At 38.6% G+C, this 72,089-nt stretch overlaps 1 pseudogene; it reads left to right on the top strand.

Moving 5' to 3' along the window:
- The first annotated feature begins 17,026 nt into the window (after positions 1 to 17,026).
- Positions 17,027 to 57,092, top strand: LOC122807609 (annotated as a pseudogene).
- The last annotated feature ends 14,997 nt before the right edge of the window (positions 57,093 to 72,089 follow it).

Genomic DNA, 72,089 nt, shown 5'->3' on the forward strand with positions numbered 1-72,089 from the left:
TAATGTGTATCTTGAATTGGTTAAGGCATCCAATACAATTCCCCATGCACTGTTGGCAAGCTCTCTGAGCTAGGTGTAAATCCTTACATAACTAACTGGATTGTCAGCTGACTCAAAGACAGGACCCAAGAAGTCAGGATCAGTGAGACCACCTCCACCAAGAGACCAGTCAACAAGGTAGTACCCCAGGGCTGCGCCTGTTTGGCATCTACATCTCAGAAGTCAAAGCTGACTTCAAGGTCTCTGGATCACCAAGTTCTCAGGTGACTATAAATTGGGAGATTTTATAGATTCCACCCAAGACACCAATGACTTGCAAATGGGTTTAACACAGGCAAATGAATTATTGCAAAGATGGAGCTTAAAATTTAATGCTAAAAAATGCATTATAACATCCTTTGGGAAGCTCTCAACCAAAGTTAATTACGCCATCGATGCCACAATACAGAGATAAGATGATCAGCTTTAACAATTGGCTTAAACACTGGTGTCATTCAAAGGGGATCCAGTGTCTGTCTGCCTGGGATGACATGCTGGACAAGCCACGCTGCTTCGCAAGGGACGGCTTGCACCTGTCACCCCTGGGATTCTGGATATTGGCAAAGGCTCTTGCCACCCCCATAGTGCCTTTTTTAGGCAAGGCTCAAATTCTAAACCTACCACCCTAGAACACAAAAAAGGAAAAAAACTAAGGGTAATGCTGCTCAATGCCAGAAGTCTGAATCTCAAAATGCACACACTCAAGGCCCTTCTCAGTATGGAGAACATCGATGTCTGTGCTGTGACAGAAACCTGGTTCAAGGCTCCTGAGAGCACCCCAGCACTATCAGGTTTTACCTCATATCATGCATTCCGGCCCCAAAATCCGGACAATACCAAGAAAGGAGGGGGTGTATCCATATTCATCAAGGACTCCCACACCTCAAGACTGGTTGCAACGCACGATGCATCGGAGACCATCCAGGTGCAATTAACCATAGGCAAGACTGCTCTGCAAATTGTAGCATGTTACAGGCCACCCTCACAAACTCAGGAACCTCACATGGCCTTCCTGAAAACACTAGAGGGATAAATGTATCACCAAACACCATCATACTAGGTGACTTCAACTACCCTAATATAGACTGGGAACACTACTCAAGCCCAAACACCCTAGCCCAAAAGTTCCTGGAATTCATAAACTCAAATGCCATGGAACAACTAGTTACCATCCCCACAAGAGGAGATAACATACTTGACCTCATCATCACGAACATGGGAGCACAATGTTCAACACCGGAAGTATACCCCTCACTGGTGAGATCAGATCACAAACTAATCTCGCTGGAGGTCCTCATCCCACCCCACCTGAAATAAAAAGACCACAGTAAAGAACTTCTCGAAAGCCGACTTCACACTTCTAAAGACTAGTGTGGTCTCCTTTAAGGGCCCCGAGCCGGCGGAAAACAGTACACATGCCGCTGAATCACTTACAAATGCCTTCTACCAGCACCTGCAGGACTGCATGGATAAGGCAATCCCAAGCAAAACAAAGACTCTCTGTACCAAAGGCAAGCGTCCAGTCTGGTGGACCCCAGCCATAAACAAACTCTACAACAAAAGGAGGAAGCTACTACAAGATAGAGCAAAATCCTTAAAAGGTAAGACACCCTTGATCACTATAAGTAAAAAACTAAGAGCTCTCATAAAATCATCCAAAGCAAATTTTGAGAGAAAAATAGCTAAAGACTCAAAAGACAATCATAAGGCCTTCTTTAGCTATGTTAGAAACCTGGGAGGAAACTCCCAGATATGCTCAAAACTAGTTCAAAATGATGTGAAGATTACTGATCCTACGGACATTGCCAACATACTGGCTGACAGGTTCAGTGCAAACTTCTCCCCCCCTCCCCCCCAAAAGGAGAGATATCTATACCAAATGATTGCAGCCCCCCAAACATCTCCAATGCCCAAGTGAGAACTGCTCTCTCCAAAGCAAAAAACACAGCATCCATGGGACCTGATGGTGTCCCCGGCTGTGTGCTCCACGAACTCAATGAGGAATTAAACCCACAGCTAGGACAGCTGTTTAATCAGAGCCTTACCTCTGGATACGTACCCAGGAGTGGCGCACTGCAACTGTGGTCCCACTTCACACAGGCGGTGCCTCCACTGACCCTGGAAAGTACCGCCGGATTAGCTTGACAAGCCTTATCTGCAAAGCCATGGAGAGGATCATAATGGACCTCATAAATAAAGACATAGGGAATTTGCAGACTTTGGATCCAACCCAGTTTGGCTTTGTCAAAGGCAGATCATGCCTTTTAAACTTGGTTGACTTTTTCGAAACAGTCACCAAAGCCATTGATGAGGCAAAGGCAGTCCATACAGCCTACCTCGATCTGGCGAAGGCCTTCGATACAATACCCCACTCGGGTATCATTGAAAAACTCATCAGCTTAAATATTAACCCATACATCACAAGATGGGTTGCAAACTGGCTGAGTGACAGAACCCACAGGGTCAGAGTTGCTGGCGCCATGTCAGACTCAAAGCCTGTCACAAGTGGTGTCCCACAGGGCTCAGTCCTAGGCCCACTCTTGTTTGGCATCTACTTCTCCGAAGTACAAGCAAACACAGGAGGGTTATGGCTGACAAAGTTTGCAGATGACTGCAAACTGGGCCATAGTAGAAAACACATCTGACACAGATATCCTTCAGAAGGGTCTCACAGAAACGGATAACTGGTGCCAGAGCCATGGCCTAAAGTTAAATGCCAAAAATGCATAGTCATACCCTTCGGGAAAAACAAGGTTACCCCTAGCTACCAAATAGGTGGCAATCCACTGAGCACAGAAGAAGTTATCAGGGACCTGGGGACCCAGGTTGATAGTAGTCTGTCATTCGACACCCATGTAGCTAAAGTAGTTAGGAAAACCTTCTACATTGCCCACCTTATCATGAAGGGATTCTCATCTAGATCAAGGGAGGTCATTGTCTCCCTCTACTCATCACTCATCAGACCAATGATTGAGTACAATGCCCCATTCGGAATGTATCTGACCCGACACTTGCAGCAGCTGGAGAGGCCACAAAAGTTCCTCACCAAAAGGATAAAGGGTCTCAAAAATCTGTCCTATGCTGCCCGACTGAAAGAACTCCAGCTCTATTCAGTCGCCACCGCTTGCTCAGAGGTGACCTTTGCCTAACATACAAGGCCATGTCAAACCCAGATTTGATGAATATGCTTCACCTCAAAAAATCTAGATCCATCAGTGCCACAAGGGCGGGAGACTTAAACCTCAACACGGCTATTAATAGGACGTGCTGGAGGGATAGATTCATCACCCAAAGACTCCCTATGCTGTGGAACAAAATCCCGGTATATGTGAGGCAGAGCACCTCGCTGGCCTTGTTCAAGAGAAATCTTGACCAATGGATGGGAGATCGCAGATATACCCCAGGGATTACCTCAGTGTCACTGCTCGACAGAGGCACAGCAAAATAATGGGTATATTTCCCCATACTAAAGGGGTGGCGTAAGCCACAAAACTATGGGCTAGGCTTGTAAATGCCCTTGGGCAGATAGCCTAGTATGAACCTATGAACCTATGAACCTATGAACTACCCTAAGAGTCAACCCAGTAGTAAGGGATCTGGAAACATATATAGACAGCAATCTGACCTTTGATCAACACTTAGGTAAGATAATAAAAAATAATTCTATGTCATCCAACTTATACATAGTGGTATGGCATCCATATCCAAGGAACTTATAGAACTACTCTACTCAGTACTTATTAGACCTGTCATTGAATACAGTGCCCCCTTTGACATGTAAATAACCAGAGACTTGTGACAGTTGGAACGCCCACAAAGGTTTCTCTCCAGGAAAATTTAGGGCATGAATACCTGTTCTACAGTGATTGCCTAAAGGGTCTGTCTCTGTATTCACTCTCCTATAGGCTGCTGAGACAGGATCTTTGCTTAGCTTATAGGGCTTCCTCATACCCATCCCTGATGGATCCATTGCACACATGCAAAACAAACAGCACCAAAAGCACTAGATCCAGGTATCTGAACTTCACTTTTAACATAAACAGAACATGATGGAGAGACAGATATGTGTCCCAAAGGATCCTTGAACTACAGAATAGGCTCCCCATTCATGTAAAACAGAGTTCATCCTTGACTCTATTCAAATGAAACCTTGACAACTGGCTGGATGAGAAATTGTAAATGTATCCCCTGCTCTGGCCCCCCATGTCCCTTGTAGACAGCAGCTTCAATGAGAAAAATATTATCCTAGTTAACACCCCTCCCATAAATACTTATTTTCCTCCCTACTAACATGTATCCTGCCCCACAGATACCCACCATACTTGTGACCCAATGGTTTAGGGTACGTGGTTAGGCTTGTAAGGAACCAAGTAGTCATTAGCCTAGTAAGAACCTATGAACAGTACAATCCATCCTCCAATGCCAAACACATTTTATAGGTGAGGCTAATGACTTTTAGCAGTGTGACCTTTCTCACTTCATGTAGTACATCTCCATTTATGGAAAATATTGATTAATGAGCTGCATCTCCACCAAAAGGCATATTTCTGGTTGCCTTGCATATTTTGCAATCCCTCTTATACCATCCTTGTTTATAACACAAGGTAAATGAGTATTTTGTTTTCTCCATGGTAAAGTCACCCATATTTCCCATTCACCAGTCCATAACTTTGTATCATTATAAAGCTTCTTAATATGATAAACCATTTTACATTTTGTCTGAAAAATAATGTAAAATTCCTTTTTCAGAAAAATGCCCATTAAAAACTGCAAAGTTATATTTTCCAAACTCTTTAACAGCTATGAAATGAAAAATTCTAAACACATACAATGTGCTACAAATCAAAATCTATCTTCTTAGAATGTTTATACTTTCACAGTCATAAATTTATGTAGAAGCTTAAAATTCTCAAAAGGTAAGGCACAAAACTATTTTCCCCTTGCAGCAGCTCACTGTAAGCTGCAACTAGCTGTTCTCCTCATTCACCAGGTATACTGGACCTACCTTAGTATCTCCCATGCTCATCCAAACTCATGTCCAGAGCTGGAGCGGAGACTGAAGAAAGTGATGTTACATCATTGGCTTCAATGTCTTGTCTTTGTCTTGCAAGAAGATTGAGGACACTGGTCCAGCATCATATTGCTGCAGGGGGGTATTTCCTAACCTGTCCCACCCTTGGCAACCCTACAAACTCTGGTGTGGCACTGCTTCTTCAGGTGTATGTGAGCTTCCACTTGTGCTCAACCCTTGACTAATTGGAACTCCTGCTTTGTAATATTGAGTTAACATTGGTATATTACAGTGAGCCTAGGCCGACACCCTCTTCCCAGAATAAGTGAGTCAGCTTCAGCCTCTCGGCCCCATACTCAACTACACACAGCCCCTCCAACTAATGTGACAGTAGTTGAACATAGGTTGTCTGGATCAGAGTAAGGAGTTTATTCCTCTGCACTATGGAGCTTTTGAAGATGCCAAACTTTTCATCTCCAAAATGTATAGGGAAGTGGTTCATAGATGGTGTAAAACTTAATGGCACAATATCGTTGTCCCCAGTAACACACCTGTAAATTACATATATCATTTTTAAAAGCACTACAAACAGTGGGTCATCATTTTTCAGCTAATCTCCATACAACATGATTTTGTCTCTCATTTGACACATAATATATCGCCTTCTAGCTTCCTTGCTTATAGTGAGAGTACTAAACTGGCTCAGTACATTGCACATTCCTGACTGCTGTCTCCTGAACAACATAGGTTCATAGATTCATAGGTGTGTACTACGCTAATGGCCCTGGAGCCTTTACAAGCCTAGCACATAGATGTGCCCTGACATTGTGCCACCCGATGTTAGTTCCCAGTGCCTCTATCAAGTAGAGCAACTGGAGTGATCCCTGTGGTGAACTTCCTATTTCCCATCCACTCATCAAGATTTGTCTTGAAGAGGGCCAGTAAAGTGCTCTGATTGACATGTATGGGAAGTCTATTCCAGAGCATGTGCAGTCTCTGGGTTATGAACCTGTCACTCCAGCATGTTCCGTTGATTGTGATAATGAGATTGAGGTCTCTGGAGCGTGTGGTGTGAAGGGATTGGGATTTCTTTAGATATAGCATTTCTAACAGTGCGGGGTCAGACATGGCTTTGTAAGTCAAGCAGAGATCGCCTCTTAGTAGACGATATGAGACAGAGAATAGATGGAGTTTTTTTAGTCTGTCCATGTAGAATATGTGTTTAAGGCCTACAGTCCTCTTTGTGAGGTACTTGTGTGGCATCCCCAGCTGTTGTAGGTGTCTAGTGAGGTACATGCCAAATGGGGCATTATACTCTATGATTGGTCTAATGAGAGAAGAGTAGAGAGAAATTATGAACTCTTTCTTCCTGGATGCAAAACCCTTGGTAATGACATTTGCAACATAGAAAGACTTTCTGAACATAGTGGCAATGTGGTAGTCGAAGGAGAGGTTGCTGTCAACCTGTGTCCCCAGATCTCTTATAACACATTCAGTGTTCAGTGGGCTCTCATCAGTGTGTTAATTAGTGGGAACTGAGTTTTTCCCAAAGGGGATGATTACAAATTTTTGGCCATTAAGCTTAAAGCCATGGTTTTGACACCAGTCATTGGTCTCAGTGAGGCCTTTCTGTAGGATGTCTGCATCACTTGGGGAGTTCATAATGGTTCCCAACTTGCAGTCATCTGCAAACTTGGTCAGCCAGAGTCCCTTCATGGTGGCCTGGACTTCTGAGAAGTAGACGCCAAACAGTAGAGGACCCAGGACCGATCCCTGTGGAACTCCACTCATGACTGGTCGGCAGTCTGACTTGGAGTCTGCTACTTTCACACTATGGGTTCTATCTGTGAGCCAATTTGCAACCCACCTAATGATATAGGTGTTGATGCCTAGTTTGGTGAGTTTATCAATAATTCCTGAGTGAGAAATGGTATCAGAGGCCTTGGCCAGATCGAGGTAGACTGTATGAACTGCCTTACCCTCATCCACAGCTCTAGTGACTGACTCAAAGAAGTCAACCAGGTTGAGCAGGCATGGCCTACCTTTCACAAACCAAATTGCTTGGGATTTAGAATTTGGATATTCCATACATCCTCGGTAATTAGTTCCATGATGATGTGCTCCACAGCCATACATATCAGATTCATCAGGCTAATGGGACAATATTTTCCAGAGTCTGTAGTCACTCCTCCTTTATGGAGAGGGATGACTGTAGCTTTGTGCCATTTAGTAAGGACAAAGCCTGAGGTGATGCTGTGAGTGAACAGGGAACACAGATGTGGTGCTAGTTCACTTTGTAATTAATGTAGGACACAGCCAGGGATATTGTCGGGTCCCATGGAAGCTGCATTCTTGTCGTTGGACAATACAGCTTTAACCCGTGCTGCAGTAATGCTGGGTGCCTTGCATTCTTCTGGTATTGAGATTAGTCCTTTGGGAGGAGGGATTAAGTTGGCCCTGTATCTGTCAGCCAGTATGTTGGCAATATCTGTTGGCTCTGTATAGGAGGTACCATTGTGCAGTAGCTCAGAGCAAATCTGGGTATTGCCATGGAGAATCTTGATATAACTATAAAAGGCATTGTGGTTGTTTTTAGTGTCTGCTGCAATTCTGCCTTCATAGCTGGCTTTGGAGGTTTTGATGAGGGATCTCAACTTTTTGTTGAGGCTAATGAGGGAATTTTTCCAGTCTTGGGACTTCACCTTTTTCTGCAACAGTTTCTTCCTTCTGTTTTAGAGTTTATTTATGGCAGGGGACAACCAAATTGGCTTGTTTGTGCCCTCTGCTAGCTAGAAGTGGAAAGTTTTTCTTTGGAACTTTGTGGTGTATAACACCATCCCAAGAAAATGTAATAGTATCACTTTGTTCAGAATGTACAGTACAACATGTACCTTTATCCAAATCAAATGAATTACAAGTGCTTGATTATTTTGTGACCCAGAAAAGTTTTAAAGATAATGACAAACCCCAGGATTTAATAAACCCTGTAAAGCCTACACAGAATGTTACCATGTCTGTGCACATGGTTCCCTCTTGGCAATGTGCCATGCATATTAATCATGGTGCATTGCTGAGGGAGAGCCGTGGAACACTGGTATTGAATCAGTGTAGGGAGTGTAGTGCTAACTGTATCCCTGCACTGTCCAACTGTATTATGGCAATGCTTATTTTATTGTTTTAAGTGTTTTTCTTTTTTTTTTTTTAAAAAAAAAGGATGTTTGCACAGTGCAGAGTGCAGAAATGTTAAATGGCACCGAGACACCTGCCAGGCATCTAAAAATAGAAACCAGATGCAATTAATTATTTATGAGGGCTAAAACCTGCTAAGCACCGCATAAACACAATAACAACTGAAAATATTTATGCACTGCTCGGCTGGTTTGCATACTGCTAAGTATATGGGTCTTTGGGTTTTCGCACTGCTCAGCTGTGCTGGTTTGCATACTACGAAGTGATGTGCCACATTTTTTACATATTGCCCAATGGCTTGTAAGAGCAGGAAAACAGGCTATATTAAGCCCAATAGGAGGGAATACAGCATAATCAGTTGGAATTCTGTCTCTGAAGGATACTATGACAGGTGTTGGTGAGGGTTCGCACTTTCAGGCGCAGCATTGGGACATTCTGGAGTCCTGGGTCATGGTCGGACTCCTAGTAGAAAACCATGAAGCCCGGCTTCTGCAGGGGCTTTCCAGGGCTCAGAGTGTAAGGCAGAGGCCTGGGACCAGCTGGCAAGGGACCTCACCAGTGCAATTGGTATCCCCTGCATAGGTGAGCAGTGTAGTCACCACCATGATGACCTGAAGAGACAAAAGGGAGATCTCTTTGACATTTGGGTCCAAGAATTTCAGGCAGGGAATGTCCCACATGTATGTAAGTACTTTTACCTCTGTTTCACCAATATCTAATCTGAATGTCTGCTAAACTGGTATGCATAAATGTGTGCTTCTCTCCCAGCAACTGCAGAGGAGAGGGCTTGCAACCTTGAGGTGCATGCCAGGTGCTTGGCCAGGTTCCACCGTGAGTGTGGTGAGTATGGATGTATTATGTGAACTGTAGTGAAATAAGCAAGACAGAGTAAAGCATTAACTGCAATAAAGCATGTACTGCAACATTTCTGTTGTAATAAATGTGGATTTAGAGCTGTAGTGCAATAAATGAATAATGCCAACCGTAGTGCAATAAAAATATGAAACAATACCAGCAACTGCATTAAAGTACATACAATAAAGTTTGTAGTGCAATAACTGTGGAATTAGAGCTATTTTGCAAGATCTTAGTAATGACAACTGTTGTCCAATAGAAACTAGAAACATTACCAGAAACTGCATTAAAGTATATACAATAAAGTCTGTAGTGCAATAAGTTTGGAATTAGATATGTTTGCCAAGAAAGGAATAATGCCAACTGTTCTGCAATAACACAAGAACCAATATCAGTAACACCAAGGTAAACTGTGTACATCAGGTTTGTCTTGATTTAACCATTGCTGTAAAACGGTATGCATTCAGACTGAAAGGTAAGGTGCTGCAGTCAAGTATAACACTGTAATAGCAATAGAATACAAATATAATGGCAACCAAATGTCTTATTTAACAGATAGAGTACAGTTCAAGTCCGTTTCCAGGCCAGTATTGTTCACATAATACTCATATCCACAAACAGCCAGTATGCAAGATATATGGTTGAGGTAGACCATTCCATGATCTGATATTGTTTGTTGACTTCGCAGATATTTCAGACCATTAACAATATATTGTGTACACCTGCATTCTATATACTAATGCATATATTACCTACTACCTCTGTCATGCTTCTATTTCATGGATGTGTGCTCTACTGCCACTGCAGTCTAGTATACAACTGTAGTACAACTAATAGCTAAAATATTAGTTCCAGGTGAGCTGTAGGCAAATATCAGTCAGTCAGTAGTAAGCAGTGACTCAGTAGCTCAGTTTGTTAAATGCTCTGTCTGTAGTACATTTTACCACACACAGATCAGTAGCACTAAATATTACAATATCAGTCATGTAATGTTTACAGATTCTCTTTCCACAGCAACTACTGGTAAATGGGTGAGGCAGCCCATATTATGAGTAAATAATTGTGTGTTTAGATGTCACAGATTGTAAAATCATTACCAAGAGAGTGAAAGTACAGCATAACATGCAAGAAATAAATATAGTAATAATAGAATAAAATTAAATAAATAATATGTATAATCCTGGTATGGCCAGATGCCTGGAGTGTCTGTTCAAAGTTGATGCAGCCGATTCAAACATTCCATGTAGATGTCCTCAGCAGTCACTTCTATTGGGTGCTATCCCCTTGCTTCCCAAGCAAGGCATGATAGTTGTTTAGTTTCTGTACTGCACACATACATGTCTCTCAAGTGTCACACTGTCATGCAATGTACTTAGTAGTGCATAATCCATCACAGGATTACCACCGGAATGATTAGTTAAATTGCAAGGATCACTACATCAGCCCACAGTACACCTTGGTAGTTACATACGTCCACCTGATGTGCCAGTGTTCTGTGTAGCTGTGTACCCACAGTTGTTACTGCTTGGCACATACTAATAACTTGAGAGGTATGTACGTGCTACAGCAGCTATAGGGAACTTGTACACATAAAGAAAAGACAAACCCATAGAGTAGATAGTAGTACTGTTGTCAAGTAAATAGCCTATAATGGTACTAATGGACTTTTCTCTTTCTTCCCACCCCTTATCTTCATTTATTTGTTATTGTTATCCATTGGTTATGGTTTACTATTCACATATGTTGTTAAATTACCTGTATTTTGGGGAATGTGTGTTATTATTATGTATTATAATGGTTGCATATTAAGATATCTTGCTGAATTAACTATTTTGTTGGCCTTGTGCTGTAAATGTTACTGGCATGCCATTAACATACTGACTGTTCTGTCATGTATTGTTGTGTTTCACATAATATGCATTTATATATAATTGTGTTATTTCCACTGTTCTGGCATGCTGTTATTACTAACTATGTTTTGTTCATACCTAACCTATACTTATTGCTATATCTCAGTCACCACAGCACATCAGGGTAGGCCAGTTCCTGATGATCCACCTACCTTGCTTCAACTGGCCATGGCACTGTATCCTAGCATGTCTGGGACCCGGTGTTGCCCCCTCTGCTGCCCCTGCACCACCTGCAGCATCAGGTGGAACTGTCTCAGGGGATAGGGCCCAGCATCCCCATGGCAACAGTGGTGGAGGAGCTGCAATCACCCAATAGGAACTGCCAGTCATGGTGCTCAAGATCATTCATCATACCTATGAATGACACCTGTGCCAGATTGAATGAACACTGGCCCACTTGGTGGGGTAATCTGGCTCTGGCACCCAGCCTCCAGCACAGCCACCTTTGGGGCAGTGAGGGAGCAGTGTCAACTGCTCATGGGTGTGGATGTCAGCCATGCTGCTGCCATCTGGAGGCACATGCAACTCTGATTCCACAACACCCGCCCCATCCAAGGTGTTTACACCCTCATGTGTCAACACCGCCCTTGTCTGCTTTCTTGTCTGTCTTGTCTGTCTGCTATTGCACTCGCACCTACCAAACTTACCTCCCCACATGTATTTATGCCCCTTCCCCAACATTCCACTCTCTTCTTAAAAAAATAAATAAATGGGCACCTGTCCCACAAAAAAACTTCACCCCATACATAGCTCTCCATTTTGCACATGTCCACTGGACACAACTAATTTGGTCCTATTGGCTTGACAACACATTTATGTTGTCCTCACCCCTCTCTCTGGGGTTTGAGAGTCCAAATTCATCTACAAAACCTGTCAAAATGCACAGCTGTTGCTGGACAAGACAAGGATAGCTATGGTTCTTTCCTACACTCATCCTGCACATCCCTACCAGCCTTTCACATTGTTTTCCCCCTACTTGCCCCCATTTTACCACTTTCCTATCACCCCTTTTTTCTTTTCTTTATTTTTTTAGCACAGGCTTGCACGGATTTACATTGCACACCGCTTTGCTTAGCTCAGCTTAAATGAGCTTTAAAGGCATTTAGTGTCTATATGTATTTATTACATTGTAACTCACATATAGAAAATAAATGCCTCTGCCAATTGCCAAACCAAGGCCCCTCTCAACTATTGCACACTGCATTAACCCACCATGCTACACAGGCTTTAGGCTAACTTGGTGTTTCCAGCAAAACGTACTGTTTCCTACTTACAGACATTACGCATGTAGCTGAAATAAAGCTAATGTGAAAACTGGTAGCATACCCTTGACTCTGGTGAAATAATAAATAACAAAGGAGACATACTAATGGATGTAAGTGAGGCCTGTGATAGCAAGTATATGTGCCCTTTTATCAGCAACTTGTGGAAAGACACTTGTTAAGGCAGCAATGGCAAAGTACATGTACAACTGGGACCCTAGTGCAGACATACAACCATATACAGCCATGCACATACTCATAGATGTAGAAATGTTTCTTACAGACTGTATATGTGCACATATATCCTGCAAATAGACATGGTTTTGCAGTGTCTCAGTAGCTCAGTCTGTTAAATGCCTTGCATGTAGTACATTTTGCAACACACAATCCTGGGTTCAAATTCAGTGTTGTGTCGCACTTCAGTTACATTATGGTGAAGAGAGCAAGTAATGATTGAGTCATGCTGTCTTACTCCCCACAGGTTACTGCTACTTAATTTACTGCTACCCAGTTTTGCAAGACAAAGGCCTGCAGGCACAGAGACAATGCACATATCCATATAGCCTAATTATATGTTGCCTACTACTCTGTTATTCGCACTGTTGCATAACAGATGTACCTTAAGCACATGCCCTGATTGCACTGCATAGAATACCCTTGCCCTGGCTCTGCCATAATGACAGGCCTGACACAGCTGACACAGTTATACATACAGCTTGCTGTCCACCAAAGTGTTCACACTCTCCCCCCTGGGTTGTAGCATACACAGCAGTATTTAAAGGTAGCTGCTACAGACCAAACTTACCTCCCAAACCCCTATATCAAGGTATCCAGACACAGCCATACTTAATGGGGGGGGGCAAAGGCCCAGAGATAGGAACATGTTTAACAGTTTGCCCCTACAGAATAACAGCTATTGCAGTAACATATATAGTCTGATGGGTATGAAGTGTGACATGTGCCTCTTTCTTAGTGACCTCAGCCCAAAATGATTGCCAGTGCACTGCCAGATGACCACAATGGTATGGGACACTGACAACACATATGAAGCAAACTTGAGGACATACTTCATAAATCTCTACAGTGGATGGTGTTTGTACCTAACCTCTGTGATGCTGTACTCTCCACACCTCAGAAATGTCCATCTCAAAAACTAAGACGGGGCCAAGGCCTACTTGAAGGTCTTATATATTGCACTGTGGTGGCATGTCAATGGCTAATGATAGTGCAATAGAGCTGTTTTGTCTGCAGTTAGCAATCTGAGCCACAGAGTCGTACAGAGGCAATTACCTGCTAATGAGCAGTACCTTAAAAAGGCAAGAGCTGGTTATGGGAAACAGTCTGTATGAGACTTAACACACACAGAGAGTGTATTATCAAAAGATTACTGGAAGAAAAGTTCAACAAAAGAGCACTGCACTCCACCAGAAATGTAATAGATTTCTCCATATAACAGGATGCAGATGGGATGATGGAGGTATGGAGAATAGGGATTACAGCAGTAAGCCTGTCTTAGATCTATGGTAATGACATGTCATTGATACTCTGCTGTCCTACACCTACATGTATGCCTCTCAACTGTCCCTGATTTCAATCACATCTCAGCTGTGTCCCTGTCAATCCCACCTACAAGTCGGCTGTTGAAGAAAAGCTAGTGAATTACATGTAATACATAGTGAAAAAAGGGAAGGTGTATACTCCTGTAACATCAAACGATGTACTGTAATTCACTTCCTCTCATTCTGTCCATGTCTCACATAATTAGTTCTAACATTGTAAAACTGACCCTGAATGTCCCTGATGTACTCTGGCTAAGTCCCTGTTTCTGTTGACATTTGTCCCTGTTTGGTTGACAGCTATGCCTAACATACCTGTCAAACGTCTACAGCAAGAACTCTGGAGAAAGCCATAATTAATGGGGGACAAAGGCCCAAACTCATGGTATATACCTGAGGCAGTAATACTATTACTGGCATATCATTCTCAATACAGGTGTACTGGGTTTTATGTTTAGTTCAATCACATGCACTGTCATATTGCATACCTTACCGGTGTACTGTACTGGCAACATTAACTGGATGTAGCTGAAGTGTACGTTATAACGGGCCTGACTTGTCTGTGTATGTTGTGAGTTTGTCTGTTGTGCATAGGAGCAGAGATGTGTAGATGTGGGACTTGTAATGCAGTTGTGAATCCTCATCTGTAGGAGTCTGTGTAGATTACCATACATAACAGTACAGGTAGTAATGTTCTGCTGTTTTGTTTCTCGTAGGTGTTCACAGGAGATTGCCCCCTCACAACCTGATGTTATTGTCTCATCGGATGTTGCTGATGATGGTGGCCATAGTGAGGCACAGGCAGGGGTGTCAGTGGCTGAATCTGTCCCAGAGGTTGACATCCTTCTTCTGACCCCATTGTCACCACACACAGTCAGTATGCCCACACATACCCAGTCCCCAGAACCCACAGAAATTGGACAGTCAGAGGGTGGTGACATTGAACAGGGCAGTGTGACAACTATGGCATCAGTGTGTGTGGACACTGGCCATAGCCAGAGAGCTGGCAAGGTCCTACACAGGTGGATTGACAGGAGTTCTTGCAGGAGGATTGCTGTCCATCCACTGCATGTTTTGGCCCATCATGGAGGCACAGGCAAGTTCTCAACACAACACCAGATGGATGCTTAGGGTTATGGATGCCTCCTCTGCATTGGATGCTTAGGGTTATGGATGCCTCCTCTAAATTGGGGACACCCTGGATCAGTTCCCTGCTGTTGTGGATAGATGATGGACTGAAACAGTGTCTGCCTTTGACTGCACAATGTCTGTGCTGGAACATATGGTTGGAGTTCGGCGTTGAACACTTGGACAAAGGTCAGCAACACCATCTCCTAGGAGTCCATGTGGACATGCTGTCACAATCTTATAGTGGCAGTACCTACAGCACTACAGAAGGAAGTGTGCTGTCCACACAACAATGTGGCAGGTCATGGGTACATGGTCTTGGGCTGTCCTGTGGGGGACACAGCCCCAGCAGTTTGCAGTTACTATCAGGTACTAGCGGATGGTATGGACAATGCTGGGAACCCTATACAGGCACAAAAACTATCTCACAGAAAAAGCACATATCACTCTAGCTCAAGCACACCTCCTATCGACACTTACTTATGCAGCACCTATCCTAACCCACACTAAAAAATCAGATATGGATAAGTTGGAAGCATGCTACAACAAAATAGCTAAATTTGCCAACAATTCCCCCTTTAGAACTCATCACTGCCAAGTACTAAAAGAAATTCAATTACTTGAATTTCCTAACTTAGTATGTTACCAACAACTCACCTACGTCTTTAACATCAGAAACCACCCCGACAAAACTCCAGCCCTCAGTCACCTAATAACCTCCCCTTCTTCCAGTCGCCCTCTACGCACTTCCAATAAACTCCTCCTCAGTGTTACTACTGCTAACAGCAATGCAGGAAAAGCCCTTAATTCCCACATCATAGCCAAAAAATGGAACAATCTCCCCACCAATATAACCTCCACAACAACAAATACAAACTTCAAAAAATCCCTCAAATCTCATCTCAGGACAACTTGGATTTGCCTATGTATCACATGACAATCCCTATACCTTTCTTCTATCTTTTAGCAATCTACTCCAGTCAAAACATCACACTATATCTATGCACATTGAAATACTGACTCTTATCATATATCATATTGTTCTTTCTGATCCCTTCTATACATACTTACACTAAATCTGTAATCAGTTTTTACTACCTTTGTGAAACTATCTCAAACTGTAACTTTTGTCCTGCAAAACCTGGTAACTACTGGAAACCAAACTCTGAATATATCTGTCTAAACTCTTTCACTGAACCCTTGTAAATATTTTTCAAAACTGTATCTTAGTCCTGCACTGCAAGTTTAACTATAGTTAACAAAGTAAAGAATTACTCTACTTGTAAATACATTATGCACTACTGTCTGGCTTGTATGTATATCTCTAATTGTATAAATGTCTTCTTAATTGTGGAGCTTTTCTCCCTGGGCCTCCACTGAAAATGGACCTGGACCAGCTGGATTTTCTTGGTTATCAAATGTAAAATAAAAATAAAATAAATAAATACTAGCACTGTATCTGACCTTGGGTATGGTGGTAATTGTACTACTCCTGGTAGTACCAGTTCACTTGTTCATGGCTGGAGATGGTGAACTGTCCCCCTCTACCATGTATGGTCCACAGCTGTCCAACATATACACATGTAGGGCTAGCACTGGGCTTAACTGTGTGCATGTACAGACTCAAACACTACTGTCACATGCAGATCGCCAACAGACACGCACAACACCTCTCCATGGCCAATCAAACCCGCACCCTTTCCTGACTCACACACATGCTGGCACCTGTTTGGCACAGCCTAGGCTTCTAACATCCCTACACCACACCTTGTGCATGTGATGATACCTGTGTCACATCCCTGCCATCCATGCCATCAATGCAGGGAAATGCACAAATGTGTCTGACGCACAGGGTGACTATATTACTTTACATGTACTTGTGTAGTGCAATATTGTTTTGCCATGGCACTTGTTGTGGACCTATATAAGCATTGTTTGCTGGCATGTGTCATGACTACACATCAAACTTTGTGTATCTTTGTTGCATGATGTTAGACTGGTGGTAGTGTTACAGAATGACAGGTGTGTCATGGACCTGTGTATGTGTCCATTCCAGGTGTCTGAGGGGTTAAACAAATGACACATCATGGCAGTACAGTAGCACAGGATGGCATGGTGGCACAGCAGAAACATGATGTCAGCAAGGTAAGGCAGTATACATGCATGGCTCCCTAGGTGCACATGTGTATAACAGTGTATCAGGGACAATGGAGGCAGTCAGCATAATCATGCATTCATACTTTGTGACAAGGTCTGCTACCCTCAATATGTGTCACATGGGTTTTCTGAATTTACAAATGTAGAAGGTTTTCTGAACATACAAATCTAGAAGGTGATGGACATCAGTTATGCTTATGTGGAGAAGGGAAATTTAGAAGCAAGCAGCTATTCACATGCTCATAAAATGCATAACCGTTGCATGAAGATAGCCCATATGGCCATGTCCATAGAGCTGTAAGGGGATATATATATATATATATATATATATATATATATATATATATATATATATAAAACCAGACACACACAGAGTTGGCTGATGTGAGATTAGAACCCCTACCTATCTATTATTACACACTGCAGCTTGCAGTACTTATCGTATGCACCACAGATTTTATCTGATATTAGACTGTCAGCCAGTGCTTTAAGGTAGATGACATCAGCAGACCTTGTAGAGGAGGGCAATTTAGAGGCCAGCAGCCAGTCCATGCCCATAAAATGCATACCACTGCATGGAGATAGCCCATATGGGCATGTCCATAGTGGTGTAAAGGGATGTATTTATATGCATACACACAAAAAGTTGGATGATGTGAGATTACAACCCCTACCTATCTACTATTACACACTACAGCTTGCAGTCGTATCACATGCATCACAGAGTTTATCTAATATTAAACTGTCAGCCAGCACCCTTAAGGTGGATGACATTAGCAGGCCTTGTAAAGGAGGCCAATGTAAAGGCCAGCAGCTAGTCACAGGGCCTTAAAATGTATAACTATTTGATTGTCAGATGGGTGTGTCTGTCATGCTGCAAGGGGATATATTCACACACACACACACACACACACACACACACACACACACACACACACACACACACACACACACACACACACACACACATACACATTGGATGATGTGAGATTACAACCCCTACCTATCTACTATTACTATTACAAACTAGAGCTCACAGTAATTATCTCACGTGCCACAGGTTATGACTGTTGTGTATGTGGATGCAGCCACAGTACTTGTGGCCTGTGTTAGACAGCATGTATGACCTGCAGAGTGATACTGCTTGGTACTGTTATTGCATTTAGTGTCCTAGGAATAAGATAACTCTGCTACGTGTGTGCAGTTACCAGTATGGCCATATGTGGCTGTTTGCAGTTTGATAGGCGGACATGTGGCCAGGGACAGTATGGCCTGTCCAATACATGTATTACAACCATTGTACATTACACCACCTGCTCACCTGCATCTGTCTACAGGGTGATATTTTGCAGGCACAGGGGTCTGTGGGTGAGTGGATTATGTATTGTTGCGGCCTTGGTCTTTTTCTATTGGACAACTGTTATGATGTGTAAGTGCAGATAACCCCAGGATTCCAGGGTATGTGGGGACATTCATACACCCCCACACATATCTAGATAGATGTGTATAACAGGCATGTCTCCTTAACTGTTGTTGTGTGTGTATATTATGTAAATGTGTTATGTAGATATATGTAGAGAGTTCATGTATCATTGTACTATGTGGAGAGTCCATATATCATTGTACTTTATATGTTCGCTGAAACACCTATTCGGTCTTTTAATATAGACCCATATATATATATATATATATATATATATATATATATATATATATATATATATATCTTGTTATTAATATATATATATATATATATATATATATATATATATATATATATATATATATATATATGCTACATACTGATACATACACTAAGCAAGCGTGAGGGGGATAGAGAGAGACAGATATTTATACATAGCTCTCTGTATGTAAAGACATATTTCTACATAGCCGGTCTTTGGGCAGAAGAGGCAACAGACTTGGAATCAAGTTAGCTAAGTGTAGGAACATGCCCAGTGTGACTGTCAATACTTACAAAGTGACTCCAGGCCAGAGCTACCTGTACTCCAGTGCAGGAATATGCGTGTTGCGGGCCATTGGCTGCTGTACCTGTTAGCACAGTACAGCACTTCTCTGATATTAAAAGAGATGTAGTCCAAGTAATCACCACCATAGCTGCTATAATCCACAAAGGTCTTTTATTAACACAGTTATTGAGCGCTTTCATCTCAATAAAGAGAGACTTCATCAGAATAACAAAGAAGGCATAAAACGTCAGTTTAAATACTAATATCAATTGAAATTCCACCAATGAAATGTTAAATGTAATTCAAAACCTTCACACATCAATTAATTAATTGAAAAAAACCTGGATAGAATCACCACAAAGCAGCTTCTTGCAGCATGTATTAAACAATGTAACGGTTCAATATATTTAACCAAACTTTTTTTTAAAAAACACATATACCTTATAATCTGTTATATTTTATCTGCTTTTTTATGTAACATAGGAACAATAGAAATTGCATCATTCAAGCCTGGGGGGAACATTGCAGCTAACATAAGCTGCCATTCTGTTTCTTTTTTCTTTAAAGTATTTTTCCAGTCTCACCCCTGCCATCAATTTAATAATTTCCACTATCCCAATTAAAAACTTATCAAAGTTGGAACAAGTCTGAGAATGTTTATACAATGCACTATTCTGCTTCCCATTTTTTATATCATTTATATGTTCATATATTCTACATCTTAAGGGACGTTTGGTCTTGCCTACATAAAAGTAAAAACATGTGGCACAAACACTTAAATAGACCACTTTTCTAGTCTTACAATTACCCTTTTTAAAATAAACTGTGCTATGCAACTTACAAACTTCCACAAGGTTTAAGAATGTTTAAATGTCCTTTCGGTATTAACTATGATTCAAAAAGTACTGAAGAGTCTGTTGCATTTTTTGATGATGTTGGTTTAAATCTTGTCAAAAAGACTATTTTTTATGAAAACCAAAAAACTATGTTAGTCCAGGAAGTTGAATCCCTGGATGGTAAAATAAGACAAAATGTAATGCTTCCCCAATATACCAGTTTGTATTTTAAAATTCTGGATAAGGTGGAAAGGAAATGTAACAACATATATCATAAAAATAAATGCAAATTAGACAGGGACATTAAACAATATAATAACAAACAGGTATATCCTGTTGGGAGAATACTTGATACGTATAGAAGTAGTGAGAATTAGAAATTAAGTTACAGTGAAGTGGTTACGAATGATAGTGTGGACTATGAGGGTGGCGGTAATGAACAACAGGATTTTCCACGGGTGAGACGTTCAGAGAGACTGGCTCAAAGGTACACAGAGAGTGAGGAATATGGCAGGAGTTATTACCCCAAGATGGGGGGGAAAAACAATAGTTACAGACAGAAGAACAGCTACAGGAATTAGATGAACCCACCAACATTGTGTGTACGTCTGAGGGTTTTACTATTTACAATTACTCAGATAGGGTAATTTTAAAAGAATATTTCAGTCTGCTATCAAAAGGGGTCAAATTCATTCCTGAAAAGAGGGGCAATTTAGTGGAAGATCTTGTGGCCCTAAAATTATATATGAGAAAATTAAATCTCAGTATATTTTTTTCAACTAATGAACCAACTAACCCCTTAAGTGAAAATACGGAAAGTAGAGCAAGTACACCCAAATGAAAAAGTGTATTTAATCCATCACTACATCCTTTATTGGATACATATGAGAAAGTAGCCATGGAAGACATTTATTATATTCATTTAAGTGATACAAAAATACCTTGGAACCTTACTAAAAGAGAATATACTTTGTTAATAGACCTTAGGAAGGATGACTCAGTTCGCACCATGACCCCAGATAAAGGTGGGGGTATTGTACTGTATAGGGTGATGGATTATTCTAATGTGATGCAGGAAATGTTATTTGATGGCACAACATATGCAGGGGTCTCAAAAAATCAGATAAACATTGCCTATTCATGTATTGATTCATTTTTAGAAGAAAATCTTAAAAATCAGAGAATAGATGTGGAGGACCATAATTTTTTGTACAATAAAAAAAAATATTATTCCTGTATTGTTTGGTATACCCAAGGTCCATAAAAATATTAACCCCCCCCCCTTTTAGGCCCATAGTTGCAGCAAGTGGATTGGATCTAAGACACATCCACTAGCAGTATATGTGGATTTCTGGGTACAACATCTGGCGGAGAAAACTGAACATCTAGTGAAAGATACATGGGACATTTTGGGTCATTTAAAGAATGAATTATGGAAGGAGGATTTGATTTATCTAACAGTAGATGTGAAAGATTCATTTACTGTTATTCCTAGAGTAGATGGGATGGCTTTATTTGAGGATGCCTTGTTTTGTTTTTCTGATCTTGCACATGACCAAATCACACTTATATGTGAAATTATGAGTCTAGTCCTAGAAAATAATTATATTTATTTTGAGGGTGAGTTTTATCAGCAAATTAAGGGGGTAGCGATGGGGGCAGCTTGCACCCCCGTGTATGCAAATTTAGTACTGTTGGGATGGGAGACCAACCATGTATTCCAATGCCCCTTTTGGCATAGAATTAGAATGTATGCCAGATTTCTGGATGATATTTTTATTTTGTGGAATGGACCTAGTACTGAAGTTGAACAATTTGTACAATATCTTAATAATACAACAGAATTTCTAAAATTTACATATAAGTTTGATGGTTCAGGTATCAGTTTTCTAGATATGTATATATTCCATGACAATAGTGGTTTTAGATCAAGGATTTTTTGAAAGGAAATGTTCTGCAATTCTTATTTACATTTTCAAAGTAACCACCCTATAACTCAAAAAAGAAGTATTGCGAAGGGACAAGCTATCAGGGTAGCATGTATGGCATCACATCATGATGATGTAAAAAGTGAACTACAGTATGTTCCCGGAGAGAGAATACCCCAAAGAATTTGTTATGGAAATAATAGATGAAATATATAAAAAATGGGGCACTGTTTACAAACCACTGTTGGGAGTGGGTTTGGCCCCATCTAATACCGAATGTAAGACCGAAACCAACAAGGTCTTATATGAGAAAGCATGTGTTTTACAATATAACCATCTTACCAAAAAGATTAAGAATGCCTTGAGTTCCAATTGGAACATATTTAGAGTAAATAAAGATGTCTATAAGGGGGGTAAAGAACAAAAATTTGTATATAGTACAGAAGCAAACTTTAAGAAGCTCCTTGAACATAGAATAGATAGTTCTAGTACAATAGATGCTAGTACAAGGCCTTGTGGAGCTTGCAGTCAATGCCCCTTCATATTTAAGGAAAAATGCATTACCCTAAACAACAGAATGCATAGCAGAGTTTATTTTAAGAAGGGTAATTGTAAGACTAGCAAAGTGGTCTATTTAAATGTTTGCCACATGTTTTTACTTTTATGTAGGCAAGACCGAACGTCCCTTAAGATGTAGAATATATGAACATATAAATGATATCAAAAATGGGAAGCAGAATAGTGTACTGTATAAACATTCTCAGACTTGTTCCAACTTTGATAAGTTTTTATTTGGGATAGTGGAAATTATTAAATTGATGGTGGGGGGGGGTGACTGGTAAAATACTTTAAAGAAAAAAGAAACAGAATGGCAGCTTAGGTTAGCTGCAATGTTCCCCCCAGGCTTGAATGATGCAATTTCTATTGTTCCTATGTTACATGAAAAAGCAGATAAAATATAACAGATTATAAGGTATATGTGTTTTTTAAAAAAAGTTTGGTTAAATATATTGAACCATTACATTGTTTAATGCATGCTGCAAGAAGCTGCTTTGTGGTGATCCTATCCAGGTTTTTTAATTAATTAATTGATGTGTGAAGGTTTTGAATTACATTTAATATTTCATTGGTGGAATTTCAATTGATGTTAGTATTTAAACTACCTTTTTTATGCCTTCTTTGTTTTTCTGATGAAGTCTCTCTTTATTGAGATGAAAGCACTCAATAACTGTGTTAATAAATGACCTTTGTGGATTATAGCAGCTGCGGTGGTGATTACTTGGACAACATCTCTTTTATGTGCAGTTTTTCCTACGTCTCTTATATTGTCCAAGGCATTCCCCTTCTGTTTGCTGACCTTAATATATGACTCATACCTCTCACCTGTACAGAGTTTCACAGAATGCCCCTATTTTTGCCTCAGATTTTTGGTCCATTTTATATAACTTTGTGGTTTTCTGGCAAACTGGTGGCAAAGCATTGTAGATTGAAGTTAAGAAATAATGACAGAAATTTGAGTTTCAGACTCCATACATATCAGGGGATTCATGCTAATGCAAGATGTATTATTCTATCAACTTTCTATGTTTGTAAGAGTAATATTTAAAACTTGTCCCTTTTTGTGGGCCTTTGTCACTTTTATTTACGGCTTTGGCCATATTGCTTGCTCTAAGAGGTTGAGAGGTATGATGTGACTGGGGTACATAACGTAACACCACACACAGAGTGACAGTATGCATACCTCTCCCTGTACATGTTTTTGCAGAATGTCCAGCATTTCACACCATATGCTTGCTCTGTTACTCATACATTTGTGATTTTCCAGTGATATAGTATAAAATGCAGTCACTGAATTGTTGTAACTACTGACACATTTTAAGTGATGGCCTTTACATCCTGCAGCTAATTTGACCTGTTGCAACTTGTTGTTATACTAGCCACCTTCTAGATTACTCAGAGGGTTTGGCCCTTTGTCTCCCCATTCACTCTGGCTTTGTCCAGCTTTCTTGCAGTAACAGACTGAGAAGTTATGACAGTCTGTAGGATTACTGCCATACGACTATCTCAAATGCAAACAATGTGGCTACTGCCAGATTCAAACCATGAACACCATTACCCATGCTAATGTCCCTAGCCTACTGAGCCACAAAGGCTGCCAGACACAGACACATCATTAATCACACAATCAACAGCATATACAAATACATTGTCACCCCTGCCTTACGTGAGATATAGAACGTGTGGCCAGGTTCTATACCACAGTCATGGAATTGGGTGGTCTGCTGCTATATATTTGCAGATATACTGCTACAGTAGTTGTATGGGTACACTGATGAGCTGGGGATGGGGAACGACCAGCCCATGCTCTACTGGCACAAACAGTCGTATGACTGATCTACGACCCCACTGTTTAGAATCTCCCTTGAATAATGTTGTGGGGATTCCAGCCATTTGGCCTAGTGAATATTATGGGGCACATACTATTGGACAGAGTACCTGTTGTCCCAAGTGGATGTTAGATCTCTGCAAGTAGCCCAGTAGCCCACTATATTCCCTTGTATACATGTGGCAGGTCCATACATAGGCTTCCATATTCTAGTACCCCTTACAAGTGGTGATTAGCTGTGTGACTTACCTTGTGAATGCAGCAGTTGACAGACCTGTAGTTTGGGGGCTGACCCTGTCGTATGCATGCAGTCCACAGACAATACATGGTGAGGTAGAGATTGTGTGGACTGGCTGGTGTCATTTTTACTAATATATATGTGAGTTGGAGTAAGGTGTCAGTCCCTAGGACCCTAGGTTGTCAGTGCATGTGCTATGCATTGTCTCTTGGCCAAAGCCAGGGCATACTGGGCATTTCTACATCTGCCTACAGGGACAACCTCAGGGTTTTCCTCCTCTGAGTCCCCCTGTGGGTGTGGCTGTGGTGACATAGGCACTGGTGGGGGCTGTGTATCCCTTCCATTTGCTGATCCTGCTGCAGTTGTTTTCACAGGATCATATTATGTAGCATGGCACATACTGTGAACATGTGCACACATGTAGCTGGAGAGTACTGCAGAGCTCTACCAGATATCGAGGCACTGGAACCATGACTTCAGCAGTCCAAACACAAGCTCTTTGATGTTTCTAGTTTGTGCGTGTGCCTCATTATGGCATTCTTCAGTGGGTGTGTGTGCATTTCTGATGGGTGTCATTATCCACGGTTCCAGTGCATAGCCAGCATTCCCCAGTAAATGGCCATGTGGGATGTGCCCCTTAGCAAACATCTGGTACAGCTATGATGCATGCCAAATATGGGAGTTGTTATAACTGCCAGTACTGCCAGCACACACATTCATGATTATGCCCTGGGCATTTCACACAATCTGGCAGTTGATGGAGTGGCACCCATTGTGGTTGATGTAGATTCTACCCTCCTCACTGGGTGGTGCCTTGATGTGTACATGAGTGCAGTCTATGGCACCTAGTACCTCAGGGTAGAAGTGTTGCATACTGCTGGCCATCAGCTCAGGAGTGAGGGAACATTAAATATGCTCACTGGCACATGTAGTAATGCATCTAGGAACTGGTGGAGTACTCTGGATGCTGATGCCTGTGAGACCCCCATCATATCCCCAGTTGAGCTTTGAAAAGTACCCATAGCTCGTACCCTAAGAGCTACACATACCTTTATTTCCATTGGGGTGGGTTCCCCTCTATTTGCTCTGGGTCTGAGTTGAGGTCGGCAGAGCTCGGTGAGTTCTTGTAGAATGTCCCTGTCCACCCTGTAGCACTCTACAATCTCCAGCTCTTGTAGCTCCTGGAAGGTTACTCTGGGCCTGAAAACTCTTCTCCTTCTCAGTCTAGGCCTATGGTCAGCAGCAGCAACAGCAGCATTGACCTCAGCATCTAGTATATATATATATATATATATATATATATATATACATATATATATATATATATATATTTATATATATATATATATATATATATATATATATATATAGAGCAGACCTGCAGCAGCCCCTAGCATTTCATCATTTAAAAACCCCAAGTCTTTACTCCACTGGTGCAGAGTATGGGGGTGAAATCAGATTGTAGGGTTTCTACAACCTTTATACTGCTCTGCTCTAGGTGCAGCCTTTGTGATTGGCTACCTACGATGCATCCCATCTGCAAGTACTTCATTAAGGGCTAGTAAAAAACAAACAAAAAAGGGAGACACTGGATTTTCAAGTATAAAAGTTAGCGTTTTTATCAAGTTTTATTCCACTCAACTTCTTCAGACAAAAGTGAAGCAAGACAAATTAGTTTAAATACCACACCTAAAAGGTCACATGGCATACTCGTCCATTAATTCTTAAAAACATACACACATATTTAGCATTAAATAAAATGCCACTTATATCTTTAAAAACTTATTAACACTTAAAGCATACACCCTAAATACACATTCACTAAACTACAAGTAGAAATTCATAAATCATTTATACGTTGAAGCATGAAAATTGTCAATGGAAACAAAGCACCACAAGATAAGAAATAAGAGGGAGATGAAGAAGGGGGGGGGGTGGAGAATGATGAAAGTGCAAAGTAACAAATAGTCATCTTTGTGAACTTTTCATCTTTAACACACTGGCTATATAGCACACATCATTCAAACCAACACAGAAAATGTGATTCACCTGTTTATAAGGTGATTTGCATTCAAGGACATTTCCATGTTGGTGCGTTCATTCATGCCCTTCAGCTCTGTTTCCTGGATCACAGACCTGCTTTCTATCATGTAAGCAGTGTGCCACTATGCCTACACAGAAAATAAGTCCATGTAGGCTTTATTGAATTCCCCCAAAGACATTTTTGTATCAACAGCACTAACACTAGGTAAAATGCCATCATCTTCTCCACTTATGTAGTCAGAAAACATCTCATTCTGACTCCGTACTCCAGTAGTTCACTTTTTCGCCTATTCTTCCAGGTTGCTTCCTTCCCTGCAGCTGCCATCTGGCTCCACCACAGGAAAATAATATGAGTGCTTTAATAAAATTCTCTTAGCAATACTTACACATCATTATTCTAATATTTACATATCATACTATTTACACAATTCCTTTTTCAAAAAAAAAAAAACAGAATTACTTTTGCATACCAGCCCACTCTTTATTCTGTGACCACATTCTGTTTTTTAAGAATCTGAGTCAACATCCATTTTTAATAGCCAACACTACATCTGCCTGAGCCCTCCATATTTCTTTTGCCATAAAGAACGTTTTCATATCAACTCATTAACTCCTTCCTTCACCTTATTTTCATAATAGCAATAAAGAGTCATATCTGTGGTTGTATTTAATATTCCCCAGAATTCCCTTATCATATACGTATTTCCAAATATTCTTTACTCTATCACAATATGAAAAGACATGGTTAGATGTTTCTTCTTTCCCACAAAAATGGCATAATCTTTCTAGCCAGACTTTTATATTTCCGTTCCATTTAACTTGCAGTTTATCTAAGACTAGCCTTCATATAAACTATTGCAACGCAGTATTATCATTTAGTTTCTCTCTTTCTCCCGCTCTCTCCTTGATTGAATTTTAAACATTTGCCTTTCTCTTTCCGTGGTGTACATAATATTTTTTTTCATAATATTTTCATGCCATGTTCTTGATCTCTCATCCAATTTTATTTCCCTTAATGTATTTTTTATTTTGATATTACAGAAGTTGCTTTTTTCAACAGTACTTAATTCATTTACCCTCCCCATTTTCTTCCAAAAATCATATTTTATTTCTAATACCATTACAAGTATTCTTTCCAATATAAATGCTAGCTGCACAATCAGATTTATTAAACCTAATTTTGTTTTCAGTTATATGCAATACCTCTTTTTCTTGCATCTGGCACTCATTATCAAGTATGTTGACTGTGTTGAGCTCATAAGCTGTTTTCATCACCTGTAAATGTTTTTTCTCTCACACCATGTATTCTTAAAATCTTCCAAAATTGTGTGCGACTCATGCAGTCATAAACCTTTGCAATATCTTCTGCTACTAACTTGGGTTATTCCCTTTCTGTAAAATATCTTCTACAGTTTCATTAATTAAAACACTATAAAAATTAAAATTATTGACTGTTCCTCCATTTCACCCCTTAAAACCCCACAAAAATCCCCTTCCCCCATGTACTTTTCTAACATTATCCGAATTGTTTTCATTAATATTTTGTAATCCACATTTAATGATATTGGTCTCATAACATCATAAAGTCATAAGAAGTTCAAGGCGAATGAGTTTTGCAACCATTTCACCTTGCAATTCACACCCTTGACTGTAGCTCCACTCTTAAGGAAGGTTAACACTCCCAAGTCCAGGGTAAAGATATGAATACCCAACTAGTTTTCAACGTCTCTTTAGATGGGGAAAATAGTGTATTACACTGCTTGATCAGCAGAAGGAGTCTATTCCAGGGTTTGAGGAGATGCTGAGTAATGAAGCTGTCTCCCCGCCTTCTTTTACTGAATTACTGAAACAGCTTTAGATCTCGGGTCCTGGTAATTGTAGAACTGTTCAACTTGTGAAGGCACACGAGATCCTGGGCGACTAGTTTCCTCATTGCACAGAAGCCAAGGCATATGTCTACTCTGAGGACTCCATACAATATGGAAAAGGGGACAGTATTTCTAGTGTTTTCTGGTAACTTAAAGGTTTTAAGCCCATAACCTTCTTGGTCAGGAATCTCTGGGCTTTTATCCAATCACTTGCTATGTCTAGATGTCTAGTAGAGTGCATCCCAAAACAGGCATTGTATTCTAAAATATGCCTGGCAAGTGATGAATGGGACAATGACCTACTAAGATCTTGTTAATATTTCTTTGGTAATTAGCTGCACTAAGTAGAAGGATTTCATGGTGGTCAAATAAGAGGGATTTTTCAACCCAGGTTTCAAGATCTCTAACTGCATTTTTAGTTTGAAATGGGGTACTGCCTCTGTTGTAAATGTTGGGGGGAGGGGTTTGTTGACCAAATGTTACAACGTTGCACTTTTTATTATTTAATTTTAACCCATTATACTACATCAGGTATTTATAAATGTTAAGTTCTTTCTGGAACCTAAGAAACATTAACAACAAAGTACATAGCTTACATGCTATGATAGCTACCCACTCCCCAGACATCATGTGTCTTTCTGAAACATGGCTAAAACCCGCCACGAAGGATGAAGGAATTCTTCCACCGGGTTATAACATACTAAGGAAAGATAGAATAACTAGAAAGGGCGGGGGAATAGCTGTCATGTTTAAGAACAGATTAAACATCATTAAGAACCCTCTGCATCCCCCCTCAGGTCTCTAATATTGAACTGCTTGCACTAAAGATTTGCATAAACTCCCAAAAATGTATCAATCTGGTAGTTATCTATATCCCACCAGGGAAGAACATAGATAACCTAGAGCAAACCTTATGTTGGTTGGCCAACAACTACCCTCAAGAAACCATTATACTAGGGGACTTTAACATTGACTGGTCCCACTACACCTCTGAGACAAATCCCCACCCAATTAATCTATATGGCTTCTCCCAAATAATCTCATCTCCAACCAGAATTGGCAACACACATCAAAAAGAGAGTATGATTGACTGGATACTTATCAATAAAGATCCGAACAACTATACCACCGGCACCCTCCCCAACGACCTTAGTGATCACCTTATCACTTACATTATAAAGCACAAATTTGCTTTTACCAAGCCACCCATCTATAAACTTATCAGAAATAAGAAAAAGTTTAACCATGAACTATTCCTAGCAGAACTAAAAGTCTGCAATTGGTCGACCCTATATACCCTACCCTTAGCCGAAAGTGTGTCATACTTCAATGACACATTTCTAAACATTCTTGACTCCCATGCCCCAACCCGCCTAATTAGAACCAAAGACCGTATAGCTCCCTGGCTTACAAGAGAAACCAAAGAAAAAAATAAACTCCGTGACCATGCTTGGAAAACTTGGAGAATTACCAAAACTCCCCTAGACCGTATTAAATTTCAACAGCTGAGAAACTCCACGAAATCTGACATTGCTAGAGACAAAAAACACTACTTCTGCCATCTCCAGGATAAACATCAGTCTAACCCAAAAAAGTTCTGGGCTGCATTCAAGAACCTCCTCCATCCTGGTAAATCTACTACCCCAATGCCCGACCAACTCTCTAACAAACATCCAGAGGAAGTTGCCAATACCTTTAACATTTTTTTCACTGAGACTATCCAGTCCCTAGCCAATCATCTACCTACTTCCTCTCCACCCTTAACCCAACCTCATGACTCACCTCCTATCATCTTTAAACTTCAAACAGTATCTACCTCCTATATTCGTACCCTATTAAAAAAACTGAAACCGTCCACCCTTGCGGCCGATCGCCTCCCAGCTGAATACTTACAATTAACATCGGATGCCATTGCCTATCCCATATCAATATTGATTAACAGATCTTTATCTGAGGCCACCATCCCCTCAATTTGGAAAATTTCTTACATCATCCCACTGCATAAGGGAGGCTCCTCCACGGAAACCACCAACTATAGGCCTATCGCAATACTGTCTCCTCTAGCTAAGATATTGGAACGGTGTGTTCACAAACAATTCCTTCACTACCTCACCATCAATAATCTTCTCTCTATTACCCAGCACGGCTTTCACCCCCATCACAGTACGACCAGTGCTCTCCTCTCCTTTGTTGACTCAATTAATAGCAACCGCAACAAGAAACTTATATCCTCTGCTCTCTTTCTTGACTTATCAAAAGCTTTTGACATGGTCAACCACCAATTATTGCTCCACACCCTGCAAACCCTTCATCTTGACAAATCAGCACTAAACTGGTTTAAGGACTACCTAGCTGACCGGCAACAAACAGTCCAATGGCTAAATAGTCTATCTCAACTGCTGCCTAACAACATTGGGGTTCCTCAGGGCTCCATACTTGGTCCCCTTCTTTTCTCTATTTTTATAAATGATCTGAACTCTGTTATCCCCACAGCCACCTGCATTCAATATGCAGATGACTCTACCCTGATCTGCTCTGACCTCTCTCTTCAGAAACTCCAAGCAGCCACCCAACAATGTTTTGCCACAGTCGAAAAATGGTTCTCTGACCTGAAACTCATCCTAAACCCAACTAAAACCAAATTACTTCTATTCTTCCCCTCGCCTACAACTCCTATAGCTCAGGAACCTCAACCTGGGAATCATAGGACCTTCTTTGTTGAATCCTTTAATGGCACCATCATAGAGCCCATCTCCCACACGAAACTATTAGGTATCACTATTGACCATAAGCTCAAATTTGACATGCACATTGCCCAAACCATTAAGTCAGTTAACAAAAAATTAGGCTCAATGTATAGAATCAGGAATTGTCTTACTCCTCATGCAAAATTAACCATTGCCCGTACTCATCTCCTCTCCACACTATTATATGCCTCCCCAATATTCTCCTTCCTCAATAAACGTGAGCTTAACAACCTCTCCACTACCTACCATCATATTGCCAGATTCATTACAGGAACACCCTATCGTACCCACCATTGCGTCAACCTTAAGAAACTGGACTGGCTATAACTACCTAATCTCCTCAAATTTAATCAACTCATTGAAGCTTTTAAAATAATTAATCAACCCGATAAAACCCCTGCCCTGTCCAAAATCCTGACCCCCTACTCCAACTTAAGCTGCCTTCGATCCGCAAACAGTAATCAGGTAATGACTATCAAATCAAATAATATGGGAGGTGATGCTCTTTATGCTAACTCTATTGGGAAGCAATGGAACTCACTCCCAAACAGTCTTAGACTCATGACTTCCCTTAACCTATTCAAAAGTAATCTCCGAGAAATACTTAAGTCCTAATGGTTATGCCCATGTCTAAACCCTGATTAAATCCAACACGTCCCATAGCACCTCTTCTCTCTTCTCCCTTTCAAGAGCTGATATTGTAATTTTTACTTCCTTAATTGCACACATGTCAAGTGGCCAATTATACAAAAGTTATGTTCAAACAACTAGCTTATATATATTGATGTCTCCTTGTTTCTGTTGTTTCATTATGTCTTCTTTTATCGTATTGTATTGTTATTATTTTCCTAAATTTGGGAGCTTTTCTCCCCGGGCCTCTACTGAAAAAGGATATGTATCCAGTTGGACTAGCCCGGTCAAAAATGTAAAATAAATAAATAAATAAATAAAGGATGGAGATTTGACAATCTGCAGTCATCTATAAATTTAGTAATCCTCAGGCTTTGGGTTTTGATTTGTAAGTCTGAGAAGTTAATACTGAATAAAAATGTTCCCAGCACTGAGCCCCGAGGAGCACTGTTGATTACCTTCATGCTCTCTAACACTGCTACCTGCATTGTGTTCATTCTGTCTTTTAGCAAATTGGCTATCATTTCTGATTTCCAAAAAATAAATGTAACACCACATGAAACGAAAAATCTTCTGCACAACTGGAAAGCATATAATTCTTTTTATATCTAAAAACTTTACAAATGAGCGCTTTCATCTGCTCAGGGCAGACTTCATCAGATCTGATGAAGTCTGCCCTGAGCAGACGAAAGCGCTCATTTGTAAAGTTTTTAGATATTAAAAGAATTATATGCTTTCCAGTTGTGCAGAAGATTTTTCGTATCATTTCTGATTTCACACTTTTTTCCCTTTTTCCAAAGTAATTAAATCACTCCCTTACATATTCCTTCTATTTTTTAATTATTTATTTTCCATTTCATTAAACAAATATTAAAGTATCTCTTTTTGTGTTCCACTCCTTTCCTTATAAATCTTATACCCCATACCATCTATTCCTGAGACTGAATTGCCATTTACTTCACTCGGCACATTAGTTAATTCCTAAAATGCTATATCATTTTCAAAACATACAACCGATTCTTTTAAATTTAGATAACTTCAGTATGTTTCTCCATACTGCTATTCAATGGTAAAAAACAAAGTACTTTACTATGACTCCCAGAGTACCATCTTAATCTATTAAAATGTTCCTGTCTGCATCAGATATCTATAGCACTAGCATCTGTTTACTTCGCAAGTATTGCCAATAAAGGAAACACTTTTCTTCTTTTAAACAATATCTTTCTTTAACAAACATCATTTCTACCAGTTTTCTGTTTTTCTCGTACATTTTGTTTTCTGTTTCTCTTTCTATATAAACATTCTAATTTAATTGTAATGTACTGTACAATACTTCTCTTTTTCTAGAGTACTGTCTTCTCATCATTGCATTTCTTTCCATTTCTATGTACAATTTCTTATCATTTTCTTTAAATATTACCCACCATTCTGTCAATGTTTGACAATAATCTCATAGTATAGTGGTCATTCCATAATTATCCAAACTTCAATCAATCCATCCTTCTCCATAATTTCCTTGTTTATGAATTGTCCTGTCAGATTTAAGTCATTTTCCCATCTTCATTTTACTATCGGTGTCCTCGTTCTCTGTAAATGTCCATTCTGCCAAATTATCATTAAACTCATTATAACAAACACCCCCTCTTTTTCAGTAATTTCCTCAGTCATGAATTTAAAATCTGTTTCAGATTTAAGTAAACCTCTTTTATTTGTATATTACCTTTATTTATTTAAATGCAGTTTTCCAATTTTCATGACCTTATTAACCTTTTTAATGCCTTCATCTTTTTTCTTTTCATGTTAATGTCACTGTTTAGATCCCATAAGAAAAGCATTCTTATATTCACTGTTACAAATGCATTTGATTCTTCAAATAATATGCTAGTCCAAACCCTTAACCTCGTACAATATCCACCCTTTTTTTCTACAACTCTACTGCAAACTTACTAGCCAGTAAATTGGTTTCTTTCTCTCCTTCCTGTCTCATCATCACTATAGTGCAGGTCACAGGTTTCCCCTTCTGTAAACAAACAGATTTGTGTAATGCCTCTAGTTTGGCTCTCTGACATATGATATATATTGGAATTGTTCTATATCTCTCAGACACATAATATATTGGAACTGTTCTAGATATTCTTGCACTTTTTGTATCATGATGCTCTTTCCTTACTTGTAAATTCTATGTATTAGTATCTGTGTATAATGTATGTGCATCCTTCATCATATTGTATACCATTAATTTATTGTACTATTGTACTATATACTGTTTCCTAAATATGGGGCTTTTCTCCCCAGGCATATGCTGAAAAAGGACTTGTGTCCAGTTGGACTTCCCCAGTAACCAAATGTAAAATAAATAAAATAATAAAATAAACAAATCTTCCTTTTATTTCATATCAGTGTAAGCATAAATACTTATAATCCAGTATATCTGCCCATGCATTCCTAGCCTTCCTAGCTCTTAATATTTGATGAGATACACCTTCACCTTCATTTTTTGAATAGCATTTGTTTCCCACCCCCTTTTCATAAACTTCCGTTATCTCAAATGTTTTTTGTTTATTTTTAGCTTGTTAACAAATTTAAAGCAAACCAAAAATGTTCAACCTACCCCAAGAAAGCATCAGCTCTAAATATTGAAGATGGTATTTTAAATAACTGCAGCCTTTGTCTTGTAAAAAAAAACACATTCTGTAGATAGTCATCTTTTTCACAAGAAATTGTCTATTAATTTAAAGGCCCAAAATATAGGTGATAAAAGCTCTCTCAACCCAAATGTATGAAATGCCTGACTTCTTTGGTTTTAGCACCCAAAGGGATAACAATATTGCCGCACACAAGGTATCTATCTATAATCAACTTTTTTTATTTGTAATTTTTATGGCTGATGTACTTACTCTCTTTCAATAACTGCTTATGCTGCTGAATTGCTTCCCAACACTATGATTGAATGTGTTATGTCCTTCTGATTTTACCAATGCCACCATCATTGTCCACAATTTTTAATTTTTCATTATCGTCTGGTAACAGTTCTCATTTCATATCCCCAAATAATCAATCAGCTGATTCTCCCCACAAAATTGCAAATAAGATCCACCTACTCCATCAAGTAAACCAACTGTTGTGAGTCCATACTGCTTTACTGTACTGTTGTCATAGTAATACTGTTTCCTGTACTCTGCTCCTCCTCATATTCACTCCTAATATTTCCATTTAAAAACTGATTCTCCACGGCAACCATCTACTTAGCTTCTGGTACAAAATTCAGATTATCTGAAGCATCGCATTGCCATCCTGGCTTTCAGCAATATTCTCTTCATTAGCACACACTGATTACAATTTGGCTCTTAGAAACCAATCTTCTGAAAGACTTCTCATCTACATTTTGTAGTTAACTTAAAAATGTACAGTTAATCTGATAAGGAGCTCAAGGCACAACTTCAAATAGTGAAAACGTTCTCCAATTATATAAAAATGACATTAGGTCTTGATAAATGTAGAAAAACAACATTTATATAAAAAAAAGCTGCAGCACCAAGAAAACATCACCCTTAAAAGGAATGTGATATAAAGGAACTTGAGCAGTAGACAGTTTATAAATATTTAGTAATAGATAAAGATTACCATTAATTCTTTCATTCGATATTACCCATGCTAAAGAACACATTTTTTTTTTCAATATCTAATTTTGTTTTTTACTTATGCTCTCATAAATGATCATATTCAATCGTAGGCGCTGGAAGCTGTTGAAGACTGGGGAGGGGGGTGAGATGGGCACTTAGTGATCTAAAAAGGGCAATTATTTTTTATAACTATTTAGTACCACAACATAGGTTCACTTGGAGGACATTTTAAGCTTAGCCAATTCCCTTTTGGTGCTTGAATTAACTTTTTCTGATTGGTCTTACCTATCCCGTTGCTGATAATTGTATATTAACCCTAGTGAGAATAACTGTGATCATACCATAGATAATTTGAGGGGAGCCATGTAAGGGATGCAGCATTTAGGAACTGCCTCTATCCGTTAGTGGCATGAGGGGAAATCCTGGAGCACATTTTGTATTACCCATCCTTAGATCCAAGTTGCATTTGAATATGGACGGATGAGCTTTGTTTAATTTTTATGGATAGTCCGTTCTGGAACAGTGGTAGCCTCTGTGATATATATCCATCTCTCCACAACATTCAGTTTAGATACCTGGACTGAGTATTTCTGTTGTCGTTTGACTTGCTGATGTTCAGTAGGTACATCTGTATTAGGTCAGAGGATGCCTTGTATGCCAGACATGTCACCTCTAAGCACTCTGTAGGATACTGAGTATAGTAATAAATCATTGAGGTTGTCCATGCAAGACCTTTTGTTTAGGACTTGTATCCTTTTAGTAAGGTATTTCTGAAGGTATTCCAATTATTGCATGGGGCTGGACAGATACATGTCAAAGTGGACATTATACAAAATGATTGACCTAAAGAGAGCTTTGTAAATGGGGACAACAACAGCTCTAGATCTAGTCACAATCAATTTGTTTATAAGCTGTGCAATATAGAAAGGTTTTCTTATGACTCTGGGCACATGTTGGTCAAATGTTATGTCATTGTACACACAAGTTCCCAAATGCTAAACAAATGGGTCAGTTAGAGGGCATTGTCATAATTTTGACACCAGTTATTATTTGGAAAAAGACTTCCAGCATGATGGTCAAGTAATTTAGGGATTCAATAACCGCTCCTAGCTTGCAGTCATCTCATACTTAGCCAGCCAAAGCCCTTTGCTATTTCCTTTTACTTTTGAGATGTATATGCCAAACAGAAAAAGTCTCAGCACCAAACGCTGGGGGACTCCATTGGTGAATGGTATCTTCCCCTATTTTGATCTCCTGCATCCTGTGAACAAGTTAGAAATCCAGCTAGTGATGCAAGTGTTTGCTCCTACTTTATTCATCTTTTGTACTATACCTGAGTAGGGGACTGTGTCAAAAGGCTTGGCCAGGTCAAAATAATGTGGTGTCAACTGTTTTACCTTCATCCATTGCTTTGGTAACAAGAGTAACGCTTAAAATTTGCCCATGATTTTGAGCCTTTCACACTTTCCTCTGGGCTGTTTTCAAATACATTTTTAGGGCCATGCATACGTGTATGCATTTGCATTTTTTGATTCACCTTCCTGACTGTATTAAATTATATTCCTTGTATAATACAGCACCTGTTGTTAGAATGCATTTTAAATTTGTAGTTTTGAACAGTCTTCTAGTAAGCAATGAAACAAAATATATGAACCAATAATGGCAAAACTAACCATTTCAGGAAATGTCAACCATAAAAGGGCACTCAAACGTCTGTCATTACAATCCACCAATATCAGTAAATATGCAAAATGTCTGCAGAAGTAAGTCATCTAAATAATTCCACATCAAAGGGATCTCTAACTAATGAAGAGGTTGCTGCTAGGCAACAACTTTATATGTCATTGTTTCATCTACAAATAAAGTGGCTATTGCTCTTGAAGAATAAATTGCCTATGTTACATTAAACAATGATAAGCTAGCAATATTGCAAGGGTCTATATTAAATTATCGAACGGCACAAATGTCAAACGGCCAAAATATCAAAAGTGTCATTCACATTACTTGGTTTTGTGGGGGGCTGCTCTCCCCACACCCCTCACTAATTATATATACCAACTCCGAGATCACACTACAGTGAGGAAAGGGCAAAATTCCAGATCTTCACTGCACCCCCAATCCCACAAACCAGAACTCGATGAATGGCACTTTCGATAATCCGGCTGTTCAACATCCGTGCCATTCGATAATTTAATATAGACCCTATTGCAATAGGGAATGGATGGCAAACTGATAACAAGTTCATAGTTACTAGGTAACTCCTCCAAAGGAGGACATTCACAGGCTTGCAGCATCCACTCCCTTTAAAGTACAACACAGTACAGTATCAGCGATCCATCTGCATACTGTGGGAGTAGAACCCCAGCCTTCTGCATCAAAAGTAAGGCTACTACCTGTTGTGCTACTAACAATGCAAACAGATTTGGAATAAGCAGCACTAAACTTCTCTTCCCCTGAAGCTCTCAGCTCATTGTAATTTTTTTTATTTATTTAACATTTGTTTACCATGAAAGTCCGACTTGGGACAAAGCCAATTTTCAGCAGAGGCCCAGAGAGAAATGGTCCACACATATGTCTTTGTTACATGGGAGGAAACAAGGAAATCCACACAAAAAGCACCCCAGCCAAGAATCAAACCAGATAATCTCTTGCTGGGAGGCAACAACACTACCACTGCACCATCCATTTAACACAACTAAATCTCTTAATTTCACAGCTAAAGATCTGGAAAAAGCCAAAATTTATTGGGGTGGGCAAAGGGCCAAAACCAGGGACACATCTTAAATATTGATTGTATAATCTTAGAAAGTTGCTAAAATAGTGTTTTGCGTTACCATGTATTTCCAAAAAAGATAGGAAGACTGAAGCTTAAAGCACTAACATTATTTAGTGAATTCTGTTCTCATTGATTAATCAGGTCTATATCATGAAATAGAACTTCCAAAATGTCGAACACCATAAGTTTGAACTTGGAAGATTGAAGTCGGATAACATTGAAACTTCAAAACAGCAAATTTTTTCCCAGGGAAAAAATGTGCTGTTCCAAAAAACACACACATAACACAATCACACCAAACACCTTCAAAACCTACACTAAACCTAACATACGCCACTATCTATGCACTATCCTTAACCCAGTCCTAACCCTAAAGCCCGTCACTACCACGCACTTACCTGACCCGTGCCCTAACCCTAAAGTCCATCACTATCGCACACTTACCTGACCCGCACCCTAACCCTAAAGTCCATCACTATCACACACTTACCTGACCCGCGCCCTAACCCTAAAGTCCATCACTACCTGTTCGTACACTTACCTTTACCCGGTTCGAAAATGCTGAAGATGCACAAACAGCCAAACAAAATTCTTTCCCTGGGAAAGAATTCAGGTTTCCGTGACTTCGACATTCTCACCTTTTGAACTACCAAATTCGGCCTTCCAGTATTCGGTATTCTTAACGTTTGATTTCATGATAAGAACCCGATTAATCTAAATGGTCGACAACTATGGACTCAACTTCCCGAATCAGATGTGGTGGTGTGGGTACAGAATACAGGCTGCTGTTCCTAAGGTACAGGGTTTGAGCCAAGGTAATCCTAACCACCAGGAATACATAACTGGGGCATTACACACACACACACACACACACACACACACACACACACACACACACACACACACACACAAAGCAGTTTTAGCACACACGCAAATAATAAATAAACTGAGCCTAGCAGCAGCTTCAGCATATTAAACGGCGCCTAGTAGCAGTTTCAGCATATTAAACAGAGCCTAGCAATAGTTTCAGCATATTAAACGGAGCCTAGTAGCAGTTTCAGCATATTAAATGGAGCCTAGTAACAGTTTCAGCATATTAAATGGAGCCTAGCAGCAGTTTCAGGATAACATAGATAACCAGAGCCCAACACACACATAACGGAGTTTAGTAGCAGTTTCAGCATACCATAGAGAAACAGTGCAGTTTCAGCATAATATAAATAAACGGAGACCAATACACACATAACGGAGCCTTGTAGCAGTTTCAGCATAATATAAATAAATGGAGCCCAACACATACATAACGGAGCCAGTAGCAGTTTCAGCATAACATAGATAAACGGAGCCCAACATACATAATGGAGCCTAGTAGCAGCTTTAGCATAATATAAAATAAATGGAGCCTAGTAGCAGTTTCACCATAATATAAATAAACTGACCCTAGTAGCAGTTTCAGCATAACATAAACTTATTGTGGGTGGTAGCAGCAATGATGTGATTCTCACGCATGTTTGTGTTTAAAATTCATGCAACGCATGCATGAGTCCTCTGTTGGGTCCTAAAACAGGTCTTGCAGCTGTAAAAGTGGAGGGGCGCTACTTCCCCCTTGCTCTATGTATTCAATCATATCTAGATTTATACTTCATTATCTTTAAAATCCTCCCAACATTTTCTCTACATAATCTATACCATAATTTTTTAACTCTTTCACATTTGAAAAAAAAAAAAAGTTTCTATTGTTTCGTCACCACAATACAAATATATTCTTTCACTTTTCTTTTTGTAAGGCATGTTTGCTTTTGTTGGCAATTTCTTTATCCCCAGACTCCATAAAAAGCCTGACATTCAAAATAATAACTATACCATTCGTTTCTTTCTTTAATTGCTCTGATCTTTCCTTCTGGAATATTCTCCCATGACGTTACACAATATCATTTTCTGATGATGTTTTTGTACCATACTTTTCTATTTTCTTCCTCTTCATCATTCATTCCTTTCCACGTGTTTAATTTTTGTTGATAATTCTCTATTTCTTTATTATAACATTTTTAACTCTTTTATTACTCCTCATTGCTTTCCATAATTCTTCATACTTATATTTAAATAATCTTTTTACCAAATTTGCATCGTTTTCATTTAACCATTTCAAAACTTTTTATAAATTTAATGATGCAGCATATAATATTGGATTAAGCAGTTCTAGCCCTTCTTCTTCATTCATGTACAATTCATCTCCTTTAACAAGGTTTAATTTAGATCCCCACATAAAAGTGAAAATTATTTCTAACAAAATTTCTAATACATTCTAGGAATGATAACAACACTTGATATATATATATATATATATATATATATATATATACTATCTTATCTATTAATACAGAGTTAATCAGACTTCCTTTTTTCTTAAAGGCTAAACTATGCATTTTCCATAACACAGATGCCTTACAGTTCCTTTAATATTGTATCACATCTCTTTTTGTTACTTTCTTTAACAGAATGTATCCATGTAACAGATATTTCTTTCATGGAAAACTGTATTCCTGCTATTTAAATTGTACCTCCCATTTCTTTACTTTTCTTTTATTTAAGGTCATGCCTATTTCCTTTAAACAATCAATCAATTAGATTATAACTTACCTCATCCACCCTCCCTATGTTTTCAGTAATTATAATTATATCATCTGTGTATGCCATCATAACTGGAACTTCAACATCCATATGAACTTTTTACATCACACTCTGCATTTTTTTATTAATTTCCATAATTATTATACTCAGAACTAAAGCAAATAGTATGCTCCTCACAGGACCTACTTGTCTTATACCATTATCCATGTCTATTTCTCTACTTAACCAACCATTTATGAAAACTCTTATATAATTATTATTATATGCTGTTATAAACACCTGTTTAATTTTTTGCTAATATTATACATACCCATTATATCCCACAACATATCATGGTGTATCAAGGCAAATGCTTTATTAATATCACTTACCATGTGTTTTATGTCTTCTTTCTTATTTACAATACCATCTACTATTTGTCTCACTATCATTAATAACTCTTGACATCCTTTCACGTTCATACCATATACACTTTTCAGCATCATATATTGCATCTTGTTTTCATTTTTGTTGTATTGTATGCATAACTATATTATAGTCTGCATTGTTTAGCACTACTGGTCTTTTTTCTTCTTCTTTTTTATATAAATTTTAATATTCCACTACTTTTTTATAATTTAAACCTTCATTTAACCTTTCGTTAAACACACATAATAAGTATTTTTTTGTGCCAATTTTCTATGTTTTTATACATTTCAAATGCAATTCCATCTGGACCAACAGCAGATACTACATTTAACTGTTTGAACAATTTTCGTAGTTCACATATTGTAATCTCTTTTTTTTTTCAAATTCTCTGTTAATTTGTTCAGAAAATCTTTTCGCTTCCCATATCCTACTTTGCCTTCATTTCTTACTAAACATTTCTTCCACATAGCTTATCACAGTTTCCATAATCTGTTGTTGATTTTTAAGTCCTCCTTTAGCATTCATTTTTCTCATCATACTACCTTCCTTCACTATTGTTTTTAAATATAGTGAAATCTCTTCTTTTTTTTCTTACAAAAATATCTTTGTATATATAATAGGTCTTGGATTTTATCTCAGTCTTTCTTATACCATCCTTTCTCTCTTTCATAATATTCTCTATTATTATTATTCTCTAAATTCTCCAATGCATTTCTAAATATTTCAACATATTCCTATTTTTCATTCCTAGTTACTTTTTTGCCAGTATAAATAACTCTCTTTATATTTTCCTATAAAGGTGATCCACCATTCAGACCAACTATTATAAAATGCTTTCATGGTAATTTGACTCTTTCATAGTTACTTACTTTCTTTCCTTTTTTTCATTCCATTCCTTTTCAGTTATTCTTTTTATACTTTTTTCTGTTTTGTATATATTTTTTCTTATGATTTATTTCTATCCATATTGCTAAATGATCTGAAAGGCCTGTTGTAAAAATGTCTTCTTCCATCATCCATATATATTCTGAAAATATAATCATTTTCAGTTTTTCAAGCACCCCTTCTGTATGTCCATGGTTTTCTGATCAATATAACCACTTTTCTGCATTTCATTACTTTAAACATATTTTTACATCTTTTCCTCTTTTCTTTTTATTTCCCATTGAATCACAGTTAACCCATTCACTCCAGAAGAGCTCAGAAAGTATGCACTGTAACTTCTAATGGGCGAGCCTACACCTTTCCACAGAATCAAATTATGTCCTCACATTTCAAATACATGTTCATATCTCTGGAACCATAGGGGTTATGAATGAAGTAAAACTGACAAATCCTACAGCACAAACTATTTTATAGTGGTAGTATTTTTTAGTTTCTAAGTCTTAAACTGAATTTTATAAGTCACAGTAAACACAGTAACTATTATGTTTGTAATATTTTGTAAACAACTTACAATATCTCAGCAACCATTCAAGTTACACATATACTGTCAGCAGCATTTTATTCATCTAGCAGAGAGCTTTTCTGTGAGGCTAAGGAGTTCTGTCTGTGTTACTTGGTTGTTGACTTATTTAGAAAAATGTGAAAATTATTTCTATATAAATTAATATCATAAAAACAATATTTAATATATCTTTACCTGCATTAGACAGTGGTCAAATATTAATGTAGTTGAGTTTGCCATTGTGTAAGCTTTAATATAAAATATTTTAAAACCTTGTACCATAGTTTTGGAATTATTGATGCAAATATGAACAAGCAATAGTTGATGCCTGGAGGCGTCATTAGGAGTTAACTACAGATGCACCTGGAGGCATCACTCAGATGTAATGAGTTAAAATTCCCTATTACAATATGCATGTTTATACCAAAATAATCTAACATTTTTTAAATAACATTTCCCTTTCTTTGCACATCACATAAGCATAAATAGCCATAATTATCTAAAACTTTTCTTACCATCTTAACTCTACAATTGCTAATTTTCCTATTATTACTATAACATCTAATATCTTTGCTACTTTCCTGCATAATATTGCTGTTCCTGAACACTTTTCAATCCCAATGTTCCATATTATTCCCCGTCCCATATATTTTGTCTTTGCAGTCTTTCTTCATAAGTCAAAAATATGCCTTCTAATATAACAATATTAATATCATGTTTATTACAACATTCTATAATTCCTGTTCCTCTTGTTATATTCTTCATACTGTTATCATTAACTGAAAGAATCCTTAAGTTATTCCTTTCTCTGCTCCTTAATTTGCAGGATATCATCTTCCTCCTAGATTGCCTACTTTAAATTCATATATATTAACCATTTCCTTTCTTCTTCCCTTTTATAGTAAACCCTTTGCATTTTCTTTTCTATCTTTTACTCTCTTACCAATAAATTTTTTCCCCTTCAACTACTTGCCGACATTTGTCTTTTTCATAACTGGCTTCCCATTCTATGGCTAACTCCTGTCCTTCATCAGTTTTTGTACTGTATCCCTTTTTCACCTCTAAACATTCATTTATTTTATGTCTTCTTTATTTACACTTTGCACTTTATCATTACTTTGATTTATCATACTTTGTTCATTCTCTTTTTCTTAACAAGCCATCTATAAATGTCCTGTTTTTTTTTTTTTATTTATAACATTCAAGTTCACATTTCTTTGCTTTGTGGCCTGTTTTATCACATATATGACAGGTTGGGAGGTTATCATAATGGTTAAGATGTTTACCTTACAAACACAAGGTTCAGGGTTTGATTCTTGCATCGGGAACTTGTCTAGGCTTAAAATGCCTCACAAGGACAGTTAGCCTAGTACTAATCTATGAACTTCATTACTTTTTATCACAGTTATGAATTAAATGTCCTTCTTTTCTACAAAAAATATGTTTTGGTTGCCCCCAATATTTTACAACACCCTTGTTGCTTTCAGCTTTTATAATACTTGGAATATGTAATTTTTTTCCATTTACATTTTTAATATGACATTACATTCTCAACTCCAAGTTCATAAACCCTTAAGTCATAAACTTTTGAAATGTCTACTAATTCTTTGTAAATATTTTTAGAGGTTCTCTTAAAGACTCTTTCAACCTATGTTCAAAATTTCATGTATGTTTTCTTTTTAGTCTCTTAAAATGATGCTTTAATTACACATTCATTCCACGGAGTGGCATTCAATCTTTTTTATACTCACATTAAAAATTTTCCATACCTTGCAGAATTTCAAACCAAAATAAAAAGTTCTCACCTCTTGTGTTTTCACTGCCAAGGTTAATATTAAATTGTCTCAGACCTCATATTTGTTTAATGTCTGTTTCTTTTTACTTTGTAACCTTACCACAAACTTACTTTTTACCATGTCCTCTTTCTTCTTTTTCTTCTGCCCACATTGTGTAGTTGCCACTGTTTCTGCGTATGTTCTCTTTAACTCTACATTAACTTATTCTGTCTGACTTCTGTGTCTTCTTCCTGTATTTTATCCATAATATCCCCATAACACTTCATGCTCTGGCTCTCTTTGGTTATCTAAGTCTTTTAATAAATCATCCTGCAACCCTCTTGATTTGATAGTTGTAACTATACATTCATCTCTGCTCAACTTGACCAATTTGACAAAAAGCTGCTGCTGAAACAATAATTCAAATTCTTCTATGGCTTCTGTAGACACTTTGTTAGAGCTAGCATTCACCTTCACTCCCCGAACTGAATCCCCCATCTTACACACTATCCTCCTAGCTGCCACTGCAGTAGGAACAGGTTATGCACAGATATTTGCCGCTAGCACTTCTGTGAATACAGATTGTTATCAAATGTAGGGGAACTTCCCTGATGCACTGGGTAAATTTCCTCTAATAATATCAATACCACCTCAGACCTCTGATGAAAAGAGGCTGTTAACCTATCAGAAATAAAAGAGTAAACAAAGGATACATAAATAAATAATTTATTTATTACATTTTCAGTGGAGGCCTGGAAAGAAAAGATCCACATATTTACTCTAATAAATCAATATACGGTGCAATACAGAGGTCTTGAAGACAGTGCAGCAGGTATATGTACAGGAAAAGAAACTTCAGAAATAGACATAAATCGTACACCTAACAGGAATTGTCATGTAAACTGACATACAGTACATTACAGTGGTATGCCATATAAGCAGCAGAAGTTCGCAGAGGGAAGAGTACCTCAGCAGAAGCTAGACATATAAATGACCTACAGTATAATACAATATTAAAGGACATGCAACAGGAGTACTTGCATCACTGAGTAAGATTATCTAGAACAAACCAATTAGGCTAGGGCTTTAGAATTCATATTATGTGTAGGTTGCATAGTAAGGCTGAGCTAATTACTTAATAGTGTGAATTAACTAAAGGGAAATTATCTTAGGTAAAACAAGGAAAAGAAGTCTAAGATGACATCTTTGCACTGTTTAGCAGATGTATTTTGGTATCATGTGGAAATGGAAATAAAAACAGAAGTAGACAGGAATCAGAAAGCAGGTGAATGTGCCAAAAAAACAAAAGAAAGAGTCTAAGGAAAAGGATCAGATGAGAAAGGAAAAAAAACTGGAATAAATTATAAATACAGTGTCAAGTACAGAGATCTGGAACAACCTCAAACTGACCAAGGTTTGATTCAAGAATGGATAAGGAGAGGTAAACTGAAACCAAAAGATGAAAGGCTAATAATGATGGCCCAGGATAGTGGCCTATGTACACATTGGTTTACAAAGTCCTTTGAAAATGTGGGAGAAACAGACAAATGCAGGTTCTGTAAAACAGAAATGAAAACTGTCTAATGCCTAGTTGCTAGGTGTGATATACTTGTGGCAGAGGGACTGTTTACCGAAAGACACAATAATGTGTCTAGACTATTGGACTTGGATTGCAGAAACTCTTCAATATAGAAGTAGCTAAGAAGCAATGGAAACACGAACCACAGAGCATTATACAGAATTATGAAGATTATAGTCCATGAAAAAAGACAAAAGTAGCATTGATCATTGAAATTGCTATACCCAGTGATTACAGTATCTCATGTAAAGAAAGGCACAAAGCTATTACATACCAAGACTTGCAATTGAAAATGACAGCAATGTAGAATAAACATGCTGAAAAAGTTCCAACAGTAGTAGGAGCAACAGGTCAAATAAAAAAAATAATTTACAGTCATACTTAAATATGCATGCATTACAAAAGGAGGAAATTCTGGGCACATTGCAGGTGCTGCGAAGAGTATTCTTGGCTAACATCAAAGACTGAAACAATACTAATTTCATGAACTCTAATCATGCCCTGAAATAGGAATGGGATTCATTCCCATCATTGTATTAGAAACTGAAAACACTTGGAGAAATCAAAACAGAGAGACAAAACACTGTGGCTCCTTTACATGATCTCCTTCATTCAGCCACTATCCATCCACCATTGTGGTTCTCCTTCCAGCTGCCTACATGCTAGGAATGGGAGATGTGTGGTTTGAAAAGAGTAGAAGAAATCCTCCCATTGCCCTGGCCAAATTTCTCCATGTCAGTATAAACATCATCTGTTCTGCTCACTAGAAGACTAACCTAATGAGACTAACATGCTCAACAAAGGGAACATTTAAAAAAGAACAACATTCATGACGTGAGAGAAACATCAGAAGGAATTAAAACATGGGAAATGTCTTACACAATATGAATGCTAAGTTTATAGATCGCTAGGAAGGACTGCATGGAAATGAAAAGTACTTATCCATCTCTTGTCAAGATTTCAGATCCCTATATAGATTAAAGATCTAAAACAAAACACATAAACGTCTATCAGTTTTATGCTGCAGGACTGAAGCATTTGAAATATAAACTGTATGCCCTGAACTTATTTAAAGGTGTGCATTTTAAAGTTAATATCCAGTTAAACTAATTTAATTTTTAGAAAAAGAATGATAGTGACATCTGCTTGGAGGACATCCCCAGTTAAAATAAGAAATAACCAGATAAAAACGGGATAATGATTTTTCTGTTATAACTATGGACAGAAGGAAAGAGTGCTGGCCTTTGATTAAATAGCTAAAAAAAGGCATAAAACTCCATCTGTTTTATCCTGCAGGACTGAAGCATTTTAGATATATACTGTATGGTCTGAACTTAGTTAAAGACGTGCTTTTTAAGTTTAATACTTTTCATTTTGCATGCTTATTGTAATATCCTGACACTGAATGGCTAAAAGGTCAAAAAAGTAAGCAGTTGCATTTGTTGTTTTAGCTAAAACTATAAAAACTACTTCAATGGTTTGGAGATGTGATTGATCCTTGGGCAGGGATGTATCCAATATCCCTCAGAGGCAACATTTAGCAACCACAGAAAACGTGTTGAAGCGCTGCTACTGCAGCTAATGTACATGTCCGTGTTCTGCTTTCATAGGATCACAGCATCATTGGAGGTTACTAGGCTAATGACCCTACAGCCTTTTTAAGACTAGCCATTCATGTCCAGTTTTCCAAATTATCAATGCCCATGGGTTAGAATGGCTCTGATATATGCCTGTGCCTTAGGTCATCTACAGTCTGCTCAAGCCCATAATGGCCACAGGTGACAACCCATGGGTGAATTTGCAATTTCCTGTCCATTGATTCAAAATGCATTTAAATAGATTTTATGAAGAGCTCTGTTTCACATGAATGGGGACTCTGTTTCAGAGAAGGGGTAATCTCTAAGACACATACCTGTCCTTCCAACATGTTTTATTTATGTCACAGATGAGGTTTAGATCCTTAGATCAAGTAATTCCAGTGTTCTTTATTTTGCAAAAGAGCTGGATCGAAGAATGCCTTGTAGGTTAGGCATAGATCACCCTTCAGTAGTCTCTAGGAGACCAAGTACAGGGACAGGGCTTTGAGGCAGTCTGCACAGAGCATAGTATTTGCATCCCATATTCATTTAGTGAGGAACCAGCTGTTGCAAATGCCTGATTGGGTCATGCCAAAGGGTGCATTGTACTCAATTACTGGTTTACTGACGGCCGCGTATAGTGGGACTATGATCTTCTTAGAGCTGGATGCCACATATCAAAGGCTGCATTGTACTCAATTATTGGTTTACTGAGGGTTGAGTATAGTAGGACCATGATCTCCATAGATCTGGATGCCACATACTAAAGGCTGCATTGTACTCAATTATTGGTCTACTGAGGGCTGAGTATAGTATGACTTTGATCTCCTTAGATCTGGATTCCACATACCAAAGGCTGCATTGTACTCAATTGTTGGTTTACTGAGGGCCGAGTATAGTGGGACTATGATCTCCTTAGATCTGGATGCCATACCCTTACATATAAGTTGCACAATGTAGAAGGATTTTCTCACTACTCTGGACACATAGTGATAAAAGTCTAGGTTACTGTCGGCCTGAGTTCCTAAGTCCCTTACCATTGGGTCTATTCTTAGGGTAGTGTTGTCAATGTTGTAATTTGCAGGAATGGTCATCTTTCCAAAGGATATGATTATGCATTTTATTTTTGCACTGAGTTTTAGGCCATGATTCTGGCAATAGTTATTTGTCTGTGTCAGACCTTCCTGGAGGTTATCTACAAATTTGGGGATTTAGTGATTGCACCTAGCTTGCAGTTGTCAGCAAATTTGGTCAGCCAAAGGCCCTCTTTGTATGCCTTGACTTCAGAGAAGTATATTCCAAACATGAAAAGTCCCAGTGCTGAGCCTTATGGGACACAACTAGTAACATGCATCTTGGTGTAGGTGGATTCCTCCATCCTAACTTCATGTGTCCTATCTGTGAGCCATTTGGCTATCCATCAAGTGGCACAGAGATTTTTGCATAAATTTGTGAGTTTGTCTACAGTACTCAAGTGAGGTATTGTCCAACTCACTTTGCCATGTCAGGGTAGGCAGTATGTACTGTTTTGGCTTTGCCCATGGCTGTAGTGAACTTCTTGTAGAAGTCCACCCAGTTTAGTAGGCATGACCTGCCCTTGATGAAACCAAACTGGGATGGGCCTAGTGTTTGAAGATTTCATATCTCTTTATCAGTCCATCCAGAATAATTTTTCCAAGACCTTGCATATAAGATGAGTCAAATAGGTCTGTAGTTCCCTGGGTCTATTAATGGTCCATTTTTGGGTAGAGGGGTGAGAGTTGCAGTCCTCCATTCCCTAGGGATGAAACCTGTCTGGAGGCTGTGACTGACTAGAGATTCTAGTGGACATGATAGGTCATGTTCAAGCTATTTAGGAGGCTGAATGGAAAGATGATAACATCAGCAAAAAGAGAGAAGTATTGCTGGAACTGAATTCCTCCTCAAGTCTTGATGAGTATCTTCATGAGGTGGATCCTGTGTTTCACAAAATCTCACCAAGCTGATACTAATATATAAACTGTATTTTATAAAGCATATATCATAGACATAAGTAGGTTAAAAATAAAGAAGATATCTTGGTGTACAAATCCCAGGATAAAAAAGTGCCCAACCCTGGTAGGCGCACTGGTACTAGGAATGGAAAAAATGAACATGTAGAATCCTCAAAATATGGAAACATTCCTACAATGGGGCCAGGCCAGGCCTAGAGGCAGGATGCACCCCTCCCATTGCAGAATGAAGTAGCAGTCCACAAAAATCACAAACACTGATAGGTGAAAAAAGAGCCATACAGATGATAGCGTGGACTATTGAGGATAAAAAAGAAATCATGTATTGTTACTATTATGCAAGAAGCTCAGAATTTCCAGACAAATGATATACGAAAAGATTAAGAGAGAGAAATTAGAGGAAAGAAAAATACTTCCACAAGAAAAACTGTCAGAAGCTTCAAATAAAAATTTGTGTTCATTAATACAACAGATCCATGAAAAACACTATGTAGACCAAGAAACCTTTTGTCATTTGGGAAAAAAAAGTGACTGAGGAAGTGCAACAATTTAAAGAGTAAAATTTAGAGATGTGTGAAGGGTATATAAAAAGAAATATGGATAGGGGAAAAAAAGAGAGATCTGATATGGTGCACTATTTATGCAAAGGAAAAAGCCAAATTAATTAACACAAAAGCACCCCAAAGATGTTCAAAGAGAAATACAGGCAAAGGTATCCAGATATGGAAAATGTCACAATAAAAACATAAGATCACAAAGAGGGAATGTAGAACAGATTACTCAAGCAGAAGTTAAAACATAGAAGATGAAGTTATGGAATATTTGCGAAGTGAAGGATTCAGTGTAGAAAGTCTAACACAGGTCATATCACAGCATGATGGAACAACTAGTCCCCAAAGTAAGGAGAAACAAGAGGAGCAGGAGACATCTAAAGAAGAAATATGGACATGGGAAAGAAACAGAGAATGAATATGGTGCCATATCTATGCAAAGGAGAAAAAAAATGTATTTATGCAAAAAAGTAGTACCAAAGATATTTGAAGAGAAATACAGTCAAAGACATCCAGATATGGAAAATTTTACAATACAAAAAATAAGAAAACAAAGAAGAAAAGTAGAAAAGAGGATTAGTAATGGAGAAGTTAAAGAAATAAAAACTGAGGGTAGAAAATTTAACTCAGATAACACAACAGGATAGAGCAATGGACACCCAATTTTTAAGGAGAAACCAGTGGAGTGGGAATCATCTAATCAGTTGACATATGAGGATACTTTGGAGCCTCCCATAGGAAACCAGTACAGACGTTCAGTTGAAACTATACAGCAAGGGAAAGAACAGAAAATGGGCAACTCTGACACAGTCAATTTTGTGGAGTGATAGGCAGTGAGTTCCCATATGAAATAACAACGGACGATACAAGGTGAAACTGAAGAGAACATGGCATAGGAAAATGCTCTAGAACTTTCTATAGAATGCCCACAGGAAATGGAGAACAAAGAATGTGCCCTCAGTTTAGAAGAAAATTATTTAAGAGAAGAGTTGCTTGATTTAATAGAGATGGATAGACATATTAAGATCAAGGAAAGAAATAGATTGCAAAAGGTCAATAAAACCCAGAAAGTTAGAAATCTGATAAAACAAATGAGCACAATAATTAGGACTGTCCATAAAGATTCATGTGATATAACAGAAGTAAATAGGTTACATTACTGCACAGCCAAATTAATAACAGATAAAGTCCTATCACAAGAACACAGGGTAGTAAGGGAAAGGACGGGGAGAAATCGAATGCCATCATGGAAGTATCAAATACAGAAAACTATAAAGCAATTAAGACAAGAAGTATCACTGTTAGAAGAGTATAAAAGAGGGAACAGATCAACAAAAATTTGCAGAAAGACAGACGTGATAAAAGCAATGCCCAGTATTATAACGGATCAGGGTTTTATCGTCCACTATCACAAACAATAAACTAAAAATATCAGCACAGGCAGGAAAAACTTAGAAGATACACAGGTAAATATAAAGGAAAAATACAAAATAAGAAATGTATTCATGACCCAAAAAAGTTTTATAGCAAATTGAGAAACAAGGTAAAAGGAATTGAAACACCACCAAAAAAAAAAAGAACGAGATACATTTTGGAGAAATATCTATGAAAATCCTGTGGAACATAACAAAGATGCTAAATGAATAGAAGAAGTAAAAGAAAGAATAAGAAGTTCAGATGCATAGGATATGAAATGGGATGAAGTAACAGCCAGTGAGATTGAAATAAAGTTTAGAAAAGCCTCTAATTGGAAAACCCCAGGCCCAGATGCAGTACCTAACGTCTGGTTAAAAATATTAACATCTTTGCACCAAGTTTTAGCCATGAGTAAGAACAATTTATATACACACCCTGAACAGACACCAACCTGGCTAACAACAGGAAAAACAATGCTCCTACTTAAGAGTGAACCTGCAAACTACCCTAGAAATTATAGACCAATAACTTGCCTTCATATGAAGTATAAACTATACACCAGAACTGATGCTGACAGAGTTTATAGTCATTTAGAAGAAAACTCAATTATTGCAATAGAATAAAAGGATAATAAAAGAAAATAACATGGAACAAAGAGTAATTTGTTGTTAAATAAAGTCATAATGGAGAACTGTAAAAAGGGGAATAATCTAAATATGGCATAGATAGACTACAAAAAAGCATTTGACAGTATCCCACATTCACAGATAAAAGAGTGCTTAAAAATGTATAAGATACATCCTACACTTATAAGCTATATCACAGCGACCATGAAACAGTGCCAAACCACTTTGCAGTTAAGTCATGATAAAGGACAAATTATTATTCCAGGGATAAGAATTCAAAGGGGGATATTCCAGGGTGACTCTCTATCACCACTGCTCTTTTGCCTTGCCCTTAACCCATTAAGTTGTCTGCTTAACAGATTAGATCATGGCTATGATTCAGCTCCCAGAAAGCAAGAAGTGTAAAGACTTCTTATCTTCTGTTTGTAGATAATTTAAAACTGTATGACTCATCAGATGTGGAACTGAAAGGGCAACTGAAAGTAGTGAAAACTTTTTCAGATGATATAAGAATGTCATTCGGTCTTGATAAATGTGCAAAAGCAACCTTTAAAGCAGGAAAGCTGCAGCACCAAGAAAACATCAGTTTGGGACAAGAAAGTGATATAAAAGAACTTAAGCAAGAGGAAGTGTATAAATATTTGGGAACTGATTGATGAAGGATCAACAATAAAACATGAACAAATGTGAATAAAATTTAGTAAGGAATATTTTAGAAGACAAATTAATCCTGAAAACAGCATTGACATCTAGGAACAAAGTTCACACTTTAAACCAATTTGCTCTTCCTGTCCTAACTTACAATTTTGTAGTAATTGACTGGCCCCAATAGGTGATGGATAGATTAGACAGGAAAGCAAGAAAGATGCTCTTCAAATGATTTATAAAAATCAGTGCATACCAAGATTATATATTCCTCATTCCAAAAGAGGTATGGGCCTCCTTGAAACTGATTGCATGTATAGATGTGCAATTGTGGGACTGCATACATATCTGCTGACCCCACAAGACCCAAACGTAGTGAATGTTTTGAAATATGAGGAGAATAAATCTAAGATGGTTTACCCGGTTAGTCTAGCAGAAGCATATCAGCATCAGGCGTGAATAGAAATCAAACTAGAAGTAGATAAAAATCAAGCAGAAACTGAATGTGCCAAAAAAACAAAAGAAAGAATATAAGGTGAAGGATCAGATGAGAAGGCAAGAAATATGGAAAATGCATAAATATAGGTGCAAGTATAGAAAACTCCTGGGACAACCTTATGTTGATCAGGATCGAATACAGGAATGGCTAGGGAGAGGTCAATTCAAACCAAAAGACGAAAGGTTAATATTGGCAGCCCAAGATAGTGGACTACGTACACGTCAGTTTACAAATTCCATTGAACATGTGGGAGAAACAGACAAATGTAGGTTGTGATATACTAATGGCAGAATGACTATATATTGAAAGGCATAATAATGTGGCAAGACTGTTGCACTGGGGATTGTGCAAACATTATAATACTGAAGTAGCTGAGAAATACTGGAAACATGAGCCTCAACGCATCATAGAAAATAATGAAGTCTACATTACATGGAATCACCCATTGCCAACAGTTCAAAAGATAGATGCGAGAAAACCAGATATAGTGGTCCATGAAAAGAAGACAAACTATTAGCATTGATCACTGCAGCCAGTGACTACTGTGTCTTGCATACAGAAAGACACAAAGCCATAAAATATCAGGATTTTCAGGCAGAAATGAGAGCAATGTGGAAGAAAGATACCCAGGCAGTTCCATTAGTAGTAGGAGCAACTGGTCTTATAAAAAAGAATCTACAATTGTATTTAGATATGTTAACAATACATGTAACTCCATACAAATTGCAGAAGTCATTACTGGGCACATTGTGGGTGCTGTGAAGAGCACTTCTGGCTAACATCAAAGACTGAAATAATACTAATTTCATGAACTTTAATCATACTTTGACTTAGGAATGGGGTCCATTCCCACCATGGTGTTAGAAACCCAAAGGACTTGGAGAAATTTAAAAAAAGAGGCATCCTAGGCAAGGGTGCCCCCTGGATCAGAGTCGGTTCCAGCACTAGACCCACTGGCTGGCTGGGAGATTAATTTTCTTTTAATTTAAACAATATATATGTTTTTTTTTTCTTAAGGGCATTCTTCTTTAAGAACACCCTTTGTGTCCGGTCACACAGAAGAAGAAGATGAAAACAGCTGTGTCTGTGCGACCAATTGTTTACATTTCCATCTCCCACACCAACAGAATTTGAATTCCAGAAGGCATTTGGATTGCAGACAAATGGACAAGTTAGAGGTAGGTGGGTGCATGTGTGTGTTTAAGTGTTTAGGAGGTGTGTGTGTAAACAGTAGGTAGACAGGTAGGGTGTGCGTGTGCGTGTGTGTGTGTGTGTGTGTGTGTGTGTGTGTGTGTGTGTGTGTGTGTGTGTGTGTGTGTGTGTGTGTGTGTGTGTGTGTGTCTGTAAGAAGTATGTAGGTAGGTATGTGTGTGTGTGTGTGTGTGTGTGTGTGTGTGTGTGTGTGTGTGTGTGTGTGTGTGGTAGGTAGGTCTGTGTGTGTGTGTGTGTGTGTGTGTGTGTGTGTGTGTGTGTGTGTGTGTGTGTGTGTGTGTGTGTGTGTGTGTAGGATGTAGACAGGATACTTGTTGAATGAGTTAGTATACATTCCTTCTGGGGAAAAGCTAGCAGCAGTCTTTATGCATTTTGTTGGGGTGCACCTATTTTAATCAATCATTAAACATTGTAAAATGTAAACATGGTGGCAGTAGGAGACTTAACGATGAAGTGGAGGCTCAGTCAACTGAGATTCAAGTGAATAATGAAATTATGGGCGAAAATGCAAACTGTAGTAATAATCTTGGCCCAATCGCAAGGAATGCAGCTGTTCCAATGAGACAGACAGAATCTGACCTCACTGAATGACAGACTCTCTGTGTTGTGTTGCAGTTTTTCAGAAAGAACAACCTACAGGAAGCTGAAAATGTTCTTCGTAAAGAGACTAGACTGCATGATATTGGTAACAGTGCTCTTAGTAGTGGTCAAGTGGGAGAGTCTAATCTCAGGGAAGATTCTCTGCTCAGCCATGTAGCGCCTGGAAATGGTACTTCTGTCGTTGCCACTGGGGTTATGCAAAGGTCCAACATCAGCTGCTGGAGATGACCAGCCCAGTGTTAGTGTTGTGTTATCTGTGTATAATCAGCAAGGAGATCCTTTTATGTATGAGGAGTATTACAGTGAATTGAAGCATTTCATGGAGTCAGCACTGGACTGCCATTGAACTGAGCTTTCTCAGCTTTTGTACTCCATTTTGTCCACATGTATTTGGAACTGGTTTACAACCGACATGAAAATGAGGCCAAGGCTTTCTTTGAAAAGTTTCTTGGTGATCAGAAATGTTATTATGAAGATGACCTCTGGGTGCTGTCTGGTTTTTCTAAAAAAAGAACAAGTGAAGGAAAATGAAACCTTGCTGGATTTCCGAACTAGCAAATTTGTACCGCAACATTCTCGAGACTCATACCAGCTCTTAAAGAGGCACCTCCAGGAAAGACAGAACAACCAGATCTGGAACATTGTTCAAGAACATTTATATATAGATATATTTGATGGAATGCCTCACAGCAAGCAGCAGATTGATGCAATGACCGGGAGTTTGGCTAGTGAAGCAAGGAGAGAAGCCAATAAAGTTAAGGTTTACTTTGGTCTTCTTAAAGAGCCAGTGATTGAGGTACACCTAGATGATGAAGATGATGAAGAGGAAAATGAAGAAGGAAAGTCAAAGAAAAAGAAGCCTAAAAAAGGCTCAAAGAGCAAAAAGCAGGACCCCAATGCTCCCCCACAAACAAGAACCCCACTGCTTGAACTGAAAGACTGTCAAGTTGGATAAGATCGTGAATATGAAGGAGGCTGCCAAGTGTGTATGACTGGGTCCTGATTACCTTCCTTCCATTTGCTGCTACACATTATCAGGGTCTTACTACAGTAGATATCACAGATGACTCAAGCTTGATAGCAGGAGGCTTTGCAGACTCCACAGCCTGTGTGTGGAGTGCAACACCAAAGAAACTACGTAGTGTGAAGCAATCATCAGATCTTAGCATGACAGACAAAGAAGCAGATGATGTCCTGGATAGGATTAAGGATGAGAAAACATCAAGTGAGTCAAAAATTTTATATGGTCACACTGGTCCTGTGTACAGCATCAGCTTTAGTCCATATAGGAACTATCTGTTGTTATGCTCTGAGAATGGCACAGTTAGACTGTGGAGTCTCCAAACCTTCACTTGTCTTGTAGGATATAAAAGACACATTTGCCCAGTGTGGGATAGTCAATTTTCCCCACATGGCTACTACTTTGTATCTGGTGGTTATGACAGGGTTGCTCACCTGTGGGCCACAGACCATTACCAGCTATTAAGGATATTTGCTGTTCACTTGGCAGATGTTACTTGTATTAGATTCCATTCCAGCTGCAACTATGTGGCCACAGAGTCTGCTGATAGGACCATCATATTGTGGGAATTTTCTCGGGACATAAGGGACCAGTTCATGCATTGACATTTGCCCCTAATGGGAGGTACTTGGCTTCTGAAGGTACTGATGGATGGGTTCTGCTGTGGGATATTGCAAATGGCCTGATGGTGGAAAGCTAAAAGGGCATACAGACACAGTCTATGCACTATGATTCAGTCCAGATAGAGAAATGTTGGCATCAGGTGCAAAACAGATTCTGTGAAAGCTTTTGGAGACTTGGAGACTGATTATTTTACCACATTAACTGGCCATATAAATTTGTCAGAAAATTCACAAGAGTTGCTATTGGGGACCTATATGACAAAATCAACACCTAGAATACATCTCCATTTCTCGTGAAGAAATCTCCTCCTTGCATTTGGAGCAGTCAACCCCCAATAAGCACTTAGCTGTTTTTCAGGCAGTTTCTCCTGGTTGCTGTTGAATAGAAACAGAAGTTGTGAATGGCTTACAGATTATTAATGGATAACAATGTTTTCTATATTGCACTGAAACAGTGTAAAGTAGAAACGGGTTATTGCTACATTTTACGTAGCACCACGAAAGGAAATGAAATAAAGCTGTGATGCTAATCTAAAGGTAGACAAGACAAACTGTTTATACTTGAGGTGATCGTTTATTTATTTAACTACATTTTTGTAGTCAATGACGTCCAACTGCAGAGTACAGGGGGGTGTTAAGTAGCTGGAATCGGGAACATGAAAGACTGGTGCTAGTCTATATTACTTTATTTACTTTTTATTCATTTACTTTATTTTTAATTTAAACATCATTAATCTAACTGTGTGTGTATATGTGAGTGTGTGCGAGCAATTGTAGATCAAGAAAATCTGGGAGGATGATACTTTTTCATTCAGAAGAATTCTAGGTTATCTGCACAATATACATATTCAATACATTCATACAGGGCAGGCAGACTGAGATTTGAAGGCATCATTCATTGAAGTGTATATCAGAGTCATGTACTCCAGCACTGATGACTTTTTTTTGTTCTTGGATGTTACATACCTCTCAACTGTACAGATTATTGCAGAGTGTCCAAATTTTTGTCTTATATTTTTGGTCCATTTTTCATAAAATTGTGGTTTTCTGGCAAAATACTGGCAAATCATTAAAGATTGAAGTTAGAAAATAATGACAGACATTTGGGTTTCAGACTTCGTACCTTTCAGAAAATTCATGCTAATGCAAAACCTGGTATTCTATCAACTTTCTAAGTTTGTAAATGCAATATTTAAAAATTGTCCCTATTTTTGGGCTTTTGTCCCAATTTAATTTATGGTATTGTCCAGATTTCTTTCTCTAAGAGGTTGAGAGGTAATTATTTCTTTTATTTTCGGCATACTTCACTTTCTTGCTTCACTGTTACGTCATTTGATGTTACAAATGTAAGTAATACATTGTGTTAGGAAGATGAGGTCTAATGGCAAACAGACATTAAATATTATATGAATAGCATTTCAAATCTATTAAAACAGTAGAAGGACATTTTGTTCTGATCCTAAAAATCAGCAGCATAATAAGAAACAAGTTGTTCATCAACAAGACCATAATGCTTGGATTTTTTTGTATGTATTTAATGCAAAGGTGAGTGAAATAATATAGATGTCACATAATATAACTTGTTTGGTGCTTATTCTTTACTTATTTTTCTTTCAAATTCAGATTGTTTATTATTTTTGTACCTTTTATAATCATTCTTTTCATTGGAACATCTAATATCTGTATACCAAAAGCTACATAAGTTAGATACAAGCCTAACATCCTCATATTTAGTATTTGTTCTGTCTCACTTGAACATTGCATGCGAGAGTATGAAATAAGAATATGGTAGTGGTGTGTGTGTGTGTGTGTGTGTGTGTGTGTGTGTATGTGTGTGTCTGTGTATGTGTGTGTGTGTGTGTATGTGTGTGTGTGTGTGTGTGTGTGTGTGTGTGTGTGTGTGTGTGTGTGTGTGTGTGTGTGTGTGTGTAAGAGGGAGGTGGGGGTGGCATACCTCACAATTGTCCAGATGTTTGCCTCATATTTTCAGTTTGTTTCTGGCACATCACTGAGTACTTAAGTCAGAAAATAATGGCAGATATTTGTGATTTTGACTTCATATCCTTCAGAAAATGCATACTAATGCAAAACTTGTTGTTCTATCAACTTTCTAAAGAGGTAGGGGGATGTATGTGTGTGTCATACCTCTCACTGTACAGATTTTCACAGAATGTCCAGATTTTTGCCTTATATATTTGGTCTGTTCCTCATAAAAAGTCTGTTTTTTTGACAAATCACTGGAATGAGCTAAGGATTAAAGTTACTAAATAATGACATGCATTAGAGTTTCAGACTTCATATCCTTCAGAAAATGCATTCTAACTCAAATCCTGTTATTCTAGCAACTTTCTAAATTTATAATAGCAATATTTAAAATGTGTCCCTAGTTTTGGGCCTTTGCGCCCCCCCCCCCCATTATAACATGCTTTGTCCAGATTTCTTGTGCTAAGAGATTGAGAGGTGGTGTGTGTGTGTGTGTGTGTGTGTGTGTGTGTGTGTGTGTGTGTGTGTGTGTGTGTGTGTGTGTGTGTGTGTGTGTGTGTGTGTGTGTGTGTGCGTGTGTGTGTGCATGCGTGTGTGTGTGTGTGTGTGTGTGTGTGTGTGTGTGTGTGTGTGTGTGCGTGTGTGTGTGTGTGTGTGTGTGTGTGTGTGTGTGTGTGTGTGTGTGTGTGTGTGTGTGTGTGTGTGTGTAAGAGAGATGTAGCATACCCCTCAACTGTCCAGGTTTTTGCAGTATGTACAGATTTTCACCCCATATTTTTGTCTGGAACAAGTAGTAGAAAGAAGAGCACCAAACGCTCAGCTAAAACAAAACTGTTTAATCCCAATGAAGCACTTTTCGTTACAGTGGATACCGTGACTTCTTCAGATCTGAAGCGCTTCATTGTGATTGAACAGTTTCATTTTAGCTGTGCATTTGGTGCTCTTCTTTCTACTACTTGTTCCAGTTTTTTGTCTTTTTACTGGTCTTGGTTTCCATATTTTTGTCTGTTCCTCCTAAAAAGTATTGAAGTTGCTAAATAATGACAGACGTTTGAGTTTTAGACTTTATATACTTTAGAAAAATGCATACTAACACAAATCCTATTATTCTAGCAATTTTCTAAGTTCATGAGAGCAATATTTATAACCTGTTCCTATTTATTTTAGGCTTTGTCCAGATTTCTTGCAGTAAGAGGTTGAGGTGTGTGTATGAGATTGTGAAATGCCCTAGTTAGAGTCAGCAGGTTGAATTTATTTTCAAGTGCATTTTCAAGGAATTGTGAGCTTCAAGAGAAGAGAAGTTTATTGCTGCTCATGCTAAGTCTGTTTAGACTGTTTTGTTTAGCAAATGGTATCACTATTGTGGTAGAGAATTTTAAAGCAGTGTTAGTAGCACAGCAGGTATTGTGTCTTGATGCAGAAGGCTGTAGTTTCTATTCCCACACCATGTAGATTTGTATTTTAAGGGGGTGCTGCAGTCCTGAGTATGTCCTCTTTTGGGTGAGATGGCTAGTCACTATGAACCTGTTTTTCAGTTTGCCATCCATTCCCTATTGCAATATACCAGCTTACCATTTTTTAATGTAACACAGGCAATTTATTCTTTAAGGGAATCAGGCACTGAATTTGTAGATGAAACACTGAAATATAAAGCTGTTTGCTAGCAGCCTGTTCATTAGTTTGAGATCTCTTTAATGTGGAATTATTCAGATGACTTTTACTTCTGCAAAGATTGTGCATATTGTCTGATATTGGTGGATTGTAATGACAGAAATCTGAGTGGCCTTTTATGTTGAAATGTTCTGAATTGTGCAGCCTTGTCATTGATCCATATGTTTTGTTTCATTACTTACTGGAAGAAAGTCCAAAACTATAAATTTAAAACACTCTCTAACAAGTGGTGCTATACATTATACAAGGGTTATCATTTAGTTAGTATATATCATAATTTAATACAATCAGGAAGGTGAATCAAAGAACATTTGCATGGTCCTAAAAATGTGTGCAAAGGGCCTATGATTTGAAAACAGCCCAAAGGTAAACTTTATCCACCAATGGCCAAATGCATTTTCTTTGAATTTGGGTTTCAGTGCTGTTTCAGTGAATGTGAGTTTCAAAGACAGAGATGGTTAAGCCTGTTTTCACTGTAAAACTGTATTGTTTTGTTTATCATCTGTGTTTGTGCTATAAAATTTTAAATAAAAGTTGTAAATTAAATCCAAATATCTCTAATCATTGTTGAAGTAAAGCATAAAAGAGTAGGCACACTGAGAGTTTTGAACAGTGTTTATGGCAACTGGGGAGAAATAGCCAAGGAATGGCTGCATGGGGGGGGAGCTCTGAGTTTGCATCCCCTGTAACAAATCTTGAAGGCTCCCATGATCCTAGGATATTATCAGGACACATTGATGCACTATTTTAGCTCTGGAGAGTATAGTGAGGACCTGTTCTTTAGTGATAGTTGGTGGAGACATTGTAAAGGTTATTTCCTGGTGGGAAACTGTGGGTGATAGGGAGTGAAACTGCAGCTAAATGTATCAACCAGCAAATTTGCTATATTCCCTGGCTTGGTAAAGAAAAGTTCCATTTACTATTAGTTCAACACACCATTGGGTGTTACCTTTAAGGTTGTGTACATAACTAAAAAAATGCCTTTTGGTTATCCCTAGCTTGGGAGGCTATATTTGTCTCAAATTTGGCTTTGGGGACTTAAATAGTCCCCTGGGTTGCTTGCTGATACTGATGAGGGAGGTTTTTTTTGTCTTCTGGGCATAGCCCTTTATATTTTTGGAAAATATTTTCTTTCTTTTTCTGTGGAATCTATTTATTATTATATGTATTTATTGACATTTGTTGACCAGTAAAGTCCACTGGGTCATGTGACCTATTTTCAGTGGAGGCCTGGGGAGAAAAGTTCCAAACAATACAGAGATTTTATATAGCAACAGCATTTAGAAGGATAGTCAACATCATGTTATATGTAATGCAATTGAAGCAAAGTTACAGAAGGATATACAACTGTAGCAGAGGTACATAAAAATACTTTCAATCCATTGATCTAATGTTTAAGTCATTCTATTTATACAGTCAGAGAAGTACAATCAGAAATGTATGTTAAATTATATAGAAGAAAAAACAGAGGAAGATTACACAGTAATATAAGAAAAATCAGAGGAAGACAAGATAGAGAACAATTGATTGATTTGTTTTTTAAGGTTGTAAAGTATTTGTTGGGAGTAGTAGCCAACAATATATTTAAGATGGTTTAGACATGGGATTACATGGACAGACCTGGTTATTGAGATAGTGTTCTTTCAGTGCTGATTTGAATGTTTTTATAGAGTGTAGTTGGGTGATAGTGTAAGGGAGGGCATTCCATAGTTTAGCAATGGCTAGTGGGGGTCTACCAAGGGGGCTTGTTTTGGGAGTTTGCTGTTTCTCTGCAGTTACTTGCATGCTTGTACAGGGTTTCCATAAACATTTCAGCATAAGCCACCATGTTCTCTGAGTTTGAGGGATAGGAATTTAGTTAGTTAGTAAGAGGTAGTTAGCCTTGGAAAAGTTCTTAATTAATTATTTGCCTGACTGAATTATTTTATATATTTTCTGGCATTGTTTTATGTTTCTCATCTGTCCTGAAACTGTTCCCCCCCTATTTCTGAGGTAGAGTTTATAAAACTAGTCTAACAGCTTTTGTGTTATCTGATTGCTTCAAGGCTTGCTGATTTAAAAATAGTTTCTGTTTGTAAATTCTTGTATACACTGTTGGAGACTCCTGGTATTCTGGCTGGTGTGTGTGACACCCATGCCCTGGCCCAGCAATCAAGGAGTCTCAATCCTCCCCACTAACACCAGAGAGGGTGTCTCATATATGAGGAAAGGATAACAAATGCACACAGTAAAGTGCAATTTCCCTTAAGAGCACACAGTGATCACAGTCAGTCATGGCTGGTTGCTCCCTTTCTCCCCAGGTCCCCAATAAGACTCCCTACTGGCATAGCTATAGGGTCCAAATCTCAGCCTAGCTGGCAAGCTAACTTCCAGTACCCTCTCTGTCCAACCAGTGCTTTGTATCCCTGCCCATGTAGCTGACACACACACACACTTTCAGATAAGTATTTATAAAACTTCACAGACACTCCTGGGAAAGGTGGACACAGATTCTCCAGCGGTGCCCCTTTACCCAGACTGTTGTTGTTGGTCTTTTGGCTTTTCCCAGTAAGGGGTCGCCACAGCGGAACTCTGGAATGCTAATGATTGGCAGTAGATTTCTATGAAACGCCAAGGTGCCAGCTCGACGCCCAACCTTCAACAAAGGCACACCCATTTACGCACACATGTCTTTCGAACGCTACTCAACTGTGGGGAGGACATGCAGACTCCACACAGAAGGCACTCCCAAGCCAAGCCGAGAATCGAACGGGAGAACCTCGTGCATGAGGTAAGAATGCTACTGCCATACCACCGCGGCTTTACCCAGACTATATGGTAGTAATTACTACCACCACCAGCTAATAATTATCAGCTACCCAAAGGCCCTTAAAAGGGTGTCCAATTATTGCCGTGCAATATTATTATCCAATAGTAGTGTAACTTAAGTAATCAAAGCTTATTGGAAGGGCTTAGTACAAGATTACTTATAAGCATGAAATGTACTCTAGAGCTTAAATTATCTCTACATAAACCAGCCACAGTTGAAAGGGGTTTAAAATATTTAATAATAAATACTAAAAACACAAGACAATACTACTACACCACAGTGCTATTCAAGAGTTTAGAGATCACACAGAAACTTAAAATAATTCCGTAGTACAGTTCTGACATAACAGAAAAACACTTAGTCTAATATTTTTTAATTTCCTAGCTATTGCTACAAGAAAACACACTTCTAAGATAACTTACTTAAGAGCATAGGCAGTGCTGAGTTGGATGTCCAAGATGTTACAGTCTCTCTCTGAGCAATAGTTTTTGAGAAATATGTCTGCTGGGCCTACCCAGATTACAGCATTCTCATTTAGTTCCCATTACATCATTTCTTTGACTTAGCCTGGAGTTCCCAGGCCAACAGGCTACATTATTTAGCAAGCTAACGCCTGCTCAGGACAACAATAAAATACAGTTCACATGTACACTCTAGTAATTATTCTTCAAGTTAAAACAATAGAAAACATGTGCTCAGCTAGCCTCTTTGGGACCACTATCTACATCAAAGGACAGATTTGAAATAATTTTAACTTCAAAAGAAAGATTTGAAATGATTGATTTAGTTTTCTCTACAGCAGATGGCAATGTTGCCACATTGTTGAAACAGCATTTCTTTACATTTAAGACACAAGCCTGTATTTTACATTTATATTTACAAATGCCAGAATTATGTATCAGATTTTATTTGACTAGGCTGGCAGCCTTCACCCATCTCTACCAGTCTTCACAGTGTGATTCTCAAACAATCTGGAACTATATCACTGATTGATAAGTATATTTCTTGGCATTTTAACCTTTCAGAGATCTGCATTGTCTTAATTTTGCCTGACTGAATTGTTGCTTACCTGACTGAATTATTTTATATATTTTCTGGCATTGTTTTATGTTTTTCATCTGTCCTGAAACTGCCCCCCCACCCTATTCTTGTGGTGTTATTATAGTTGATGGCTTTCCAGTTGCCCGCCCCTATTGTAAATGTGATCTGGAACACCCCTCCCAGCATGGTGTTCACTCTACTTAATACAGATAGAACATTTGAGAAGGCCAACCCCCCCCCGAACCTTTCTTCTGCACCTCCTTCCTCTCTCCTTGTACTTTACTAAAAAAAATTCACTTTATTTTGCTTTTGCTCTTCTTAAAAGCACTCAGTTATATTTATTCGGCTGCATTTATTACTGCTTGTTAGTAGTCTGATTAAATTGTAACTGTTATTCTAAGCCTTTGGTTTAAGTACTTGGGCTTCAGACCAGTTGTTTTACATTAAGAAGGTTTGTGGTCTGCACTTTTGTAACAGGACTAGTAGCTTACATCCTAAGTTGGGTGTTGCTGATTGAAGGCTTAGTGTCTGTTATTTTAAAAGTGTATTAGTTCTGGTTTAAGCACTTGGGCTTCAGGCCAGTTATTTTACATTAAGAAGGTGTGGTCTGCACTGTTGTGGGAGGATAGGGTACATTATGCCCTTCTGAGCTGGGAGTTTCTTTTTAAAGGCTTTTTGACCTGCTTATCTGAACTGTTTCTTTCTGAAATTGGTATGCCTTGTTTGCTGTAGCATAGACTAAATTCAGACCTGCTGAATTTAGCTTTGTTTGTATAAATTGAGTACTAACCCAGACCATCTTTTTTTTTGGAGAAGGTTCCCCTGCACCCTACTGGCAGGAATGTGCAGTTAGAACTTGTCTGATTGAAGACTGCTGGAACTGGGCTCAGTTTTTAACTTTTTATTGGTTAATTTGTTTAAATCAGTTTGCTCAATTGCTACTGTTATATTGAAAATAAATACACTTTATGCATCACCGCTTAGCTAGGGTTAAACTATTCCCAGCGCCATAAAGTCTGCTCTTCAAATTTTTCCTTAGAACTAGCCAGTTTTTTAGTTTTAGCACTCAAATCTCTTTCTTTGAGCTCAGCACTTGTTCAGAACTTGTAAGCACTAAATACGCTACAAATTACTACAGCACTCAACTTTCCTCACTTGTCTAGAAGAAAACAATTTTTAGTACTTAATAAATAAGCAGCTATCCAGGCATGTCTAAGGGTCAGCTCCCGGTGTTTCCTCCTGTCTACCTGATGAATCTGGGCATCTTGGGGCAATGCAGCAATTGCCTCATGTACACAGGCAACCCTCTCCTCCTACCAACCAACACTACAACCTGCGAGAGATGCACTTATATAGCCAAACTGGAAGCAAAGATCTGTTCACCCAAGACTGGACTAGACAGTCAAGAGGAGAAGGTAAACACTTACACCACACCACACTCATCACATAGTCCCTCAAAACCTACACCACCAAAAACACACACACATAACAACACAAAACACAAACCTACATTCACGGAGTCTCTCAATAAAAATCTGCTCAAGCAACAGAGACCTCCAAAGCAGAAACGCATGCAACCTCCACCCCCCAACACAACCCAAATGAAACATAGCCCATAAAATCAGTGTGCCACTCAACCACAGCCCATAAGGAATAACAAAGTATACAACACTCTAGTCATAGGTGACTCTATAGTCAAGCACACTGATGTTCCACTCACCAGGCTAAACAAGGAGAAAGTTACTGTCAGCTGCCTGTCAGGTGCCAGGATCTGCCACATAATACACACACTCAGGTCACTCCACAACAATTAGAAATATGACTCTGTCATTGTCCATGTTGGTGTGAATGACCTGAGATGTATCTCCCTGGACTCCATAAAAAGAGACATGGAAGAGCTCTCCGTTCTTGTAGCCCAGGCAGGTATGACCCTAGCCCTGAGTAGCATCCTGCCATCACCCAGAATGATACCACAGTACAAGGACAAAATGATTGACTTCAACAATTGGCTAAGCTTTTGGTGTCATTCTAAGGGGATCCAGTACCTGTCTGCCAGGGATGACATGATCGACAGACCATGAAGCTTTGCCAGAGATGGCCTGCACCTGTCGCCCTTGGGATTCCGGATACTGGCTAAAGCTCTTGCCACCCCTATAGTGCCTTTTTTAGGCAAGGTTATAATGACAAATTAACCACTGTAACAGGTACAAGCAAGCAAAATCTGAGGGTAATGCTACTCAAAACTAGAAGTCTAAACCTCAAAATGCATTCACTAGAGCCACTCCTTAAAATGGAGAGCATCTACATCTGTGCAGTGACAGAGACTTGGTTCAAGGCTCCAGAGAGCACCCCTGCATTACCAGGCTATAATTCATACCACACCTTTCGGACACCTAACCTGGATCTAAACACTAAAGGTGGAGGCATGTCCGTATTCATTAAGGATATCCACACCTCCAGGCTAGTTGCTCAGCATAATGCATCTGAGATTATCCAAGTGCAACTAACTCTGGGCAAGACCGCAATCCAAATTGTAACTTGCTACAGATCCCCCACCATGCCCCAGGATTCCCACTACTCATTTGTTGATACACTGGAACATATTAGGGTACAACTCAACACCCTAATAATGGGCAATTTCAACTACCACACCATTAATTGGAAAAACTACTCATGTACCAACTCTTTTGCTCAACATTTTCTGGAATTCATAAATTCCAAAGCCTTAGATCAACTTATCCACACCCCCACCAGGGGTAGCAATATCCTAGACCTGGTCATTACCAACATGGGCGACTGATGTTCCACACCAGAGGTCAATCCCTCGTTGGTCAGACCCGACCACAAGCTAATGATCCTGGACATCCACATCCCACCCCCACCCCCCATTAGGGAAACCACCGTAAAGAAATTCTCCAAAGCCAACTTCACACTTCTTAAGACAGAAGTGGCAAACTTCACGACACCCATGCAGACGGACAATAGAGGTACAACTGCTGAAGCCTACACAAATGCACTTTATAAGCACTTACACGAGTGCATGGATCGTGCTATCCCTAGCAGAACCAAGATGCTATCCTCCAAAAAAAGGAAGCCAATCTGCCATAAACAAACTCTGCAAAAGAAGAAAGAACCTGTTGCAAAAAAGAGTAAAATCCCATGACTGGAAGAACTCCCTGGTCAGCCTCAGTAAGAAGCTGAGATCCCTCATAAAATCCTCCAAAGCTAGTTATGAAAACTAAATCACCACTGATTCTAAAAACAACCACAATGCATTCTATAGCTATGTCAAGAATCTCAATGGCAACACTCAGATCTGCTCTGAGTTACAGCACAATGGCACTAAATATACAGAACCAACTGATATTGCCAACATCCTGGCAGATAGATTCAATGTTCAGTGTTCAGTTTCCACTCACTATCCACTGAAACTACCTTTTAATGACAACAAACTGCCGAATTGCTTTCCCAAGGAAAGGAACCACTGGACCACCATGGCGAACTGTGCTTTCTCCCCATGTAGTGCAATCTCGGAGTTGGTATATTTAAGTAGGGGGGTGTGGGGGTGAAGCCCCCCACTTTGTTGGACTCTGTGTCTTTCCGTTTTGTGTTGTTTGCTTGGTGGTCCAGTGATTCCTTTCCCTGGGAAAGGAATTCGGCAGTTCGTTGTATCATTAAAAGGCAGTTTCAGTGGAAAGTGAGTGGGTAAGTGCAGTTCAATGGATTATACTTTTGTTGATAGAAAGTAGATCCATATATATGTATATATATATATATATATATATATATATATATATATATATATATATATATATATATATATATATATATATATATATATATATATAGATGGGTACTAAGTGTCATTCATTTATTTATGACTAACAAAAGACAGACTATCAAAAGTAATCTAGAGACTATAGTGCAGTTGATAAGTCCAAAGCAGACAGCTCTAAATCTTAGTTTAACTTCTTGAGTAATTTGACTGCAGGGTAAACAGTCAAACTTTTTACAGTTTTTTTATTGCAATCTTATTCATTATTTGTTTTAATAATAATAATTATTATTATTATTATTAAGCTTATCCCAAATTTGTTTGTGTCTTTCGGCTTTTCCCGGTTAGGGGTCGCCGCAGCAGAACTCCGGTCCACTAATGATTGGCAGTTGATTTTTATGTACTGGCTTGCCAGGCCTGATGCACAACCTTTAACGAAGGTACGCCCATTCATGCATGTCTCCATGCAGAAGACACTCTAGCTGAGAATCGAACCGGACAGTGTCTTACTGTGAGGCGACAACGCTACCGCAGCACCACCACCGCGGGATAAGCTTATCCCAAATGCTAGCTATATTTAGTGCCCAGCAAACCTCCCTTTGCCTGGTGGTGATTGGCCAGCTGGAACCACCATACTCTCCCCTCTAAGATGGGTGAGGCAATGCGGGCTGCTGACTCCCATCCACCCCCTCAAGGCTTTTCAAGCATAAAGCTACAGCTTGAGCTTGGATCATCTGGGTCATAGATTGGGCTTTGTCCCTCTATCCCTTTGAGCTCAGTTTGGAGAATTTCTAACACTGTGCACAACAGATTATGTTGTGCGGGTGTAGAGTTAACATTCATTACGAACAAACTGCACTTTTCTCACATTGCAAGTGACATTAGTCTGCCTAAATTACAAGTGGCATGCAAGTAAAATCTACATTTGCAACTTCTTTGTGATTTAGTGAGGTATCTGATCTCACTGTGCTCAGGACTGTGTGAAGGTGAGTTGATGATCTTCAGCAGGAACACCTCACACCCTTCCATCTTCCATCCAAACAAAAAAATCATCAGAGCTTGAACAATCTCTAATACCAGTGTGCATCTATGTTTCTAGCAACTAAATAAATACAAATCAAAACAATGTTTTTTGAAAATCATGTAAATATTATTTCACACATCATTCAGTACACTAAGTGCTGTTATTTAGGTCTATGATATGACTCATCTTACACTTACATTTACTATGTCTCCTTAGCTAAAAATAAAGTTTCACAGAGAATATAAATTCTGTTACTTCTTTTACAAAGGCACAAACCTTCTCACCCATTTAAGACAACTGTGTATTATCAAAAAAAATGTAGGGAAGCCAAAGCCTATCCAAAATTCAATGTGCACAATCCTGTCAAACTAATCCTGAAAGGGACATATCAGCCCATGGAATCACACACACACACACACACACACACACACACACACACACACACACACACACACACACACACACACACACACACACACACACACACACACACACACACACACACGCACACACACACACACACACACACACACACACACACACACACACACACACACACACACACACACACATACAAATGGCACACGTACTTGTAGGAAATTTGAATGACGTGTCATTTGGAAGTGGTGAGAAACTGAAGCACCCAACAAAAAATGCTGACATGCAGACTCCATACAAAAGGCTCCCCAACTGGGTAGAAAACCTGAGAATAATAGCTGTGATGCAACAGTGCTTTTCCTATCGTGGCACAAAGCAGGCATAGCACTTCATAGCACTAACAATTCCAGACACTACCAAATCTAGCAAAAGCCAGATGAGCTTAAAATTCTCTGTGAAGCTCAGTCATAAAACAATTTCATTCAAAAATCATCTTCTATCACTGTTTGCTACTAGCCAACAATCTCTCATATATTACCTTCACAGATGTACTTGAGTTTGATGACTGGGGAAGTCCAACTGGGCAGAACTCATTTTCGATACAGACCCAGACAGTAAAACTCTCTTTCATAGGTTCATAGGTTCATAGGTTCATACTAGGCAATCTGCCCAAGGGCATTTATAAGCCTAGCCCATAGATATGTGGCTTTCGCCACCCCTTTAGTTTGAATAAAACTATGCCTATTATTTTGCTGTGTGTCTCTGTCAGCAGTGACACTGAATCCTGGGTGGGCATATTATATCTGCTCATCCATCATTCAAGAGATTCCTTGAACAAAACAAGGCCGGGTGCTCTCTGCCTCACATTTACAGGGGTTTTGTTCCACAGCATAGGGAGTCTCTGGGTGATGAATCTGTCCCTCCAGCACATTATAAAATCATTAGTGCAGGTGATAACGTGTAGAATTTTCATATAGTAAGGATTAGTATTAATTCTAACAAGAAAACGTACATATCATAATATTGTCTAATAGGTACATACTACTAGTAACTGTATGTTAATGTCATACATTATATGCACAGTATGTCTAGCTATAGGAAGAGGCTAAACTTGATAGACCGTTGCATAATGGTATTAGAGACATAGAGGGTACACCTGCAGAAGGGCAGAGAGGAGATAAATGGATAAAGCTGATGCAAACCCTTACCAGATATTAACAGGGATTAGAGTAGGACAGCTAGATAGAGCAGAGAGCTAAGTGAGGTACAGGAGAGAGTGAGAAAGAAGAATGCAAAGTAGAGCTCAAACAGGCTCAACACTTTTTTAAAAGAAGAAACATCTTTATTAAATTATGACTTATGACACTGGCAGTCATACATGTATATAAATGAAAACAAATCATACTGACATATTTTTAGTTGCAAACATTATACATGAGTTATAAACTATCCAGTCATTCTCAGTCAGACATTACAAAGCTCATTCAAATCCTACCTTCTTTTAAACCTCATTAATCTTCCAAAACATTATTCTGCAATCATTGCTCCCACAATTCCCATTTTTTTATGAAATTTGCTCAAAAAGATCCAATTTCAGTTATTTTTTCTCTCTGTTATATTCACTACTATATATACAGTTGGTTTAGACTTTGATTTCCATTTCCAATAATTGCTTTTTTTGGCAGCCACCATAATTAGTCAGTGAGACCTTACTATGTCTAGGCAATTCTGATTCTGTACCACAGTTTAAAAACAATATTTCCTTAGTTATACCAGTTTGCTCACCCAGTATTTCTGACAGACTAGTCTGCAGGGAATTTTTAAAGTCTGCCAACTGGCTGGGAGGGAGGGTGGCCTAATGGTTAAGGTGTTTAACTTACAAACACAAGGTGCAGGGTTTGAGTCTCACAAAGGATAATGCTTAAAATGCTTAATAGGCATAAGTTAGCTTAGTAGGGTAGTATGAATCTAAAACTCATTATAGTTCCAAAAAATATGTTCCATATTATCTCTTTCTCCCCCATCACACCTCCAACATTTACCAACAATTACCTGAGGAAACATTAACGTTTGGACATTAGGTGGGAGTGATAAAATGTGGGGGAGGTAGTATAATTCCGATGTGCTAGGTGTAATGGGCAGCTTACGGCCCCTTATTTCTTCTTTGAGACAGGCTTCTATTGCACACTCCATAAACTGATATCTAGAGCACTGTGAATGGCCCAGTTAGAGATGACTTGAGATTTTGCTGCTTTTTAGAACTGACTGATCACTGAGATCTTTCTAATTCTGAACCTAACGTTATTCAGAGTTTAGCAATATAGATTGAAAATATCAAGTAGCCATAAGGATTCTGGTAATATTTGGCTAGTTGTTATGATTCCAACTTTTGTTACATTAAACTGATGTCATGGTATTTTCCAGACCCAGATCTAATCTCATAATAAGAGAATGTGCCTTGTCATGTCTCACACCTGATACACAGAACCATCTATTTGGAAACGTATTAAACGCAATCAACTATGTTTAATTTACAAATGCCTACATGCCTGCCTTTGCACACAATTTTAATGTACGTGTTTCAGCTTGGCTTAGTCACAAATAATTCTCTGGAAAATAACTTTCTTTCCTCTCACCATCTCAGAGTACAAAAAT

This window comes from Protopterus annectens, chromosome 7.part1, assembly GCF_019279795.1.
Source record: "Protopterus annectens isolate FY-2018-M chromosome 7.part1, PAN1.0, whole genome shotgun sequence".
Taxonomy (NCBI): Eukaryota; Metazoa; Chordata; order Ceratodontiformes; family Protopteridae; genus Protopterus; species Protopterus annectens.